The sequence below is a fragment of the Somniosus microcephalus genome, chromosome 9, assembly GCF_052327205.1.
Source record: "Somniosus microcephalus isolate GS21.2 chromosome 9, FLI_Smic_1.0, whole genome shotgun sequence".
NCBI lineage: Eukaryota > Metazoa > Chordata > Chondrichthyes > Squaliformes > Somniosidae > Somniosus > Somniosus microcephalus.
The window spans coordinates 195,438,507-195,510,595 of record NC_140995.1 but is presented as its reverse complement, the minus strand read 5'-3'; positions in this window follow the sequence as shown (position 1 = coordinate 195,510,595).

The following is a 72,089-nucleotide window of genomic DNA, read 5'->3' as shown; positions in this document are numbered from 1 at the left end:
GAATAGTAAAGACCTGTTAAAGTTATTCTTGTTGTCTGTGTCCAGTGATTTATAATAAGCATAACTGGGACACACAGACTCAACAGTGGCGACGAGTCCGATCTTACCCTGCGGCAGTTTTACATCCAAGGCAGCTTCGTCCTCAGAACGGGCGTCAAGAAGAGGCATCCGCCCTCATCATCCTGCTGAGCACCACATCGCACGGGAGGCATCGAGAACCAGGGAAAAAAAAAAAAAAAAAAAATTCTGACCACGAAGCCCTCCATCAGCGACAGGCAGTGATCATCCCTTCTACCACGGTGGTGGGTAAGCCGATCAGCGACACGAGCAGAAAGTCGGCCGCGTTGGCTGTGGAGTAGGGGAGGGAAAACGGAGAAAAAAGGGCGGAGAACTCGACCGCGGCCGGTGAAAAGGGCCGGGCTGCAATCGGGGCCCAGAGGCGCAGCGACTGGGGCAGCGTTAAGGCCACGAGAACCGCGGAGAACTCAACCGCAGCTGGTGTAAAGGACCGGCCTGCAAGCGGGGCTGAGTGGCGCAACAGCAGGGGAAGCGTGAATGCCCACGGGAACCGCGGGGGAGCAAAAAAAATGCAGCGTCGGGGAATTGAGAACCGCTGGGGAGGCGAGAACGGCAGCAGCACGGCAATCGCCATTGCAGCCAGTGGGGGAAGAAGGCAAACGCGGGAAGCCGCCATTGTAGTTGGCGGGGGAAGAAGACGAGCGCGGGAAAAACCGCCAAGTGCGGGAAGCCGCCATTTTAGTAGGCGGGGGAAGAAGACAAGCGTGGGAAGCCGCCATTTTGGGAAAAAGAAAATTTAAAGAAACTTGCAAGGATGCCTAAACATGGTAACATCAATGCTTTTGATAGCGATGTCGAAGATTGGGCCACGTATGCAGAACGCATGGAAGTTTATTGTAAAGCAAATGAGGTACCAGATGATAAGAAAGCACTAACCTTATTAAACTCAATGGGTGCGAAGACGTACGGGCTATTGAAGCACCTTGTATCACCAGATAAACCGGCGGATCAGACTTTCGCGAATATTGTTACTGTCCTGAAAAATCATTTAAACCCCACGCTGCTGCTGATAGCAGAATGATTTAAATTTTACAGAAGAACGCAGCTGAAAGAAGAAAGCAACGCTGAATTCTTAATTGAACTGCATAAGCTATCAAAGTACTGTTAGTTTGGAACAGGACTAGCAGATGCGCTGAGAGATAAATTTGTGTGTGGATTGTTAAAAGAAGGAACACAAAAGCGACTGCTAGAGGAGAATGATCTTACGCTTAATAAAGCTGTCACTATTGCAGCATCACACGAAGCCGCAGCGAGAGGCACTGCGGAAATGCAGCTAAGGTCATCGGAACTGAGCACCAATCAAATGGCCTTGGGTGCAGTAAAGTGTTATCGTTGTGGAAAGACAACGCACGATCAGAACCAGTGCTGGTTCAAAAATCAGGAATGCAGAAAATGTGGCAGGCTTGGTCACATAGCTAAAGTATGCCGGTCAGGAAAGAAGACCAGCAACAAAAAGTCACCGCAGGAAAAGTGCAGAAAGGTACACAAGGTGACAGAGAACAGTTGGGATGAACAGAAGTCAGATTCAGACTCCAGCAGTAAGGAACTGGGTTGTCTAAGAGTACACAATGTGGGTAATCACAGAAATCACAGAAACCCCACAGTGCAGATAGAGGCCATTTCGGCCCATCGAGCCTGCACCGACACATATCCCACCCGATCCCCGTAACCCCTACACCAACACATATCCCACCCTATCCCCTGTAACCCCACATATTTAATCCCCCTAACACTAAGGGTCAATTTATCATAGCCAATCACCCTAACTCGCAGACCTCCAAATTATCTGGGTCACACTTCAGATAGCAGGAGTCCAAGTGAAGATGGAATTGGACACTGGATCGGCATTGACGGTCATGAATAAGCAAGACTACAAAAGGTTATTCCCACATATTCCCCTACGGGATACGGAGCTTGTATTGAAAACATACACGGGGCAAAGAGTATACCCCATCGGAAAGATAAAGGTAAAGGCGGTCCACAAGGGCAAAGAAAGCCGAGGAATGGACTTATATATGCTACCTGAGGGAGGTCCACCACTACTGGGAAAACTGAGAGGAATTACGGCAAACATCAAGGTTGAAGAACATGCAAACCCGAAATTTTTCAAAGCCAGACCGGTACCTTATGCGATATGACCTGCTGTGGAAGCTGAGCTGGAAGGGCTAGAACGTTCAGGAGTACTGTCTAAGGTGGACTGGAATGAGTGGGCCACGCCCATTGTTCCCATCATGAAGCGTTCATCGAGCAACAAGCCGGGGGAACCGGGGAAGGTTCGCATCTGTGGAGATTTCAAGATCACCGTTAATCCGATGCTTCACACGGTGCAATATCCGCGGATTGAGGATATCTTCGCTTCGTTGTCTGGCGGGAAACACTTCACCAAGATAGACCTGGCGCAGGCGTACTTACAGATGGAAGTTGAGGAAGAGTCACGCCAGTATCTCACGATCAACACGCATAGAGGCTTGTATCGGTATAATAGACTGGTTTTTGGAGTGGCATCGGCTCCAGCAATTTGGCAGAGGGCCATGGAGCAGGTATTACAGGGAATTCCAGGCACACAATGTTACCTGGATGATATTCTGATTACAGGAGATGGTGATGAGGAACACCTTGCAAATTTGGAACTGGTGCTCACCAGATTGAAAGAATATGGACTTCGAGTTAATCGCCAGAAATGTGAGTTCTTTCAGAAGCGGATCTCGTACTGTGGTCATGTCATTGACCAGGAGGGGCTTCATAAGTCTCCTGACAAGATCGAAGCTGTTGTGAAGGCTCCCGCTCCGGATAATGTATCCCAGTTGAGGTCGTTCCTAGGGTTGATTAACTATTACCATAAGTTTCTGCCAAAATTATCCACGGTGCTGCACCCGCTGAATGCTCTTTTGCAGAAGGGAGTACCATGGAAGTGGAGCGAGGACTGTAAGAGGGCCTTTCGCAAAAGCAAGGCATTGATCACCTCAGAGGAAGTGTTGGCTCACTTCAACCCAACGCTGCCTATTCGTTTGGCTTGTGATGCTTCTCCATATGGTATTGGGGCAGTACTCTCACACAAGTTGCCAAATGGCTTGGAGAGGCCAGTCGCGTTCGCATCCAGATCATTGACCTCCGCTGAGCGCAATTATGCTCAGATAGATAGGGAGGCTCTCAGCCTTGTGTGGGGAGTAAAGAAGTTTAATCATTACCTGCAGGGCCAAAAGTTTACGCTACTGACAGACCACCAGCCGTTGGTATCCATTTTTAACCCTAAGAAGGGTGTTTCGGTGATGACAGAACAGAGGCTCCAGAGATGGTCCCTTTTCCTAGGGGCACATCAATATCAGATTGAATTCAAAGGTACAAAGCAGCATGGTAATGCTGATGGGCTGTCGCGCCTGCCACTACCTACAGCGGAGGAGGCACTGACGGTTGACCCTGTTGAGTTATTTCACTTGACCATCATCGAATGTTTACCAGTCACCAATGCAAGTATTGAAAGAGAAACCAGGAACGACCCGACACTGTCCCGGGTCTACGAATTGACAGTGAAGGGATGGCCAGCACATGGTGATCCACTGTTACCGGCATTCTCAGCAAGACGAGAACAGCTGTTCATCTGTCAAGGAACATTGATGTATGGAACAAGGGTGATTATTCCTCCTAAGTTAAGAGAGAGAGTTCTAAAGGAACTGCATGAAGGTCATCTGGGGGGAGTCAAGATGAAAAGCCTTGCTAGGGCTTATGTGTGGTGGCCGGGTATCGACCAACAGATAGAGGATCTGACGAAAAGCTGCTCAGGGTGCCAAAAAGTTCAAAATGCACCTCCGATTGCACTGCTGCATCCATGGGAATGGCCTTCAACCCCATGGCAACGTGTACATATTGACTTTGCTGGTCCATTCATGGACTCCATGTTTTTAATTGCGGTGGACGCACATTCTAAATGGCCAGAAGTGATTAAGATGACTACCACTACCTCAGAAAAGACGATCGCGGTGCTAAGAACGATATTTGCAAGAAATGGATTGCCAGAACAAATATGTTCAGACAACGGACCGCAGTTCGTGTCAGAAGAATTCCAGAAATTCATGAAGAAGAATGGGGTGAAACATTATACCTCTGCCCCATATCATCCGGCTACAAACGGGTTGGCCGAGAGATTTGTACAAACGTTCAAAAAAAGCAATAAAGGCCATGAGCGAAGATCAGGTTCCACTACAACACAAGGTGGACAATTTCCTACTGGCATATCGAAACACCACTCATGCAGTGACAAACCAAAGTCCTGCCATGATGTTCTATAACAGGAGGTTGCGGTCCAGGTTGGACTTGTTAAAACCAAATGTGCGGAGGGAAGTCGAAAACAAACAGTTCCAGCATATAAATAACTAGACCACTCGGAGTTTCGAAATAGGACAACCAGTGTTAGCCCGGGACTATAAAAATGAGAAATGGCAATCTGGAACAATTCGGGCCAGACAAGGACCCCTGATGTACACGGTAGATATTGGTGAAAATGTAATACGACGTCATGCTGACCAACTGGTAGAATCGAGAACAAGGGTCGAACCCATGGTTACGGCAGAGACAACCGTGGAAGAAGTTAGTGAACCTGAAGCATCTACCTCAGAAGTGAATGTACCTGATGATGATGTCCAATCCATAAGAGATCAACTAGATGAGTCACCCCAGCAACGAGAATCAGAGGCCCCTGAAAGGCGTTATCCAACTCGGATCAGGAGGCCTCCTCAGAGACTGAGGCCTAGAAATTCAGTGCCCTTAGCACTGATTTTGCGGCGCTAGAGGGCCTAGCGCTGCAATTGGCGCCGGTTCCTAAATTGCCTGGGGCCCTTCCGCGGCGGTAGACCGGTAGCGCTGCGCCGGCACCGATGACGTCATCGGTGTGCGCAGCGTCCCGGTTGCCGTGGTAACCCGGCCCCAAGCCGAAATTCAGTTGCGCCCGCCTCGCCCGTGGCAGGCGCAACTAAGACTCTGGCAACAGAGTCTTCCCCCAGTGTGCGCCGGCGCATAAAGGTGGAGCGGCGGCCGGCCGCGTTCCCGGCGGCCGCCTGCCCGCACCTCCCTTCCCGGACTCCTGCATTCCCCCCCCGCGGCCCTGATCAGTGTCTCATGCGAGCCCGGCACTTCCCCGAGGTGCCGGGCTCAGATGTCGGGTCAATCCGCCGGACAGTTGTCGGCTGCAGGCAGCTCCTCCTTAACAGGAGGAGGAGGCCTGCAGTTCCCCCGCCTGCCGCACCGCATCGGGTGCCGCAGCGGGGGATTAGCGCCGGGAAACCCAAGTTCACGCCCGTTTTGAGGCGCTAAAGGAGGGTTTTAGCGCCCGCCGCCGTCTGGGCCCGGCGCACCCGAATTTTCGGCGGGCGCTGCCGCATTACCGCTGGCGCAAACTTTCTGGCGCTACAGCCCTGGCAAGACCAGAACCCAATTTCTAGGCCTGAATCTTTGAACTGTTTTGCATGAAGTTGTATATATATATATATGTTATTATGTTATGTTAAATGGGGATATACACTGTTAAGCTAAAAAGGGAGGATTGTGGTGTATGTAACCTGTTCCACCTTAAGAGAACTACCTTAAGAGATGTACTACTTTCTCTTGGCTGCTGTATACTGTAATACCGGTGGTGACCACACCGGTATATAAATGTTGTGTAGTGATTTGCTGGGCAGTTCAGCCCTGACCTCCGAATAGTAAAGACCTGTTAAAGTTATTCTTGTTGTCTGTGTCCAGTGGTTTATAATAAGCATAACTGGGACACACAGACTCAACAACTGGGAAATCTGCTTCCCTTTACATAAACAACAAGGGGGGAAAATTTAGTTGTTTGTGCCACCCGTAAGCGCCTTAAGAGGGCACTAATGGGGCACAAAGCAACTAGCGCCCGGGCGCGGCAATGTTTGTGCCACTCGCGAAATTAACTAGACATTTTGTGGCAGCGCTAAACACTACTGCCACGATCTCCTGCGCCGGCAGAGCGTGACGCCAGTCGAGTGCGCAACACCCCGGACCAGATATTGAGTGGTGCATCCTGCCTTACTGCCTGCCGCTAGCAACGACAGGTTGAGGGGAGCGTTTTACAGTCAGAAAGGGACTGGGGAAGCGCTATTTAAACGTGACTGCTTCCTGCCTTTTTTTGTTGGTGACATTTTTGTACCATGCATTCTGAGAGAGAGAGAGAGAGACTTCTGGAGAGATTCAATGCTGTGTGAAGGAGTTTTGGGTACTGAGTCGCACTTTGCAGGTTCATTTTGATTTGCCCTTCCTTGTATTGATTTAGAAGAGATTGTGGGGGCTGCACTCTGAGCTCTTTCTCTGGGTCTCTCCATTGTTCTTTCCAGCAGATTTGATGTACAGGTCTCTCCAGGCCAAGATTCAAGGCTGCAATGAGCAAAATCAACCCTCCCCTTTAAGATAAAAACAGAAAATGCTGGAGAAACTCAGCAGGTCAAGCAGCATCTGTGAAGAGAGAAACAGAGTTAACGTTTCAGGTCGATGACCTTTCGTCAGAACTCCCCTTTAAGAACTGGCTGGCGCCAGTGTGTCTGTGTTCCATTGCTGACTGACATCACATGAGCTTTGCCAGCGCTCTGAGGTAGCGCCTTGCTCCTCGGCGTTAGCGCCTTAAGACAGGTGTGAAGCGCCTGATTTAGCGCTCCAATCACCTCCAGGGGCGATAAAAGCCAAGTTTGCTGGTGGAGGCGATAATTAGCGCCAGGCGCTAAACTTTGCGCACGGCTGATAATGGCGCCCCAAAGGGGCAATTCTTAATTTTTCCCCCGAAGACTTTTCCATTTGCTCCTCCTCTAGACCCATCTTTTGTTTCTTTTCATTGTCCCGTTACCATCTCCTTTTGCCTTGCATCATCATCCCTTTTGTCATTTAATCTCTCCTGCCTTCCACCCTATCACGGACCTTCACGTTTGCTCTTTCCTCCCCTCCCCCCTTTCCCTGCCCCTGCACTTGCTTAAAACCTGTTACATCTGTAATATTTTCCAGTTCTGACGAAAGGTCACCGAGCTGAAACGTTGGGCTCAATTTTAACAGCCCTGAGGAGGCGAGTTTGGAGGCGGTTCAGCTGCTAAAATTGGAAAAATTGGCTTCAGACACCTAACCCGCCTCCATCCCGCCCCCACTCGATTTTCGTCAGTGTCTGTTAAGCTGCTCCCAAACTGACCCAACCAGTGGGTCAGGTAGTTAAGGCAGTTAAGAGTCTGTTAGCTGCCTTGATAATCCTATTTTGACAGAGGTTTCCCATTTTCATGCCTCTGGCTCCTGTTTTCCATCGTGTCAGAAACAGTCCAGCTGCAAGGAGACGAGTTGGTGGCGGACATGATCTGTAGTTATTATTGTTGCAGAACTTTAAAAGTGCTCCTGTAACATGACTGGCATTCAAATGCAACAACTTTGTTGTTGGAGGTTTGGGATAAGATTTTGCAAATCTACTGACCTTGTGACTGGTCAATCTGACACACATCTGCTGTGTGAACTGATTGGGAATAATTTCAGGCCACTTTGAGTGTGCGCTTGCAAGTTTCTTGCCTCAACTGAAATCTATAACAATGGGATGTGAACCATTTACATCCTCTCATCCTGGTTGTCAGATTCGGAGGAAGAGCAGCGCGGCTTAGTGCTGCCGGATGAACAAGTGGCTCAGCACACAGCCTCCTTGGAGGAAGATGAAGAGGACGAGGAAGAGGATGAGGAGGAGGACGGGGAGTGACGTCTTGCAGGGCAGGATGTGGCCAATCCAGCAGCAGGCAACCACATTTCTGGCCGTCAGGCAAGGGATGCACTCAGCCATGCCAGATTCACGTAATCTTACGCTTCAACCACAGGTGGCTGGCACATGGAGATGAATATAAGTCCGACATTCTCAAAGCCCCAGGCATCATCTTTCCAATAAATGGTGGTTTGCGCTCAGTGTCACCATCATCATTCTACATGGAAATCGCCCTGAGCCCTCACTCTTGAACTTCTATTTCCCAGAACACAGAGGCCACACTTTAGGTGATCTCAGCAGATCATTAAACCTTTTTCCACACTGAACCCATGTGCGTCTGCACACAGACCTCGAGCTCACCTCCTCAGCAATTTGCAGCCAAGTTGCCTTGGTTTGTTGAGGAGGCCTCCTCCTTCTGTTTCCAGGGAAGAGGAGCTCCTGACGTCCTCTAACTCCATCAACAAGAGAATGGAGAGAGCCCTCATTGAACCTGGGTGCAATATCATCTATAACTGATGCTGCAGACTTTTACAAAGGAAACACCTATTGGGGCTGTCGTTCCTGCAGCAGCCAGCACCTTTAAGAGAAAAAAGCATTAATATTACCAAGCCAATGATTGGAACACATCTGGCATCTTTTTCATTTCATAGTCAGATAATAAATTGATATATAAAAAAATCATAAATATCTTTCTGGAATAATATGACCAGCAATTTCATTCCTTAAATTTTGTTCAGAACAGATGCTGTCAACTCCCCTTTCTATATAATACAGCACCAATCCATCCCATTGACATTTTTACTAAAGGGAAAATGCCCCTTTTAAATTTTCTTTCAAACAACGCGTCATCAGAGGCGAGAAACTGACAGCCTCCAAGCAATTGCCTGGAGGGACCCGCACATCGGCCATAACGAGGCCAATCAACCGAAAATAGTAAGTTCTGGGAGGCAGCTGCCGGGAGCGGGTCGGAAAGCCTCCGAGCAGTGGACCCGCCCTCAACCCACCTCCATTAGCAAAATCAGGGCCATTAACTCTGTTTCTCTCTCCACAGTTGCTGCCTGACCTGCTGGAGTACTTCGAGCATTTTCTGCTTTTCATTCAGATTTCCAGCATCCGCAGTATTTTGCTTTTGTAGGACATGAAGAAAGATCCTTTCTGTTAAAAAAATACATCACAGCTCAGATGTTTTGACACCTGTGATCATTCTACAACTGATGCTCCAGACTTTTACACAGGAAACACCTTTCGATCACACCTAATAGCTTGTTATTTTGACAGAGAACAATAAATACAGTGAAACAAAATTGGTAATTTAGAATATAATCAACATGCACCCTGCAAAACTGTGAGGCTAATTAGATTGTTCAAGTGCTTTCCTGTGGGCTTTAAGTAACATTTATCTCTTAAAATAATTTATTCATCCACTTGTTTTTTGTTGTCTGAAAAATATCTGAGTTAAAACATACATTGACCTTCACTGTCACAGGGGTAAATGAAAGAACTAACACTTAATTAGCAGTTCGATCCGGAGTACGACAGTATCATTAACCTCTGGGTGCAGCTAAAAGGATCCGACTTGGGCAAAACGGATAGGTCTACCCGAAGAATGCATGGTGGATTTATACTTGTATAAAATAAAACTAATTTAATAATGCACTCGATAAATTAGGAGCAAGGAGAGAGACTTATTACTAACATGTGTTAGAGTTTTCAAATTGTTGTTGAATGCTTTACAAAGTTCAGCATATATTTTTGAAAGAAAGAAAAAACCTGCAGAGGACTCAAAGAATCTGCAAAGGGTCATAAATCTGTGGAATTCTCTGCCTCAGAGAGCCCTGGCGGCTGGGCCATTAACTACATTTAAGGTGGAGATAGACAGATTTTTGCAAGATAAGGGAATAAAGGGTTATGGGGAGCGGGCAGGGAAGTGGCTTTGAGCCCAAGGTCAGCCATGATCTTATTGAATGGCGGAGCAGGCTCGAGGGGCCAAGTGGCCTATTCCTGCTCCTATTTCTTACGTTCTTATGTTCTTATATTGTGCTTTTCTCGACCGCAGGACACCTCAAAGCGCTTTACAGATAATGAAGTACTTTTGAAGTGTAGGTACTGTTGTAATGTAGGAAATGCAACTATCTAGAAATGTTTTCCATGGTGGAGAAATATGAGCGTTCCTCATTCCCAGTTAATGAGGCTAGACAGCTCCGAGGGTTTCTTAAAAAAATCTTTTCCCAGTTTGCTCCCATTTTGCTGCCTCTTGCTGAGGTTTGATTCCATATGGGTGTTGGATGTCTTCCGATGCACTTGGCCAAGTGGCATTCTTCATTTGTGAGCCACTACAGGTAAGTGCCAGCTGACCACGCAACCACAGAGGACATGAAGCCCATGCCTAATGCCATGCCAATGTTACCAACACTTTCAGTCTCGTTACCAATTTATTGTTTCTTCTGCTGTGGTTTTTATTGTGAAGGTATGGGCAGAAAAAGAGAAAAGTTATGTCTCTCTCTCACCCTTCTATACTAGTGAATTGTGCGAGTGAAGACAATAGTCTATTGAAGACAATAGCAAGATCAATAAAGCATTAACAAATTCATGCCTTCTGGTTATGCTGCTATCCTCACATAAATGTAAATTTTCCAAGTTTGTGCCAGTGGCAAGGTACCTCCTCCATAGCCAGCATGCATCGGAAAATGATGGGCAGTGCATTTAAATTTTATAATATGCATTGGTAACAGGTAAGGTAGTTCACTCCTGGTGTGTGCTCAGGAAACGTAACTCTCTAACTTCCACTTTCCAGTAGGGGTAGCAAAGGCATTGAAACTTCTTCAAGTTCCCACTCCTTTCTGAAGAGCTACTCTCTGTGTCTGTGGGCACAGCATTCTCATCCCTTTCTTGGCAGCCGTTGAAGATTCAATAGGTAGAAGGATTGAATAGAATTGAGGACTGGAGGAAGAAAGGCCATCTCGGACTGTGGCTATAGATTTTTGATGGCGCGCAGACTGCTTTTCTCATTATGGCCGTGGTAATTGAAAATGTGTGAGGTTATCAATTGACAACGTGTGAATACCTGAAAACGTAACTAATTATGGGTTGATTTTCATCTTTAGGGCCTGAGTGGTAATGTGACGAGGCGGATTGCATGCTCTTTATCGAACACTCCGGAAAATCGAGCCCCATAGCTTTCTGTCAGTGTAAGCAGACATTTGAATAGAAGCTTTCATGTTTGACGGTAATGTGTAGGAGTCCACTTTCATAATTAACCCAATTTCCATGTATGAATTAGGGCTAATTAGCATTATGTTATTCCTAATGGCTTAACGATTATACCATTTAAGTTTCATAATCCAACATTTGTTACTGTAAACAGTTCCAGGAATTCATACTGGGTTAACAGATATACTCTGCAGAACCAGCCTCAAGTCAAAGGAGCCGGAGGTTCCAAGATAAAAACAACTGCAAATCCCGGAATTCTGAAACACAACCATAAAATACTGGAAATAAACAAACAGATACTTCAGATTCTCAAAAGAGCAAAGGTAAGTTGACAGTTTCCTTTTCAGTTGCTAATAGGCATACTGGGTTTGTCCATCAGTTTCTGCTATGATTTTAAGGAAATTGAGAATTAAGGACAGCCTATTTATTATCTATTTGGTATGTGGGGCCTGCTTTTATTGAAAACTCATTGTAAATACCTGCAGTACCTGTTATCCCTGTAGGTGGTTCTGCAATAAGTATTTTCAATGTTACAGGTGTCACAATGCGTGACACACAATAGCTGGTATTTCATAGTTAGAGTGTATCCCCCTGATTGTGAAATCTGGCCACCAAGTTCCCACAAATTGCTTAAAATGCTTTCTGATGTTTTTTCTTCATTATCCTCTCCCTATATGCCACACTACTCACCATGCTCCCCTCCCCTCCCCCCACTTCCCTTTACACTCCTATAGTCACTGCATCTCCTTCTCCTCCTACTCACACACTCTGCACATCCGACTCTCAATACTGCAGCAACCTTCACTTCCCCACAGCTCACATCTTCCACACAATGCACACACTATTCGGCCACGACAAGCACATTCTCAAAACACCTCAGAAGGCTGTAACTGGCACTCCATATGTTCGTGCAGGCAGCAGGAAGCCGTGACCGGAGGGGGCGGAGCCCGCCTGTACACCCTGTCCCCTCTGGAAGAAAACATGCTACCCACCACGGGCAGGGGGAAAGTCACAGCAGTGACAATGCTGGTGGAGACATTGTGAAAGGTTTCTTCACATCTTTTTCCTTTCTTACCTCACTCTCACCCTACACACTCTGCATGACAAACTGTGGCTGCTCTCACCAGCCACTCGTCTTTCTCCTCTCCTTTCACACTAACAGCTAACCCTTGACCCTCTCATTTCAGGTTCTGACAATGTCGAGGCTCCTGTGCCAGTTCAGGAGGAGCTTTTCTCAATCTGAGCTGAGCAAACCCCAGTTGATTGAATTTTTTGAGTAGGTAACATGGAGGGTCGATGAGGGTAGTGCGTTTGATGTAGTCTATATGGATTTTAGCAAGGCTATTGATAAGATCCCGCATGGCAGACTGGTCATGAAAGTAAAAGCCCATGGCAAAGTGACAAGCTGGATCCAAAATTGGCTCAGTGGCAGGAAACAAAGGGTAATGGTCGAAGGGTGTTTTTGTGACTGTAAGGCTGTTTCTAGTTGAGTTCTGCAGGGCTCAGTACTGGGTCCTTTGCTTTTTGTGGTATATCTCAATGATTTGGACTTGAATGTAGGATGTATGATTAAGAAGTTTGCAGATGACACAAACATTGGCGTGTTGTTGATAATGAAGAAGAAAGCTGTAGACTGCAGGAAGATGCAGGTGGGCAGAACAGTGGCAACTGTAATTCAATCCGGAGAAGTCTGAGGCAATGCATTTGGGGAGGGCTAACAAGGCAAGGGAATACACAATAAATGGTCGGACACTGAGAAATGCAGAGGATTAGAGGGACCTTGGAGTGCATGTCCACAGATCCCTGATGGTGGCAGGACAGGTAGATAAGGTGGTTAAGAAGGCATATGGGATACTTGCCTTTATTAGCCAAGGCATAGAATATAAGAGCAGGAGGTTATGCTTGAAATGTATAAAACATGAGTTAGGCCGCAGCTAGAATACTGCGTGCAGTTCTGGTCACCACATTGCAGGAAGGATGTGATTGCACTAGAGGGGGTGCAGAGGAGATTTACAAGGATGTTGCCTGGGCAGGGAAATTTTAACTATGAGGAAAGATTGGATAGGCTGGGGTTGTTTTCTTTGGAACAGAGGAGGCTGAGGGAAGACCTAATTGAGGTGTATAAAATTATGAGGGACCTAGATAGAGTGGATAGGGAGGACCTATTACCCTTAGCAGAGGGGTCGATAACCAGGGGGCATAGATTTAATGTATTTGGTAGGAGGTTTAGAGGGGACTTGAGGAGAACTTTTTTCACCCAGAGGGTGGTGGGGGTTTGGAACTCAATGCCTGAAAGGGTGGTAGAGGCAAAAACCCTAACCACATTGAAAATGTTCTTGGATATGCACTTGAAGTGCCGCAACCAACAAGGCTACGGACCAAGTGCTGGAAAGTAGGATTAGGGTGGACAGCTCTTTGTCGGCAGGCACTGACAAGATGGGCTGAATGGCCTCCTTCTGTGCTGTAAATTTCTATGGTGCTATGATTCTATGATTCAGAAGCTGGCACCACACAGACTTTAGAGAGTAGGCTAGATGAGGGGTCTTCACATGCTGAATCACCGGCCACAAGTGTGCATAAGCTAGGGCAGGGGGGATAGGACGCCACAGGCGTCAGCTTGCCGGAGGGTGAGATTACATACTAGCTCTGCTGCAGAGGACTCAGATGCAGACTTCAAGGGCTGGATTTTCATTGAGGAGGCGGGTAGGAGGCGGGACTACAACTTTCGGGGTTGTAGTCCCGCCTCCATCGAGTTCTAGCCAACCCACGCGATTTTGACTTGATTGACTTTGTTGAGCCCACCCAGCGGGCTCGGCAGGCCAATTAAGGACCACCTGGCAACAGGTGACATCACAGATTGATATTTCATCTGTCAGGACCTTTTGACAGATGAAATATCAGTGTTCGACAGCTGTTTGAAGCTGTCAAACACTGACAATCTGTACTCCAAGTTAATTCCTTCCTGTCAGGATGATTTAGAGATCTCCCCGGAACAGAACGCAGAATGCTGCAACTTTTGACAGATCGTGGCCATTCTGCTTTCTGTGCCGGTGAGATGAGGGACTCCCGAGACCTGAAGGAAGGAAGGCTGTAAAGGTAAGTACATGTAAGTACAACTTCTGTAAACACTTTAAACACACCAAACACACTTACCTCTGCACTCATGCACCCATCACTCACCTGAACACCGAACATCTCAACCCCTCCAAGCCCTTCAGCCCGACAGCCCACCTCGCTAACTTGGCGTGGTTTGGAACCGTCGGGAATCCCACACTTCAGGGATTAGGCTAGAAACTGTAATGATCAATAACCTGTCATTCTATAGTGGACACTAGGTGGAGCCGTAGATCTGTGTAGGGCTGTATATAGCTGTATGTATAAGACTACACTACCCAGCTGTATGTATAGTAAGACTACATTACCCATGAGGCACTAGGCTACCCACAAGGCAGCAGTCAAGATGGAAGCCTCTACAGATACTGTACCTAGACCACATGTGCTCAATAAAGTAACTAGCAAAAGCTAGCTGTGTTCATAATAAGAATGTTTATTTATTAATGAACATAAGATGGTACCAGGATGGTGAAGATCTGCTGAAAATTGTGAAAAGCAACATGGAGAATTTGAAGCCACCAGAGCATTTGAAACTCACAGGAAACATCGACTACAATTGGCAGACTCTTAAACAACAATTCAAACTCTACATTGCAGCCATCGGATTCGGTACGAAGCCAGACGCAAGGAAGATAGCATTGCTGCTTACGGTTGCAGGCCCACAGGCGATAGAGGTATTTAATACATTTGAATTTAATCCAGAGGAGAACAGAGAAAAATTAGAAGATGTGCTAAAAAATTTGATGCACATTGCTCTCCCAAAAAGAATGAGACCTATGAAAGATACATCTTCCGTTCTCAGACACAGCAGCAAAATGAGACTTTTGATAGCTTTATAACTGATCTGAAACTGAAAGCACAGACATGTAATTTCTCTGAGCTCAAAGCATCCATGATTCGTGACCAGATTGTGTTTGGTATTCATGATAAGAAAGTCAGGGAACGTCTGTTGAGAGAAACCGAACTAAATTTGGAAAATGCGGTGAAAATATCCCAAGCCAGCGAGCTAGCTCGAAAGCACGCGAAGACTTTCAGTGAAATCAATAATGATGCGATTGTAATGAGTGATAATGCTGCTGTCGGTGCTGTGTCCTATAAGGGGAAGAAACATGGGCAGAACAGAAATGAAAAGCAATCGGAGGATGACATTTTTAATTGTAAACGCTGTGGTTACAAACACCAGTTAAGAAAATGCCCAGCGTTTGGAAAAATGTGCACAAAGTGTAATGGAAAGAATCACTTTGCCAAACAATGCTTTTCAAAAGTAAAAACTAAGAAAGGGCAACGAGTTAATGTAATTGAGGACACTGATTTAAGTGAGACATTTTTTGTAGGAATGGTGTCATGTGACGATATCAAAAAAGATACAGAAAATGTGCAGCCCTCAGAAATGGACAATGCTGAACATAATGTCAATGCAATAAAAGTGGACAAATGGATGATCCCACTGCAGATAAATGGAGCATTAGTTACATTGAAACTGGACACTGGGGCAAAAGCAAACTTAATCAGTATGAATGACATAAAAAATATGAAAGAAAAGCCCAAAAGACAGAAAAAGTCAGTACTACTGAAGAACTATAATGGACAGAAAATAGATAGCTTAGGTGTATGCAGACTTAAAGTGACAGTCAAAGACAAAGTGCATCATCTCATGTTTTCTGTTGTGGCTGAAAGACTTGATTCGATACTAGGTGACAAAGCTTGTGAAGACTTAGAACTGGTCAAGAGAGTCTACCGTATAAACTGTGCCATAAGCAGACCAGATGACTCAGGTGATGAAGCAGAGAGCCCATCAAGGATGAAAAGGCCAAAGGGTATCCATGTCTTCAAAAAGCCTAGTTTCTCCAAGAAGAAAGAAAAAGACTTTAAGGTCAAAGAGAAGCCAAAGGAAGAAAAGCACAAAGAGAAAAAAACACAAGGAGAAAAAGTCCAAAGATATAACCGCAGCAAATGTTGTTAAGCAGTGGAAAGAGAAAAAGAAAAAGAAGAAGCCTGCACCAGAGCAGGAAGCAGTTCCGCTGGATACTCCTTCTTCCCTCTGGCCAATCTTTGGTGTTCCATTAGCCGAGGTTGCTGAGAGGACTATGCTGTATGATGGGATCCAGCTGCCAGCAGTTTTTCGAGAGTGCATTGAGAGTTATGGCATGAAGAGTGAAGGAAACACTGAAACCCTCTCCAAGCAAAGATCGCAAGGAGACCTCGATCTATACAAGAGCAGATTGATGACAATGCCGCAACTGCATCTTGTCATTCACCGCCAGAACAATCTCATGAAGACACATCAGACTTACCCGTGTTGAGAAGATCCACACGTGATGTAAAGGAGCCTGATAGACTTAATCTTTGAGTACAATGTAAAGCTTTGAAAATGTGTTGACTGTTTTGAAAATGTTTATGTTTATAGAGCACTAACAAAAGTGTTACTGATATTATCTTTATTGTTTTCTTGAAAGTTGATTGATATTGATTTTGTTAAACCTCAAAGAAAGGGGGATGTAATGATCAATAACATGTCATTCTATAGTGGACACTAGGTGGAGCTGTAGAGCTGCGTAGAGCTGTATATAGCTGTATGTATAAGACTACACTACCCAGCTGTATGTATATTAAGACTACATTACCCATAAGGCACTAGGCTACCCACAAGGCAGCAGTCAAGATGGAAGCCTCTACAGATACTGTACCTAGTCCACATGTGCTCAATAAAGTAACTAGCAAAAGCTAGCTGTGTTCATAATAAGAATGTCTATTTATTAATGAACATAAGAGGCACTAATCCCCTTCCTGCCTCGGGGAGGTGGATCCCAGTGCGGGTCGGGTACCCGCCTCCTTTGAAACTGGCATGGAGGCGGGTTGGGGGCGGGATGGGTTTGTGCCCCCCCTGATTTCGGGATTTTAACCCCCCACATGCCTCCAATCCCGCCTCCACGGCCCAATGAAAATCCTGCCCCAAGGGTCCAGGCTGCCAAAGAAGGCTGATGGGCAAACACCAGGCTATGTTAGGTGCACTGAGCAGCCTGCCAGTGAGCTTGTGCACCATGACTGAGAGCTTGGAGGAGTCCAGCTCCAACCTGTGCTGGTGCTTCACAAAGAGCATGGAGATCACTCTGTCCAGTGTGCAGAGAGTGGTCAATCCATGAACTCGACTGTTGGATGATGGAACCATGATGGAGCCTCTGCTAACAGCTTCCATGGCAGCTCACGCTGGTGCCATTGGAGCTCAGATGGCTGCCATGTGGCTCAGGGATCTAGAATTGACAGGAGCTTCCAGAGCATCACCTCACTCCTGCACTCTGTTCTTGGCACAGTCCCAAAAGACTGACATTGGCACCACGGGGGAAGTACCTGCTGTCCTTCCTGCTCACAGCAGGCGCAAAGGAGCCGGATTTCTAGCCCTAAGTGTTTAACCGTTAATACCACTAACAGTCATTGCTCACCTCATATTTCTTCTGATCCTTGGGGATAAATTTTGATCTTTTCCTATCCATTGAAATGAATGGACAGAAAACTGTGAGGGCGAGGGGCATCCAAAATCCCAAAATGTGCCCCTGATACATGAAGATCAGCACCAGGAGCAGTAAAGGTATGCTGATAGTGTTTAGAAGGAGATGCTGATAAGGTTAAATGAAGTCGGGTGGGAGGATAAATAACTGCACAGTCCAGTTGGGCCCGAATGGCCTGTTTCTGTGCAGTAAGTTCTATGTCATTCTATGTAAGGTGAAAATTTACCCCTTGGCTTTGTGAGGATGGTGTCCATTCTCTCAGTCTGCCCTTCTGGTATCAAAATTAAAAGCTGTGCGTCACCGTATTAGACAAAGTGCAAACTGCAGTGAGACGTAAATTCAGGTTTAAAAACAAAATATAAAAGATGTCTCTTTCTATCATTCCGTCTTTTAAGCGGCTGAATGGATAAACACGAATAATAAAATATTTAATATAAAACAGAAAGCCTCTCTCATCTCTGCTGGCGTGGACAGAATAAAAATTGTTGTCGTAATGTTTTGAAGGCTAAAGGAATCAGCCTTGTGTCTCACTTTGCGGAAAATAATTCAACCCCAAAGCACAATAGAGATAAACAAATACAAAGAAAATGATGTGCAATGCTTAGTACTTATAATTAACAATGTATATTAAACCGGGTTTGGAAATATTTCAATTACATTTTCTAATTGATAAAAACTTACTGCTGTAAGAATTAAAATATATTATTGTAAAATTTGATAATCCACAAAAGGAGTACTTACTTGTGTAAGCAAAAAATCCGCCAAGCATATGGGTTTACATTTACTTAAGTGTTCCTTCACACCTACCTAATGCCCATATTAGCACCTTCACACATACTTGACATTTTCAGTATAAATTCACATATTTACATATTGTTAAATTCTAAATATTAATGCATTTTCGGTTGGGAGAAACATAGGGTGGATTCCATATCATTAAGCTTTTATTGTGCAGCAGTAAATCCTTTTTTTCTCTTCAATTATGTGCTGTACCCGTGAATAACCATGTTTAAAATGATGCGCAGTCTCCAACAGCCGTCCATAATATAACAAAGAGGAGCTTTTTGCTATCTTGCTGATTGAACTTTTGCTATCAGCAGCTTTTGATGCCAGTCTGATTAGTGATCTGTGTGGTTGATTACTGCAGTATTTTCTTTTCTCCAGGGCACTAATTGGGCCTCAGAAAATTAGAAAACAATACGAGAAGACTACTTTCTTTTAACGTTTCACAAAGTCACAGCAAAAGCAATTTTCCCCAGAAAAAAAAAGTCCTGTCATCAATTCAATTACCTCCAGCGAAGTGTTAGCTGGCTTATGTTTTCCTTGGCTGTTAAGAGGAATAAACCTTTCAGGAATTTATTTCAATGTTTTCCAGTGTTGAATACCATTCTTGGAAGTATGATAAATGTCAGTTCTGAAAATAATGAATGATATTTAACTAATGAAAGAGCTGTTGTGGACGGTTATCTACCTGGTGGTTGGTCTTGGTAGTTACTCCAGATCGATGCTGTCAAGGTCAAGGGTCAAACTTCAGAGGGCATCTTGATCTGCCTGACTAAGTGCCTCCAAAGATCAGTTATTTATAAGAGGAGCACTGGATTTCTCTGGAGGCTCCAGCATAAAACAAGAGATGATGATGTGAATAACTGCAGGCTGCATAATTCCACTCATTAATCACTGTCGTGGATTGCAACCTTACTTTTGCAATCGATAATACTTCTGGCGAGTTGCGGCATGCGTGTCATTGCATAGAAAGGTATAGACCAGAAGGAAGCCATTCGGCCTGTCGTGCTTGTGCCAACATCTGAGCAAACCCCATCCTCCCGGTGATTCCCTCGTGTCAATTTTTATCCCAGTATCACTAAGTCCCTGGGATTGCTTCTACTCTCCTGCATATCCAATGTTGCCCATTTCTAATAGAATTAGTTACAATCCCAGAGGCTTCCAATACCTTCTCATGCCATTACAGCTTCCATTCGCCCCTTTACGCAGACATGATTAAATCATGCAATAATCAATAACCACTCTGGTGAGCCTAGTTAAAATGCTAAGTATGTACTAAAGTATTAATATAGACATTAAGAAGAAAAAGAATGACTTGCATTTAGTATTTCAAACACATCTCTCAGGAATGTCTCAAAGCATACAGTGAATTATTTGTAGTGCAGTGATTGTTGTTAGCAAATGTGGCAGATATTTTGTGCACAGCAACACCGCACAAACAATAATACGATAAATTTGTAGTTAGTCTGTTTTTGATGGTGTTGGTTAGGGGGGAATGTTGATCAGGATACTAGAAGAACTTAGACAAATTTCTACAGATAATGGAAATCTGAAATAAAAATAGAAAATGATGGAAACATTCAGCAGATCAGGCAGCAACTAAGGGTCTTCGACCTGAACCGTTAACTCTGTTTCTCTCTCCAAGGATGCTGCCTGACCTGCTGTTTGTTTCCAGATTTTTTTGTTTTTATACTAGAAGAGCTTCCTGTTTTGCTTTGAATAATGCCAGGAGAATTGTACCATCCATCTGAGCCATCAGAACAGGCAGACAGCGATTCTGTTATAATATCACCCAAAGAACTGTCAGCTGAGATGATTTACTCCAGTCTTGGAGTGGAGCTTAAACCCACAACAGTCAGAATGCTGTCACTTGAGTCAAACCGACTAAGCAATTAAAAACAGCCCAGCTTCAAATACCTGTATGTCCAATGCTTCTGAAGAAAATAAGATTGTGTGCCTAAAGAGCCGCACAGAAAATTCACACCCCATCTAAACTTTAAACCCCGTGTCAGCCATGGCTCAGTGGGAGCACTCTCATTGCTGAGTCAGAAGGTTGTGGGTTCAAGTCCCATTCCAGGGACAAAATCTAGGCTGACACTTCAGTGCCATTCTAAGGAATTGCTGCACTATCGGAGGTGCTCTGGATGTGATGCTAAACCGAGACCCCTGTCTGTTCTGTTAGATGGACATAAAAGATCCCGTGGCACTATTTTGAAAAAGAGCTAGGGAGTTCTCCCCGGTGTCCTGGACAATATGGGGCTCAATTTTGCCAGGCCCGAGAAGGCGGGATTGGAGGCATGTGAGGTGGTAAAATCGCAAAAAATGGCGGGTGGGCGCAATCCCGCCTCCATCCCGCCTCCGATCAATTTTCCCAAATGCGTGTTTTCTGATCCCGTTTCCATCCCACCTCCAAGAGTTGGGATAGGCCCTTAAGGCCCTTAACAACCACTTAATTGCCTCTATAATCCCATTTTGAGAGGCCTTTCTGATTTTCCCACTTTTCCCACCTGCTGCACGTCTCCTCTGGAACACGCCAGTGAATCCTGGCGGCCTCACAAGTGGACTGCTTACTAACAGCTGCAGCTCTACCATTAAAAAGGAGTTTTCACCAATCATCATTTGCAGGTGGCAGAACTTTGTTGTCTCAGGTCTGGGGGAGCTTTTAGCAGGCATACCCATTGTTGTGGAAGTTTGGATCCTGACATCCATCTCCAGTGTGACCTCCTGGGAAACCCCTCTCGCCACCTTGACTGAGCGCTTCCTCAACTGAGGCATATACCAGAAGCATGGGAACCATTTATTTCCTTTCCTTCTGGACATCAGATTCGGACGAAGACCAGCTGTGCCAGCAGCAGAACCATGAACAACAGCAGCAGCAACAACAGGAGCGCCAAGCTGCTGCTCACCCACCTGAAGCTGCACAGGCCAGAAGGTGCCAGCGCACAACCACATTGCTGCCCGGGATGCAAGGGACACACTCATCTTGGCCAGATTTGCTTAGCCTGCACAATCAAACACTTTTGCCTCGCACCTTCTTATCAGACCATCGACAATGGCCAAGAACCTACGGATTCCTATCACTCTGACCACCATACTGACAATTGCAAGTCGCCCTAAGCCCTCAATGTGGAAGTCCCATTAGCGAAATGACACACGCCACAACTGCAACAGTTTCCATCAGAATTTTTTATGACAATAAGCAACTGATGGCTTTTCAAAATTAAACACATTACACCCAAGTGACTAATATTGTGACTACTTGTGCATTATCTTGCTCTTACGCGTGCTCCTACGTGGTGCTTCCCCTGTGGCTTCAGCAGATGTGGAGGCCCCTTGCTCATTTTCTTGCTGCTCCTGTCCCGACACCTTTGGCAGGCATCCTTTGGGGTTGCGAACCTGTGAGGGCTCGGCAACAGTCTGCTGCTCCTGCAGCTGTGCAGGGGGTGAGACGCCGATCTCAGTTGGGTGGGGACTCTGGTGGGGCTCTGACCGAGGGTTCTGCAGTGGCATGGTTGTGTGAGCGCTTGGAGAGGAGCCCCCACTTCCTTGTTATATGCCACCAACATCCCTCTCATGGGTCAGCCCCACTTCAGAGCTAGCAAGTGGCTGGACAGCACCTTGCTGCACTGCAGGGTGGCCATGAGGACCCGTTTCTGCACTGGAAGTCCTACTCCAGAGGACTTGCATGAAGGTCTGGTTTGTTTGCTCAATAGCTGACCATCGCTCCTCAAGAGATGTCAGTCTATTCTGAACAATTACCATGTTTTCCATACCCTGGTGACTAAGCTCCTCCATGGATGTAGCCATCCTCTCCTCTACGGTAGCCAGTCTTACCATGGAGGTAGCCATCCTTTCCAAGGAGGTTGCCATCCTTTCCATGGTAATGCGTTCATGTGCCAACGCCTCCACAAAGGCTCTGCTCATGTTAGCGATGAACTCCTCCATTCGCTCCACACTTGCAGCGACCCTGGAGACAAAACCTGCCAGAGACTCCTGCATCTGTGCATGGAGTTCCAGCACCGCTCTCCTTCTGGATGGACCTGGAGGCACAGGGTCGACATGCAGCTGAGCTGAGCTGGGAGCATCCTCTCCACTGCGAAGAGAACTCTCCATTGCTGTCCCTGTCTCCACCATCTGCTGATGCTCACTTGTGAGCTGTGGTACACCAGGTGACAACTCTATTCTATGTTCCGAAGGTCCCACCGAGGTGTGAGTGTCTGCACTGGTGCAGGGTGTGCTTAATTCTGGATGGAGCGCCCTCAGAGGTTGCAGCTTCCTCTGATGAGTCTGGAAGCTCAGGCTCTTCCTCCTGGACAGTGGGGATGGGGGCTGTCGATAGTCCTGTGGGGGAGTAAAGGAAAGAGTTAGAGATGTGAGGTAAAGATTGCATGCACATTGATTTGTGCAGATGATCATAAGTCAATCTGTTAGAGCATCAGATTCATTATCAGTCACTTATGGAATGTCAATGAGAGAGATGCCAAACTATTCTGTCACCAGCTTGCTGTGATGTGCCCACCTGTCTGTCTCCCACTTGGGAATCCTCCTCGATCCCGGCAATTTCCAGGGCTGCCTCCTCCCAGGCGGTGAGCTGGGCTACTGAGGGTGGCCCTCCTCCTGTCCTCGCTCTTTCCCTCTTATTGTGGGCTCTCATTTCCTGCAATGAGGGACACAAGTGGAGTTTAATGAGAATGAAGGAGTGAGTGTAGAGAATCCATAGCATAGATGCTTAGAAGGAGACAAAGGGCCCTCCCTGTGTGTTGTAAGTTGTTGTCATTGCATCACAGTGGTAGGGAGTGTGAGGGCTGCATGGTCGAATAGTTAAGTGAATGTGACCATAGAGAGAGAGGGAATGGGTAAGGGTGCAGGGATGTCAGTGTCAAGTGGGTATGGAGGAAGAGGTTGCCAAAGCAGAGTGCTGGTGAGGAGAGGCGATGGGGATGAGATTGAGGGTGATGAGAAAGTCATACTCACTTTTCCTGTGCGGAGTAGGTCATGAAACCTCTTCCTGCACTGCAGCTAGGTTCTGCGGCACATAGAGATGGCATTGACCTCCTGGGCCACTTGCAGCCACACAGCTTTAGCCTGTTGTGGTGGCTTTTTTCTCCCTGAGGAAGGGAAGAGCACCTCCTTATTAGATCTTGCTCCCTGCACCAGAGCTTGGAGGGAGGGCTCATCAAAGCGAGGTGCACACTTTTGCTTGCTGGTGGACATGGTCGGTAAATGAAGTCCTTCATACAATGTCCAAAGCATTTCCAGTCTCCAGAAGAAGCAAGGCTGCTTGCAGGCCTTAAATCCAGCAGCACTGATGACGTCATCAGAGGCGACTTTCAGGATGGAAAGACTAATTGGGCCAGGGGTTCCCACAAGCTGGAAATCAAGTGCCCAATTAGGGGAAAATTGCATCAGAGTCAGGGTCCAGACAGGAAAACCACCTGACACACCCCAGCCCGACCCCAATGGCAAAATCAGGCCCTATTTATCCCTCAACCAATATCAATAAACAGATTACAGGAAACTCTTTGGTATCCGTAACCGACGTACCAGGATGGTGCCGGTCGATTAAAAATTCCGGATGACAGAGAGGGTTATCTACCGAGGCTATTTTTAACAAACAAAAATAAAAAATCAAGAAATGTGCAGTATACAGTAATTGGGTACTCACCTACAGAATGTTGTGTTAAATGGATGGTGAAAGATGCTTGATTAAGTACAGTATTGCCAGTTGAGGGTAATCCATAGCTCTTTAATTACTTAATAGTAAAACAAAACTTATACAGTAAACAGAAAAATGGCAGATTGGAAGAGACTACCGGCAGGGCGGGAGAGTCAGACTCCTGTTATTGAGGTGTTCGGACTTCCGACAGTGCCAAGAAGCTGAGTAGTGGCAGTTTGGAGAACTACCCCCACTGACTAACTTGGCCACCGCGGGAAACTCGGACTCGGACTCGGCAACATTTCCGGTTATTGAGGTGTTGTTTTCAGTGTATGAATTTTGCCGGTTAATAGAGAATTCCGGATATTTAGGTGTCGTTTAAATGAGAGTTTCCTGTATCTGGTTATTATCTTATTGCTGTTTGTGGATCTTTGCTGTGCGCAAGTTGGCTGCCGCGTTTGCTACATTACAACTGTGATGACACTTCAAAAGGTCCTCATTGGTAGTAAAGCACTTTGGGACATCCTGCGGTCATGAAGGGTGCTATATGAATACAATTCTTTCTTTCTTTCTTAATCTTCCTCACTTACCGTTACAATCATGGCACTTTGCTGCATCCCAAAAGATGTCTGTGGGTATCTGTGAATGAGTCGTAAAAGTTCCAATTGAAACAATGCTTGAACAAAAATGACCTTTAATTCATTCTCCATCATGCTGCGATTGAAGAAAGGAAACACTGAAAATACACAGCAGGCCCATGAGTATCTGGCAAGAGAAAATAATGGATTAATATTTCAGATGCAGACCCTTTGTGAGAACTGCTGTGTTAACTGTGTCGCTTCTTGCTGTTTATTGGCAATTATACTTACACATCAATGTATTCAGGCTTGATATACCATTTAAAATCAAATAATAAATATTTCAACCTTCAAATAAAAAAGTAGGCTATCTTTTTCTTTACAACGTACACATTAATCTTTAACCGGCTTAGTCAAAACCCCACAATGCATTTACGGAGTTGCTTACAGGGGGAATAGAAATAAAAAAGAGAAGAACAACTGCAATCACAATCCCTCCTACGTTATACCATCATTAACACCATTGACTTAAACTGCCATTAACACACAGACAAAAGACAAACACTGGGGTTTGAATCAACTTCAATTTAATCTGACTGAACAATATAGCAATGCAGTGCATGTTTTGTTTTGCATGATTACCACGCGACAGTCCATTTAATGTTTTATTTTTTTTAAATGATTTAGTAAATTGATTATGTAAAAGCTGCTACAAACTGCAGTTCAGATAAAATTATGAAGTGATTAATAATGCATTGTGGTATTTTTTTGTCGTGCTGAACAGTTATAACATAATGAGAAACTATAGTGATCATTTGCATATAATAAATATTTTATTTAAAAAACCTAGATTTTTTTTGCAGTTCTTTTCCATTTCATAAAATTTTTCAAACAAAAACAACTGGACATTTTCACTTTCTGCTAACATTTTATTATTGGGAGAGCTCCAGTGTTTCTTGCCACTTCTTTGAACGCAGCAGCACTGACTGACATTCACTGAAGCAGGAGATGCATAAATTTCCCTTTTCAGCACTGTAGGTTCATAAGGAAATAATTTTCAGTGGAGTACGGGAAAATTGATTGTGTTTTGTTCAGAATGACTGGAAGCATTCTAACACAATCTCACGATTCGTAACATGACATAAACTATAACAGTCTTGGCTTAGTGGTCGCACTCTCACCTCTGAGTCAAACAATTGTGGGTTCGAGTGCCACTCCAGAGACTTGAGCACATGATCTAGGCTGACACATCAGTGCTGTACTGAGGGAGTGCTGCACTGTCAGAGGTGCCATCATTTCTTCACTCAAAGGGTAGTGGAAACCTGCAACTCTCTCTCTCTCTCAAAAAGCTGTGCAGGCTAGGTCATAGCCAGAGGTTTTGAGTACAGGAGCAAGGATGTCTTGCTGCAGTTGTACAGGGCCTTGGTGCGACCACACCTTGAGTATTGTGTGCAGTTTTCATCACCTTATCTGAGGAAGGATGTTCTTGCCATGGAGAGAGTGCAGCGAAGATTCACCAGACTAATACCTGGGATGGCAGGAATGACGTATGAAGAGAGATTGGGTCGATTAGGCTTATATTCGCTAGAGTTTAGAAGAATGAGAGGGGATCTCATTGAAACTTATAAAATTCTAACAGGACTAGACAGACTAGATGCAGGAAGGATATTCCCGATGGCGGGGGAGTCCAGAACCAGGGGTCACAGTTTAAGGATAAGGGTTAAGTCATTTAGGACAGAGATGAGGAGGAATTTCTTCATCCAGAGAGTGGTGAACCTGTGGAATTCTTTACCACAGAAGGCAGTTGAGGCCAATTCATTAAATATATTCAAGAAGGAGTTAGATATATTTCTTAAGGCTAAAGGGATCAAGGGATATGGGGAGAAAGCAGGGACAGGGTACTGAATTTGGATGATCAGCCATGATCTAATTAAATGGCGGAACAGGCTCGAGGGGCTGAATGGCCTACTCCTGCTCCTATCTTCTATGTATCTATGTAATTCAAAATTGAGATTGATCGATTTTTATTAGGCAAGGGTATTAAAGGTTATGGAACCAAGGTGGGTAGATGGAATTAAGATATAGATCAGCCATGATCTAATTGGATGGCAGAACAGGCTCGAGGTACTGAATGACCTACCCCTCTTGCCGTGTTCCTAAAACCTGAATGCTTTTGCTTCTTCTATTTTTTTTTTTTTTCTGCCTTTGTCTATTCTCCCGTGAAGGTGCTGACATGTGCTGGGGTACTATTGTACAAGCGCTGGCAGTTGTCTGGCATTTCGGCTAACCGGCCACTCTCTATGTGTGAGCCAGGTGAGTGTCTTCAGTTTATTCAACTGTACTGAGCAGCAAAGCAAATTTTATCCTCACCCTGAGTCCTCACATGTAAACTTCCGAGTAATAGGCCAATTTTACTAAGCTGAGATGTGATTTAGCAAAAGTGGACTGAAAGCAGCTACTTGAAGGTAAATCGGTGTCAGAGCAGTGGGAGGCATTCAAAGAACAAGGGTGGGACTCCCAAATCTAGAATGTCAAGGAGCATACAGGGTAGGATAAGGCAAAAAAAAAGAGAGCTTATGTCAGATACCGAGAGCGAAATATTGCAGAAAGCCGAGAGGAATATAGAAAGTGCAGGGGTGAAATTAAAAAGGAAGTTCAGAAAGCAATGAGAGGGCATGAAAAAATATTGGCAAGGAAAACCCAAAGATGTTTTATAAATACATAAAGAGCAAGAGAATAACTAAAGAAAGAGATGGGCCTATTAGGGACCAAAGAGAAAGTTTGTGTGGCGGTGGAAGACGTGGGTATGGTTCTTAATGAATACTTTGCGTCTGTCTTCTCACAAGAGAGGGACGATGCAGACATTGTAGTTAAGGAGTGTGAAATATTAGATATGATAAACATAGTGAGAGAGGATGTATTAAGGGGTTTACCCTCTTTGAAAGTAGATAAATCGCAAGGCACGGATGAAATGTATCCCAGGCTGTTAAGAGAAGCAAGGTAGGAAATAGCGGAGGCTCTGACCATCATTTTTCAATCCTCTCTGGCTACAGGTGTGGTGCCAGAGGACTGGAGAACTGCTAACATTGTACCTTTGTTTAAAAAGGGAGAAGGGGATAGACCGAGTAATTACAGGCCATCAGTCTAACCTTGGTGGTGGACAAATTGTTGGAAACAATTCTGAGGGACAGGATAAATCATCATTTAGAAAGGCACGGATTAATCAAGGACAGTCAGCATGGATTTGTTAAGGGAAGGTCGTGTCTGACTAAGTTGACTGAATTTTTTGAGGAGGTAACAAGGAGGGTTAATGAGGGTAGTCTACATGGATTCTAGCAAGGCTTTTGACAAGGTCCCACATGGCAGACTGGTCAGAAAAGTAAAAGCCCATGGGATCCAAGAGAAAGTGGCAAGTTGGATCCAAAATTGTCTCAGTGGCAGGAAGCAAAGGGTAATGGTCGAAGAGTGTTTTTGTGACTGGAAAGTTGTTTCCAGTGGGGTTCTGCAGGGCTCAGTATTGGGTTCCTTGCTTTTTGTGGTTTACATCAATGATTTAGCCTTCAATGTAGGGGGCATAATTAAGAAATTTGCAGATGATACAAAAATTGGCTGTGTGGTTGATAGTGAGGAAGAAAACTGTAGACTGCAGGAAGATATCAATGGACTGGTCAGGTGGGCAGAAAAGTGGCAAATGAAATTTAATCCAGAGAAGTGTGAGGTAATGCATTTGGGGAGGGCTAACAAGGCAGGGGAATACATAATGGCCCGTATTTTCCGATTGCAGGCCTCCCACGGGCGGAGGCCTGCGATCTGGAAAAATCTGTGCCCTTACCTGAGGGCTCCCGGGTCGCGCACAATTCCGCTCCTGGGTCTCTCCAAACTTGAAGTGTACAGGGCCCATATATCCAAGAGGCGCATGTAGTTCGCAGCGTCCCTGGGATCACGTGGGCCATGGGGAGCCAATCACAGAAGGGAATCTCCCTTCATACATTTGACAGGAAGACCTGTCAAATATATGAATGGAGATCAATGAAAAAACATAGTAAAACTTTAAATAATTTTTTTTTTAAATCACATTTTTAAAATGACTTGAAACTACAATAAATTAAGTATTTTAAACAAAAATTTAACTTTTTGAAAAAATAATTGAAGTATTTTACGGGGCTAAAAATAAACTGACCTTTTCTTAAAGTATTTTAAAATGATAAATCAGTGAAAAAAAAAATGTTTTCTTTACTTTTTTTCTACTCTTATCCTGGTAAAAGCAGGCCTTATGCCTGCTTTTACAAGGCATAAGAATTGTAAGGGTTTTCTGCAGGCGGAGGATCTCCAAAAAGCAGAACTATCCGCCCACAGAGGCTCTTCTCCAGGGCAGCCGGAGGATCTGTCAAGAGATTTCTTGACAGATCGGAAAAGCCGGTTTTCAGCGTATGCGCTGTGCATGCCTAAAACTGGCATTTCCAATGTCCCTACGGGTGGGTACATAGCACGTACACACCTGTAGGGATCGAAATATCTGGCCCATTGAATGGGAGGATACTGAGAAGTGTAGAGGAACAGAGGGACCTTGGAGTGCATGTCCACAGATCTCTGAAGGTAGCAGGACAGGGGGATAAGGTGGTTAAGAAGGCATACAGAATGTTTTCCTTTATCAGCCGAGCCATAGAATATAAGAGCAGGGAGGTTATGCTTGAACTGTATAAAACACTAGTTAGGCCGTAGCTAGAATACTGTGTACAGTTCTGGTCATCACATTCCAGGAAAGATGTGATTGCACTAGAGAGGGTACAGAGAAGATTTATGAGGATGTTGCCAGGACTGGAGAATTTTAGCTATGAGGATAGATTGGATAGGCTGTCTTGTTTTGCACACTTTGTACAAAACTAATAAATTGTAGGACAACGGAGTATTACAGTTTAAACTATTTTAATGAAGCATCAGGTCTGTGATCGCTCATACAGCACCGTGTGGACCAGATGGAGTCAGGACCACCTGGGTCTTCCAAACAATAGCAGTCCTTACAGATGCCTGCAGGCCAATGATAAATTAATATGCAAATGTTACATCCCCTTTCTTTTAAAAGAAAAATGTAATGCATTACTTTTGAACCTTTCTTCTACATACTGTTCTCAGTAGCATCAACATATAAGTAAACTCAACATTTAACTAGCGCTGAAAACATCTCAACGTTTCAATAACGATGTACATTTTTTTTTAAGGCAGCGATCCGCCTACACCCTTTGACAGTTTACAAGTCAAGGATAACTCTAGGCTTGACCTCTCATCGGAATGATGGTGTTGTTCCTTGGTGTTCAGGAGGTGCCTGCGATTGCGGCGGTACACCTGTCCTTCTGGGGTGCGGACGTGATACGATCGCTCAGTGTCAGCTGGCTGGATGGCGACTGCTGGCTTCCAGTAGTCATGCTCCTGGATTCTGACGGATTCTCCATTGTGCAGCGGCGGCAGTAGTCTAACTGACCTGTCATAGTATCTCTTTTGGTGTCGCTGTCTCTGTACACGTTTTGCATGCACTTGCTTGCAGCTGACGACCTGCCAGGGCCTGTCTGGGATACGGTGAGGTATCATGGGCTCTTTGACATTTGATGGGCAGCGTTCTAGACAAATGGAACATTTTCCAACAATGTCCTCAATGTGTTTGCACATTCCGGGCCAAAACATAATGTCACGTGCTCTTTGTTTGCATTTTTCCATGCCCATATGTCCAGCATGAATTTTTGTCAACATCTCTTCTCTGAGACTGGTAGGAATTATGATTTCCTCCCCTTTGAAGACGATTCTGTTGATTTGTGACAGTTCATCTCTGTGGTTCCAGAATTCAGATATGCTCTGAGGGCATTTCCTCCTTTCCTCAGGCCATCCTTCATGTATGACTTTGCTCAGCAGTGTAAGTTGTGCATCTTTCTCTGTTTCTGCTCGGATCTCCTTCAGTTTTGAGTCACTCACAGGTAAGCTGTTGTACACCATGTGCACCTGCACATCCATGCCTTCACTGAGGCTGCTGTCCTGGTAGCTAAGAGACTTTATGGAGAGCGTGTCTGCAACAGGAATGTCTTTGCCTGGACGGTGAATGATTGTGAAGTCATACTTCTGTAGCTGAAGGATAATTCTCTGTAGCCTTGGTGGGGCTACGGCTAGTGGTTTCCTCATGATTGACTCGAGGGGCTTGTGGTCGGATTTCACAATGATTTGTCAGCCATAGACGCACTGGTGGAAACGCTTACATCCAAACAGAATTGCATATAGCTCTTTCTCGATTTGAACATAGTTGATTTCACTGTCTGAGAGAGATCTGGAAGCGTAGCCGATGGGCTTTCCTTCTTGCAGTAATACTGCGCCTAGTCAGTACTTTGACGCGTCCACTTGTAGTCTGAGCTCTTTGTTGGGGTCGAAGTAGGCAAGAACTGGTCCTGGTTCTCTGGTGATTAGGTCTTTCATTTTCTGAAATGCTGTGTCATGTTGTTTGTCCCACAGGAACTCATTGGATTGTTTGAGCAACTGACGCATGGGTGCGTTGATTTCGGAAAGGCTCAGGGCAAACTTGGCTAAGTAGTTAACCATGCCTAGTACTGTCTCTAGCTCTGCGCAGATCTTCGGTGGCTCCATCTTCTTGATGGCGGAGATTTTCTCTGGATCCAGCTTAATGCCATCAGTTGAGAGGCGATGCCCGAAATACCTGATCTCAGTGGATCCGATTATGCTTTTCTCGGGGTTGAGCCAGATACCTTTCTCCCGTGATCTTTGTAGCATCGCACGGAGGTTCCTGTCATGTTCCTCTCTATTCCTGCCATAGATGAGGATGTCATCTACGATTGTGACTGCTCCATCGAGGCCTTCATAGGTTTCGTCGATCTTCCACTGGAATTCATCCTGAGCTGAGATAAGACCAAATGGTAAACGCAGAAATCGATAGCATCCAAATGGTGTGTTGAACATTGTTAGCTTAGATGACTCTTCTGTGCGCTTGATATTCCAGTATCCTGATCGTTCGTCCATTACACTGAAGTGGCGTGCTCCCACTAGCTTGGGTGTGATGTCATCTAGCATTGGTAGAGGGTAGTGAGGGCATTTGATAGCCTTGTTCAAATCTCTGGGGTCGAGCAGACTCTGAGCTTGCCTGTACGTGGTTTCTCAACCACTACTAACGCGTTGACGCACTCTGTCGGTTCTGTTTCCCAGACGATGATTTCTGTATTCTCCATACTCTGCAGCTCCTCCTTCAGGCGACTACATAGAGCAAGGGGTATCCTTCTCAGTGGGCAAACCACAGGGGTTGCTGCTGGGTCAAGGTGAATAGTGCATTCACCTGGGAATAGTCTGATTCCTTTGAAAACGTCAGCAAACTCTTCCATGACTGTCTGCTTCTCGACTGGTACTGTCAATGATAGCACTAGCTTGACGAGGTCCATGTCTAAACATGCCTTTAGACCTAGCACTGGAGGTGCTTGAGTGTCAATAATGTAAAAGTCCAACATCATGTTGCTTTCTTTGTACTTGCATTTCATCACGCATGTGCCTTTTACAATGAGCTTCTCACCCCCATAGCCGGTCAGTTTGCGTGAGGTGGGCTGTAGCTCACACTCATCCTTCAAGCTGTGATACTCACTCAGAGGAATTACATTAACCTGAGATCCAGTGTCTAGTTTAAACTTAAGCTCTTTGCCCTGTTTTCCTATCTCAATATTGGCAAAAGCTTGCTCAGTCTCTGAAATCTGTTTTTTCTGTGACACAGAATCAATAAACAGTTCCTCTGCATTTGGCTCTCTATCTGGCATTTGGCTGTCACTCACTGTGTGTACTGCTTTTCTGAAAACAGTCTTGCAAACTTTAGCAAAGTGGTTCCATTTACCACATTTAGCACATTGCCTTCCTTTCGCAGGGCAGTGCTCCTTTTCTCCATGCCAGTTGTTTTCACAATAGCCACAGTTTTTGAAGCGTTTTATGTCTGTGTCGCCCATTTTTAGAACTCTCGCTGTTCTTTCTGTTCTGAAACACGCTCTCTGGGCAGTGTTCTTTGCTGTGTATCTATTAACTGCGTGCACTGTCTGCTCACGCGAGCTGTTCATGGCGCCAGTTATGGTTTTCAACTGTGCTTGGGCTATCTCGTGAGGTCTAGCTATGTCTATAGCTTTGTCCAGCGTTAGCCCAGACCCAACATTCAAAAGTTTTTCTCTCACTTTAGCTGAATGTACTCCAAACACGATGCGGTCTCTGACCATCTCACCTTTATCGGCATATTCACAGTCTTTTACCAGCAGTTTTAACTCAGTCATGAACTGTTCAAATGACTCACTAGCTCCTTGTACTTTCTCCTGAAACTTATACCTAGCGAATATCGTATTTGTCTTGGGCATCACATATGCTCCAAAATGGTCAAAATAACTTTTCAGTACCTTTGCTTCATCCGCGGTGAGAGACCATGTGTTAAAAATGTCTCTCCCTTTTTCTTCGATCCACAGGAGTAGGTAGCTGCATTTTTCTTCCTCTCCTTTTCTTTTCAATGGACCCGAGAACATTAATTCCACGTGTTGCTTGAACTTGCACTATTCTCTATGTAAGTTCAAAGATTCCCAATTCATTCGAGGTAAGGGAGCTCCAACGATGTCCATTTCAAATCCCTGTTCTGACACCATGTCTTGTTTTGCACACTTTGTACAAAACTAATAAATTGCAGGACAACGGAGTATTACAGTTTAAACTATTTTAATGAAGCATCAGGTCTGTGATCTCTCATACAGCACCGTGTGGACAAGGTGGAGTCAGGACCCCCTGGGTCTTCCAAACAATAGCAGTCCTTACAGATGCCTGCAGGCCAATGATAAATCAATATGCAAATGTTACATGGGCTCGGGTTGTTTTCTTATGAACAGAGGAAGCTGAGAGGAGACTTGATTGAGGTGCATAAGATTTTGAGAGGCCTAGATAGAGTGGATAGGAAGGACCTATTTCCCTTAGCAATGAGGTCACTAACCAGGGGGCATAGATTTAAAGTAATTGGTAGAAGGATTAGAGGGGAGATGAGGAGAACTTTTTTCATCCAGAGGATGGTGAGGGTCTGGAACTCACTGCTTGAAAGGGTGGTAGATGCAGAAATGCTCATCACATTTAAAAAGTACTTGGATATGCAGTTGAAGTGCCGTAACCTACAAGCTGCGGACCAAGAGCTGGAAAGTGGGATTAGGCTGGATAGCTCTTTTTCGGCCGGCACAGACATGATGGTCAAATGGCCTCCTTCTGTGTTGTAAATTTCTATGATTCTACAGTCACTAGATAGCAATCAAAAACAACAAGCCAACTCTCCGACACCTCCTCCTACCTCCACCTGGACCATGACCCCACTACCGAACATCAAACCACCGTTTCCAAGACTGTCACTGACCTCAACTCCTCTGGAGATCTTCCCCCCACTGCCACCAACCTCATAGTTCCCCAACCCCGCACAGCCTGCTTCTACCTCCTTCCCAAGATCCACAAACAGGACTGCCCTGGTAGACCCATCGTTTCAGCCTGTTCTTGCCCCATGGAACTTATCTCTTCCTATCTTGACTCCATCTTTTCTCCCCTTGTCCAGTCTTTTCCCACCTACATCCGCGACTCTTCGGACGCCCTCCGTCACTTTAACAGTTTCCAGTTTCCTGGCCCCAACCGCTTCCTTTTCACCATGGACGTACAATCCCTCTACACCTCCATCCCCCACCCGGATGGCCTGAGTGCACTCCGCTTCTTCCTTGAACAGAGGCCCGACCAGTCCCCATCCTCCACCACCCTCCTCCGCCTGGCTGACCTTATTCTCACATTGAACAACTTCTCCTTTAACTCCACTCATGTCCTCCAAATCAAAGGTGTTGCCATGGGTACCCGCATGGGTCCTAGCTATGCCTGCCTTTTCATGGGCTATGTGGAACAATCTCTGTTCCAGTCCTACTCGTGTCCCCTCCCTCACCTCTTTTTCCGATACATTGATGACTGTATCGGTGCCGTTTCCTGCTCTCGTCCCGAACTTGACAATTTCATTCACTTTGCCTCCAATTTCCACCCTTCCCTCACCTTCACATGGTCCATCTCTGACTCTTCCCTTCCCTTCCTCAACTTCTCCGTCTCCATCTCTGGAGATAGGAGATCGACCAATATTCACTACAAGCCCACTGACTCCCACAGCTACCTGTACTGCACTTCCTCCCACCCCGCTTCCTGTAAGGACTCTATTCCATTCTCCCAGTTTCTCCATCTCCGCCGTATCTGCTCCGACGATGCCACTTTCCACACCAGTGCTTCAGACATGTCTTCCTTTTTCCGCAACCGAGGATTCCCCTCTACCGTGATTGACACTGCCCTCGACCGTGTCAGTTCTATCTCCTGCACTTCTGCCCTCACCCCTGCCCCTCCCTCCCGGAACCACGATAGGGTTCCCCTTGTCCTCACCTTTCACCCCACCAGCCTCCACATTCAACGGATCATCCTCCGGCATTTCCGCTACCTCCAAAGTGATCCCACCACCAAACGTATCTTCCCCTCCCCTCCCCTTTCAGCATTCCACAGGGACCGCTCCCTCCGAGACACCCTAGCCCACTCCTCTATCACACCAAACAGCCTTTCCCCTTCGCCTGGCACCTTCCCGTGCAAGCAGAGGAGATGTAACACTTGCCCCTATACCTCCCCCCTTCCCACTGTCCAGGGCCCCAAACACCCCTTCCAGGTGAAACAGCGATTTACTTGTACTTCTTGCAATCTAGTATACTGTATTCGCTGCTCACGATGCGGTCTCCTCTACATTGGGGAGACTGTGGTAAACCACTGTTAACCTGTACATGCCTGTGTGGTAAACCACTGTTAACCCTGTACAAGTCCAGGCATGTCTCAGCCCCTGGCTCCACCCCTAAGCCTGGGTATAAAGGTGACTCACCACCCTTCCCCCAGGAGCTCTTAGGATGGATTCACTAGCAGAGGCATGCTCTATTTCTTAGTCAATAAAAGCCTACTTCATTTAAGTCCATCTCGTAGTCTTTGGCATTGTTGATAGCGCATCAATTTTATTGACTAATTTTCAACATGGAGCAAATCTTGAAGCCGGAACGTTTAGACCTGGATCCTCAAGCAGCAGATGCAGCCAATAACTTTGAACACTGGCTGAGCTGTTTCGAAGCCTTCCTGGAGGCCTCCAGCACTACTGTCACTACAGATGACGCGAAACGGCTTGTCTTGAACTCACGGGTGAGCCACCGAGTCTACTCGATCATCCGAGACGCCACTACTTACGCGGCCGCCATCGCGACGCTAAAGGAACAATACGTGAGGCCTGTTAACGAGGTCTATGCCAGACACCTCCTGGCTACCCGAAAACAGCGCCCCGGGGAATCGGGCGCTGAATATTTACTGGCACTGAGAGTCCTCGGCTGGGAATGTAATTGCAAAGCGGTGACGGCCAAGGAATGCACGGAAGACCTGATCCAAGACGCCTACGTAGCCGGCATCAGGTCCAACTATACTCGGCAGAGGCTGCTGGAACAGAGGGGGCTCGACCTGCAGAAGACGGTGGCCCTCGCTAACTCGTTAGACGTGGCCCTCCAGAACATGGACGCCTACCCCCCTGACCAGATGGCCACGTGGATGCCACGGGAGCAGCCATCTTGGGACCCGGTAAGGCCACAAGCCGCCAGCAGCCCAACTACAGCTGCAATGACCAGAGGCCAGAAATGCTACTTCTGCGGCCAGGCCAAGCACCCCAGACAGCAATGCCCAGCAAAGGACGCGACCTGCTCCAAATGCGGCAAGAAAGGCCACTACGCGAGAGTGTGCAAGGCGAAATCGACCCCCAATTCCAGCAGCGCCGCGTGTGAATCGTACAGGCCGCCATTTTGGACCCCACCAACCACGTGTGAGACGTGCGGGCCGCCATTTTGGACACCATCAGCCGAGGGGGAGCCGCCATCTTGGACACCATCTCGGGACCAGGCCCTCGGCGCGGGCGAATACTACAGCGACCCACCGACCTCGACGATGGCCTCCATCACCCTGGACCAATCTAGGCCCCACCAACTAGCCAGGTCCATGATGAACGTAAAGGTAAATGGCCATGCCACAAATTGCCTTTTCGACTGCGGAAGCACGGAGAGCTTCATCCACCCCGACACGGTGCGACGCTACTCCCTATCGGTTATGCGCACACGCCACCAGGTCTTTATGGCCTCAAAGTCCCATACGGCGGACGTCGGCGGCTACTGTGTAGCGACTCTGACAGTGAACGGCGTGGAGTACAGAGAGTTTAAATTCCTCGTCCTGCCACAGCTTTGCGCTCCCGTACTGCTAGGATTAGACTTCCAGTGCCAACTGGAGAGCGTCACGATGGCATATGGCGGGCCCCTGCCCCCACTTACAGTCTGCAGCCAGCAGAATTTAAACACGGCGCCGCGCAAAGTATGCAGCCTGTCCACCCTGAAGGTCAAACCCCCCCCGTTGTTCGCTAACCTCGCCAAAGACTGCAAGCCAATTGCTACTAAAAGCAGGCGGTACAGTGCCGGGGATAGGAGCTTTATTAAATCAGAAGTACAAAGACTCCTGAGGGAAGGGATTATCGAGGGCAGCACCAGCCCATGGTGAGCCCAAGTGATGGTAGTAAAGACCGGCGAAAAACGGCGCCTGGTTATTGATTACAGCCAGACGATCAATCGATACACGCAATTAGATGCATACCCACTTCCCCGCATATCTGACATGGTCAACCAGATAGCACAATACCGGGTATTCTCGACGATTGATCTGAAGTCGGCATACCACCAGCTCCCCATCAGGCCTGAGGACCACCAGTACACGGCCTTCGAGGCTGACGGTCACCTCTACCACTTCCTCCGAGTCCCCTTCGGCGTCACCAACGGGGTCTCGGTCTTCCAAAGAGAGATGGACCGGATGGTTGACCAGAACGCGCTGCAGGCCACCTTCCCCTATCTAGACAACGTCACCATCTGTGGCCATGACCGGCAGGACCACGACGCCAACCTAGAAAAATTCCTCCGTACGGCCCAACGGCTGAATCTGACATAAAAAAGAGAAAAATGTATGTTCCGCACCGCGCGCCTCGCTATTCTTGGCTGCCTGGTGGAAAACGGAGTCATCGGCCCCGACCCCGACCGAATGCGCCCCCTCCTGGAACTACCCCCCCCCCCACTGCCTAAAAGCCCTGAAGAGATGCCTAGGGTTCTTCTTTTACTACGTCCAGTGGGTGCCCAACTATGCGGACAAAGCCCGGCCCCTCATCAAGTCAACCTCCTTCCCCCTGACGGCAGTGGCCCGTGCGGCCTTCACCCTCATAAAAGAGGACATTGCGAAGGCCACAATGCACGCAGTGGATGAGTCCATCCCTTTCCAAGTGGAGAGCGATGCATCCGAATTCGCCCTAGCCGCAACCCTTAACCAGGCGGGGAGACCCATGGCCTTTTTTTCACAGACCCTCCAGGGCCCCGAAATTCGACACTCCTCAGTCGAGAAGGAGGCCCAGGCGATAGTGGAGGCTATACGGCACTGGAGACATTACCTGGCCGGTAAACGTTTCACCCTGCTCACTGACCAACGGTCAGTAGCATTTATGTTTAACAACAGACAAAGGGGGAAAATCAAAAATGATAAGATATTGCGGTGGAGGATCGAGTTATCCACCTACAACTACGATATCTTATACCGGCCCGGGAAACTTAATGAGCCCCCAGACGCCCTATCCCGTGGGACATGTGCCAATGCACAAGTCGATAGGCTACGGACCCTCCACAATGATCTCTGCCACCCGGGGGTCACCAGGTTCTTCCACTTTATTAAAGCTCCCAACCTGCCTTACTCCATCGAGGAGGTCAGGACCATGACCAGGAACTGCCAGGTCTGCGCCGAATGCAAACCGCATTTTTATAGGCCAGACAGGGCACACCTGATTAAAGCCACCCGCCCCTTCGAACGTCTCAGCGTCAATTTCAAGGGGCCCCTTCCCTCCTCTGACCGCAACACGTACTTCCTCAATATTATTGATGAGTACTCCCGTTTCCCCTTCGCCATCCCCTGCCCGGACATGACCAGCGCCACAGTCATCAGGTGCCTCCACGACCTGTTCGCCATATTTGGCTTCCCCAATTACATCCACAGCGACAGGGGCTCGTCGTTCATGAGCGACAAGCTGCGCCAGTACCTGCTCGAGAAGGGCATAGCCACGAGCAGGACTACCAGCTACAACCCCCGGGGTAATGGACAGGTAGAGAGGGAGAATGCAACGGTGTGGAAGACCGCCATGCTCGCCCTAAAATCCAAGGGCCTCCCAATCTCCCACTGGCAAGATGTCCTCCCCGATGCGCTCCACTCCATACGATCACTGCTCTGTACTGCCACAAACGCCACCCCTCACGAGAAGATGTTCGTCTTCCCCAGGAAATTCACCTCGGGGACATCACTACCGCCATGGCTGACGTCTCCGGGACCCGTCCTGCTCAGGAAACGCGTGAGGAGCCATAAGATGGACCCCCTGGTCGAAAAGGTTCACCTCCTCCACGCCAACCCACAGTACGCCTACGTGGCGTATCCTGACAGGCGGAAGGACACAGTCTCAATTCGAGACCTCGCACCCTCAGGTACCACCCGAAACACCATCGATCACCATCCACTACCTCCACCCACCACCACTACCCACGACGCACCACCGGGGTGTCTACCACAAACTGACGACATGCCGGTGCCATCCCTACCCCGAGAGGACGACACGCCAGTGCTCCGTCCCACGCGAGAAGCGGCCGCGGGCAAAGAACTGCCGCAACCGGCACCACGAAGATCATTATGGCAGACAAGACCCCCGGAGAGACTTTCGTATACGAACTTTTGAAACACTTCACCCCGCCGGACACTTTTTTAAACGAGGGGTGAATGTGGTAAACCACTGTTAACCTGTACATGCCTGTGTGGTAAACCACTGTTAACCCTGTACAAGTCCAGGCATGTCTCAGCCCCTGGCTCCACCCCTAAGCCTGGGTATAAAGGTGACTCACCACCCTTCCCCCGGGAGCTCTTAGGATGGATTCACTAGCAGAGGCATGCTCTAGCTCTTAGTCAATAAAAGCCTACTTCATTTAAGTCCATCTCGTAGTCTTTGGTATTGTTGATAGCGCATCAGAGACCAAACGCAGATTGGGTGACCGCTTTGCGGAACACCTCCGTTCAGTCCGCAAGGGTGACCCCGAGCTTCCGGTCGCCTGTCATTTTAATTCAACGCTCCATTCCCACTCGGACCTCAACGTCCTTGGCCTCTTGGATTGTTCCACGGAAGCTCAACGTAAACTCGAGGAACAGCACCTCATCTTCCGATTAGGCACTCTGCAGCCTTCCGGACTCAATATCGAGTTCAACAATTTCAGATCATAACCTCGGCCCCTATTTCATTTTTTCTTGTAATTTTTCCACTCCTTTCCCCCCCTCCTTTCCTTTTGTTTCGCTCTCACACCTGGCAGCTATCCCTTGCCCTGCCAGTACACTTTACACCCAATCTCAGCCTATTACCATCTCGTCTAGCTTCTAACACCTTTTATTGTCTTTTTTACTTCTTTTGTTTCTTTTATTCTTTTGTCTGATCGCAGCTCTGCCTCCGATCTATCTTTTCTTTCCAGTTTTGAAGAAGGGTTCGACCCGAAACGTCAACTCAAATTTCTGTCCACGGATGTTGCCTGACCTGCTGAGTTTTTCCAGCATTTTCTGTTGTTATAACAAATTTCTATAGCTCCGTTAACACAGAAAAATCTCCCAAGATGCTTCACGGAGGCATAATTGGACAAAAATAGATGCTAACACAAAGAAGGAGATACTCGAAGGGCTAACCAATTGTTTGGTCAAAAGGTGGTTTTTAAAGAGGAGTTGGTGAGGTGGAAGGATTTAGGAAGGGAATTCCAAAGCATGGACAATGCAGGAGCAGTTTGAAAGGATGCCATCTATTCCACGGTGCCCAGGATAATCAGGATTCTAATCATAGAACCATAGAAATTAAAGAAGTAGGTTAGTTGACCCATCATGTCGGTGCTAACTCTTTGCTTGAGCAATCCAAAACTAATTCCACGGTTCTCTTACCAAAGTCCTGTAACTTCCACAGCTTCAAATTTTTGTCCAATTTTCCCTTAAAAGATGCCTAGAAATTCGGTGGGCTGTGCCACCAGTTAACGCCCAAAGAGGGCACTTAGTGGCTTTAGCGCCACTGGCCACGCCCCCCGCATAATTTAACGGGGCGCTAATGGCGGCATTAGCCTGTAGCGCTGCGCCGCCACCGATGACGTCATCGGCGTGCACAGCACCCCGCTAATGCCCCAATCGCGATATTGGGTCGCGCCCCCCGCTGTAACGCCGGTCGCAATCTGCGACCGGTTCAGGGGGGCCGACCTGCGGCGGTAGTTGCGCTAATTAAAGGGGAGGTGCGGGGTGGCCATTTTTTTTGCTGGCCGCCTGCCAGCACCTCCTCGCGCTTCCGTCCTCGGCCTCCTGAGCCACATCCCGGGCAGTGCCGGCTGTGTCCCAAGAGCCCGGCACCTCTCCTCGGTGCCAGGCTCTTTTGCCGACACTCGCGATCTCTGATCGAGCTCTTGCAGGCCCCTCTCCTTTAAGAAGGGGAGGAAGGCCTGCAGTACTGCAGTGCGCCGTGCCGCTTCCGTTTGGGGCGCTGAAACTGAATATCGCACTGGCACAATCGGCTCCTTCCGGGGCGGAACTTCCGGCGCCCAGGCGAGCTTGGCGCCCCAAATGGGGCGCCACCGAATTTCTGGGCCGTAATGTTGTTTGCTTCAAGCACTCCCTATGGCAAAGCGTTCCATGCTCTACCAATCTTCTAAGTAAAGACATTTAAGTCTTTAGTAAAGGCCCACAGCCCCGAGACCGGAGGAGCAGCGGACCTGCGCGGAAGCAGCCCGAGGCGGGAGAGCTTAAAGGCTTGAGAGGGAGCAGTCAGAGGCACCGAGGCCCACAGCCCCGAGACCGGAGGAGCAGCGGACCTGCGCGGAAGCAGCCCGAGGCGGGAGAGTTTAAAAGCTCACCTTTCGCGGGCTTTTTCTTTCACAGCTGGTGCAATCAGGAGAGCAGGAGGCCAGTAACTCTTATATAGGTGGAGCTGTTGCTAAACCCGAAACACTACAGTGTAGTGTCTCCCACCCTTCCACCTCCTCTAACCTTTTAGGGGTTAGGGGAAGTTGAAAAGGTAGGTTCAATTTATTTTATTTCAGGAGCCTAACCTAGGTGGAAAAGGTTCCAGGACAGGAGGCGGCAGTGAAAATACAACACCAGAAAACAGGTAGGTGACTGGTTGGTGAGTACTTTCACAAACTTATTCTAAGTAGAATTCAATAATTAAGCTAAATCGTAGTAAATAAAAGGGTATTACAAGGGTTAAGTCATGGAAGGGCAGCTCGGACCCGTGCCATGCTCCTCCTGTGCCATGTGGGAAATCAGGGACACTGTCCCTGACAACTATGTGTGCAGGAAGTGTGTCCAGCTGCAGCTCCTAGCGGACCGCATGGCGGCGCTGGAGCTGCGAATGGACTCACTCTGGAGCATACGCGATGCTGAGGATCTTGTGGATAGCACATTCAGTGAGTTGGTCACACCGCAGGTAAAGGCTAGCTCAGACAGTAAATGGGTGACCAAAAGGCAGGGTAAAGGCAGGAAGGTAGTGCAGGAGTCGCCTGCGGTCATCTCCCTCCAAAACAGGTTTACCGTTTTGGGTACTGTTGGGGGAGATGACTTATCAGGGGAAGGCACCAGCAGCCAGGTTCAGGGCACCATGACTGGCTCTGCTGCACAGAAGGGCGGAAAAAAGAGGGATAGGGCCATAGTGATAGGGGATTCAATTGTAAGGGGGATAGATAGGAGTTTCTGTGGCCGAGACCGAGACTCCAAGATGGTATGTTGCCTCCCTGGTGCAAGGGTCAAGGATGTCTCGGAGCGGGTGCAGAGCATTCTGAAGGGGGAGGGGGATCAGCCAGTTGTCGTGGTACATGTAGGTACCAACGATGTAGGTAAAAAGAGGGAGGAGGTCCTACAAGCTGAATTTAGGGAGTTAGGAGCTAAATTGAAAAGTAGGACCTCAAAGGTAGTAATCTCTGGATTGCTACCAGTGCCACGAGCTAATAAGTTTAGAGAGAGTAAGATAGATAAGCTAAATACGTGGCTTGAGCAGTGGTGCAAGGGAGAGGGATTTAAATTCCTGAGGCATTGGAACCAGTTCTTGGGGAGGAGTGACCTGTACCAAGGGGACGGTCTACACCTGAACTGTGAGGGAGCCGATGTCCTCGGGGTAATATTTTCTAGGGCGGTTCGGGAGGATTTAAACTAATTTGGCAGGGGGATGGGAACCTAGGTAGTGGAAAAGAGGGAAGTCATATGAAGTCAGAAATAGACGGTAGAAAGGTGAGAAGCAATAAGCAAAGGAGAGAAACACAAAGGGCCAAACTAATTCATAATGAGAGTGTGAAAAAAGCAAGCCTGAAGGCTTTGTATCTTAATGCTAGAAGCATTAGGAACAAGGTGGATGAATTAGTTGTGGAAATAGAGGTAAACAAGTATGATTTGATTGGGATTACAGAAACGTGGCTGCAGGGTGGGCAAGGCTGGGAACTTAACATCCAGGGATATACAATATTTAGGAAGGATCGGCAAAAAGGTAGGGGAGGTGGGGTAGCATTGCTGGTAAAGGAGGGGATTAATGCAATGGAAAGGAAGGATATTAACTCGGATGAAACGGAATCTGTATGGGTAGAAATGAGAAATAGCAAGGGGAGGAAAACGTTAGTGGGTGTGATATATAGGCCTCCAAATAGTAATATGGAGGTGAGGGAAGGCATAAAAAGGGAAATTAGAGAAGCGTGCGATAAGAGCACAGCTGTCATCATGGGTGACTTTAATTTACATATTGATTGGACTACCCAAATTAGTAAAAATTCTGAGGAGGAGGAATTCCTGGAATGTTTTCGGGACGGTTATCTGGACCAATATGTCGAGGAGCCGACTCGAGATCAGGCCATTTTAGACTGGGTATTGTGCAATGAGAAGGGACTTATCAGCAATCTTCTTGTACGAGGCCCCTTGGGTCAGAGCGATCATAATATGATCGAGCTCTCAGTCGAGATGGAGAGTGAGGAAATTGAATCAGAGACTAAGGTCCAGAACTTAAATAAAGGGAATTACGAGGGTATGAGACGGGAATTGGGTAAGATTGATTGGGTGGTGTTTCTGGGGGGATTGACAGTGGATAGACAATGGCAAGCATTCAAAGATAGAATGGAAGAATTCCAGAACATGTTTATACCGGTTTGGCATAAAAATAAACCTAAAAAGGTGACTCAACCGTGGATAACGAGGGAAATTAGGGACAGCATAAAATCAAAAAAAAGGGCATATCAACTGGCAAAAAAAAGCACCAGACCGGAAGATTGGGGGCAGTACAGGATACAGCAAAAGAGGACAAAGGGATTAATCAGGAAGGGGAAAATAGAATACGAAAGTAAACTTGCAGCAAACATAAAGACAGACTGCAAAAGCTTTTATCGGTATATCAGGAGGAAAAGACTGGTAAAATCCCAAGTCGGTCCCTTGCAGTCCGATTCGGGAGAATATATAATGGAGAATAAGGAAATGGCAGACCAATTAAACTCATACTTTGGTTCTGTATTCACAAAGGAGGACACAAATAACCTCCCAGGAATATCGGCAAACATAGGGACTAATGAGAGGGAGGAGCTGACAGAAATTAGTATCTCTAGGGATATGGTGTTGGGTAAGTTGAGGGGACTGAAGGCCGACAAATCCCCAGGGCCTGATAAACTACATCCTAGGGTACTTAAGGAGGTGGCCCTGGAGATAGCAGATGCTCTAAGGATCATCTTCCGGAACTCCATTGACTCGGGAACAGTACCCGTGGATTGGAGGCTAGCTAATGTTACCCCAATATTTAAAAAGGGGGGTAGAGAGAAAGCAGGGAATTATAGACCAGTAAGCCTTACATCGGTTGTGGGCAAAATGCTAGAGTCCATTATTAAGGATAAAATAGCGGAGCACTTGACAAATGGGGAAAGGATCGGACAGAGTCAACATGGATTTACAAAGGGTAAATCGTGTTTGACTAATCTGCTGGAATTTTTTGAGGAGGTAACTGGTAGAATAGATGGGGGAGAGCCAGTGGATGTGGTGTACCTTGACTTCCAGAAAGCCTTCGATAAGGTTCCACACAAAAGATTATCATGCAAAATTAAGGCTCATGGGATTGGGGGCAAAGTATTAACGTGGATAGAGAACTGGCTGGCGGATAGAAAACAGAGAGTTGGAATAAACGGCTCGTTTTCGGAGTGGCAGGCAGTGACCAGCGGGGTGCCGCAAGGATCTGTCCTGGGACCCCAGCTGTTCACAATATATATAAATGATCTGGATCAGGGAATTGGATGCAATATTTCCAAATTCGCTGACGACACTAAACTAGGAGGAGGGGTGGGCTCTGATGAGGATGTCAGGAGGCTACAGTGTGATTTGGACAGGTTGGGGGAATGGGCGGATACGTGGCAGATGCACTATAATGTGGATAAATGCGAGGTTATCCACTTTGGGGGTAAAAACAGGAGGGTAGATTATTATCTAAATGGCAATAGATTGGGAGATGGGGAAGTGCAGAGGGACCTGGGTGTTCTTGTGCACCAGTCACTGAAGGAGAGCATGCAGGTGCAACAGGCGATTAAGAAGGCAAATGGTATGTTGGCCTTCATATCAAGGGGGTTCGAGTATAGGAATAGGGATACCTTACTACAGCTGTACAAGGTGCTGGTGAGACCGCATCTGGAGTATTGTGTACAGTTTTGGTCGCCCCATCTGCGGAAGGATGTTCTTGCCATGGAAAGAGTGCAACGGCGATTCACCAGGCTGATACCTGGAATGGCGGGAATGACCTACGAAGAGAGATTAAATAGTTTGGGCTTGTACTCACTGGAGTTTAGAAGATTGAGAGGGGATCTCATCGAAACATATAAAATTATGGCAGGCCTGGACAGGCTGAATTCAGAGAGAATGTTTCCAATGGCCGGGGAGCACAGAACCAGGGGCCACAGTCTAAAAATAGCGGGCAAATCATTTAAAACAGAGATGAGGAAGAATTTCTTCACTCAAAGAGTGGTGAGCCTGTGGAATTCCCTGCCACAGAGGGCTGTGAAGGCTAATTCAATAAATATTTTCAAGAGAGAATTGGATATATTTCTGAAGGCTAAGGGGATTAAGGGTTACGGAGAAAAGGCGGGGACGGGGTACTGAACTGGTAAGATCAGCTATGATCTCAGACGAAGATCAGCCATGATCTCATTGAATGGCGGAGCAGGCTCGAAGGGCCGAATGGCCTACTCCTGTTCCTATCTCTATGTATCTATGTATTTCTTGTGATCTCTCTGCTTACTCTCTTTATGACAATTTTAAATGGATAACTCCTCACTGACTCGCCAACATGTGGAAAGAGTCTTTCTTTATTTACTCTATGAAAACGGTTGGTAAAATATCTATTCAATCTCATTTTAGTCTTCTCTGCCCCAGTGGAAATAGTCCCAGTATGTCAAGTCATTCCTTATCACTACAATGGCCTCTCATATGAAATTCAGGAATTCTCATCCTGTCAAATGAACTTCAGCACTTTTCTACCAATTTCAGCTTGTGAAACTAGAACATTAAGTTCATTGATGTATGATGAGAAATCACTTCAATAAAGTGATGAGGTGAATCATGTGGAGGAATATAATATGAATATATTATGAGCACTTCTTAAAGATTAATATGTTTTCCAATAATGCATTTCTTTTTTTTACCCTAGACACATCAAAATGGCAGCACCAAAAGTCTACAGTCAAAGCTCCCTGTGATATGACAAGATCCTTAAAACGCTTCAAATTGGAGTGTGAAGGTTATAAAGGTAAGGATGAATTGTATGAAACACCAGAGATCTGTTCTGCCAGGACCATTCATTTGTGATCTGTGGAATGTAACTGTCAAGGTTGAATAATGTGGGCTGCCCTGGTCAGATTAATCTCATGAAGTTTCAGCTCCAGTGATGGTGGGGGTTCCTGGAGAAATCGCACAAGTTTACCTTGTTAGAGATTTTACCAGCAGTTAGCTACTTCCCTCAGGGGATTAGATGGGTTGGTTCGTGTCTTTGAATGGGCAGATACAGTAAACTCTTGTTTAAACGGCACTTAATCATCCGGAATTCTTTAATAACTGGCAAAATTGCCTACCTCTCTGTTATCCGGAATTTTCCATCAACCGGCACCATCCCTGTTCCGTAGGTGCCGGATACGAAAGAGTTTACTGTAGCAGGAAAAAGTATTACTGGGCCAAATTGGACATTGGTCACTCCATGTTTGTGCTCTAATTTGTAGACAACACAAAAAATGGGCAGGGCGGTTAACTGTGAAGAGGACTGTAAATTACTTCACGAGGACATAGACAGGTTAATTGATTGGGCACATAGATGTCAGACGACATTTAATGTGGAAAAATGGGAGGTGATTTATTTATGGGAAAGAATATACACTTAATGGTAAAACTTTAAAAGGAGTAAAGGAACAGAAAGATTTAAGGGTTCAGATACACAAGCCCTTAAAAGCATCACGAGAAGTTAATAAAGGTATTTTGATTAAAAAACATGTCTTATTTCCCGACCAGTGATACATACATCTCACTATAACATTCTCTGATATGTCACAACTTTTATTATCAGATTGACAAAGGAGGCCATTGTGTATTCTCAAACTGCCAATGCATTAAGCACAAGTCTGTCGCTGATTTGCTATTCAAGAATTGTTTCTTCAAACCAAAAGACAATTAGCTTATGGTTTGATGTGTAAGGACCCTTCCAATGTATTTCTGTTGACATATGAAAAGTTACTTGAGGGTAAATTTTATGATCAATTGGCATAAAATCATGCAAAGCTATGCACTGAGAGAGCTAAATGTTAAAATTTACCCTTTAAGGTGCAATGGCTCATGCAGCTGTGATTTTCTTCACCTTCTCAACATATTGGCCCAGAAATTCGTGTCGGGGGCTTCCCACGGGTGCAAGCCCCCGACCTACGCTTACCTAGCGCGACGGCAGTTGAAGCCTCGATTCGGTAAGAACTGTCAAACTCATGAAAACTCCGGGCGCTCAAAACAGTACTTAAACTTGAAATCATTTTTTTTTAAATAACACTATTTAAAAAAACTATAAATAACTTTAAATAACTATTTTAAACAATAATTTAAATTTTTGAAAAAAATAATTTTATAAAAAATCAGGGCTAAAAATATACTTACCTTACTGTAAAGTCTTTAAAAATAATAAACTTGTGGAAAAAAAATTCTAATTTTAATTAATAGACCACTTACCTTTTAAAATGAAGTCCTTAAGTCTGCTTTTTTAAAGTGTAAAAAGTGGAGGCCTTCACGCTCGGGCAAACCTGGAAAAAAAAAGGAAGTTCAACGCGCACGTGCAGACTCCTGCGCGCATGCGTTCGACCTCTGAACCCCTTGGTTCAGAGGATCGGAAATGTCGGTTTCCCGCGCATGCGCTGTGCATGCAGAAAACCAGCAATTCCATCGGTCCCACGCGTGAGTACACGGTGCTTACTCACGCGTTGGGACACTAATTTCTGGGCCATTGCCTTTTAGATTCCGTTTAATTTATGTTTCATTCTTTGTGCTGCAGAGCAAAACTTCTCTCAGCCTTCCTTTCAGCACCAATATACATATGGATTCATTTGAATTTTTTAAACATCTACTTGTGATTCTGAGACTGGAGTCTCTGCTCTTGATGATTCTTTTTCATTCTGGCCTCTTTATCTCATAGCTGAAACAGCTCGTTGCCCCATGACACTCAATTGCTATCAGCAGTTAATACGAACATAATAAGCATGCATAATTGGCCATGTGCTTTAACCAATGCATGTGCACTGATCAGTTTACCTTCGAAGAATCCTTTTACACACAGTAATTGAGGAAGAAGAACTTTAAATTCTAAAAAGAACTAATCCAAACAGTGCCAACGCATAATCATTAGACCAGCGACTACACTTTAAAAGTACTTCATTGGCTGTGAAGCGCTTTGGGATGTCCTGAGGTCTTGAAAAACGCTGTAGAAATTCAAGCTCTTTCTTTACTTGCATCACAATATTTACAACAAGACTTCAGTTCTTTTCAAGCAGCTGTTACCCTGTAGGTGTGCCAACAAGTAATTGGTCTACCCAGTGATCAAATAAATGATCCTCCTTTAGAGAAGGTTGACGATAAGGCAAAGGAACCTGTTCAGCAGTGTGGTCAGGTAGGGCATTCCAACACTTGTCACATGCGATTGATCACCTTGTAAAAAGCTGACTGTTAAACAAAAGCTAGTTTCTCCTGTTTTGCCACACCTCCAGCAAGAGCAGCATTTGCAGATACCACATGGGAATCGTGGGCTTGCATCCCACAATTTTCCGTCTGTTAAAATCAATCACTGGAAAAGAGAGGCTGTGCGCCTGGGATTTCCCTCCATGTGCTCCCGGTGACTACCGCTCCCCAGTGGGAGCACAGAAACGGCCCTCTTTGATAGCGAATCCATACTGGGCAAACAAAAATTCCACAGCTTGGATCAGAGGGCTAGCAATTCATTATAGCCCAGGAATGGGCGGTATCATTAGAAAAGTTGGAGAATTAGCGTCAAGCGCTAATGCTTTAGATCGCATGCAAAATTCATGGTTGCTGCTCAAAGAAATGATTGGAGCGCTAATTCAAGTCTTTAAGCCCAAGCTCATTGGCGTTATACTCAAAGGGTGGACCAATCGCAAGTTATAATTGCCACAGGCTTTTTCCAGTTCTTAAAGGGGAGGTTCGTTGATGCTGCAGAACCTCATGGCAGGAATGACGCATGAGGAGAGATTGGGTCGATTCGGCTTATACTCACTGGAGTTTAGAAGAATGAAGGGGATCTCATTGAAACTTATACAATTCTGACAGGACTGGACAGACTAGATGCAGGAAGTGTAAGATTCGAAATTTTCAGGAATTCAATCACGCAACAAAACAGGGTTGATAAGACAGTTTATTGACCAAGAGAAAGCTTGTACAGAAAAACCTTTGATAAAAAGGGGCATACAAAATGGCCGCCGGACCTCGTGATCAGTTTCTGGGACCATTTGATTTCTGTTACTGCAAGCCAGACAGGCTTGTGGATTGAAGACAGTAAGCCCGCGAAAGCCAGTATCGGGAAACCGAAACTCAGGGAACTGAGCATACATATTAATTGGATTCTAAGTACAAGACAGTTTCAGGTAACAGGATGGGGCCCATCAAGAAATGGGCGGACAATTGAATGAACACTTAAACCCATTTACTGTACAAAGGAAAGACCGTTTAACAGCCATCAAGGGCAATCTCCAGACCGATCAATATGCGAACCGAGTTACGGTGACAAAGTAAAAGACATTATCGGCCAGGAAGGCCAGTTAAGCTATCACCAGCTCCCGTTACAAGACAAAGCGCCCCTGCAGAGATTTCTGCCCGCCAAAATTATTACAAAGACTGGACTATGATTTGGCGGGAGATAAGACTGTCCCAAAAAGGTATAACTATGGATTGAAAAGTCCATCAGGATGCTTCGCTTCACGATCCAGGCTTCACGCTTGGGGAACACGATTCAGCAATTGTGATTCAAAAATTCGGGACGGACTCTTCGGTTAAGCACTTCGGCTTCGGAACGTGGTCGGTGTTCGGCCAGACAAGGCTCAGCTACGACAGGAAGACGCAGGAGGGTGGCCCAGGTGCTCTTGTCGGGAGATCATCGACGACCCAGGCCGAAGGAGAAGACACCCTCCAGCGCTGCCTCGAAGGATAATTATGACGGCATAAAGAAAGCAATTCGGTACCAGCGCCCCGTCCCGGGGAAGACCATCAGGAAAACCGACGATCCAGGCCGGAGAAAAAGGACACTCCAGGCCTAGCACTCCCGTGCCTCAACATCCCATTCTCAGCTTCCCAGGAATGGACTTTCCCATGTGCATCCAGTTCTTCAACAACTTTTAACGGATTCAGTCATGACGAGCGCTCATCGAGGCTGTGTCCGCTGCCTCATCGCCTGAGAGAGAGAAAAACAAGCTGCGCCAGAAGTTTCCAAATCCACGCGACGACGGAAAGCTGTGCCAAACGGGCTGCGAACCCCCTCTTTTGCGAATCTGAAAGTGGTGAGCATGATTCCGGGTTCCTCAAGTCGAAACTTAGTCTAGGTCTAGGGGAGGGGGTAAGGGTAATCGTAATGTGTTTCCCCTTTTACGATGTGCCGTGTGTTCCCCATTTCCATAGAGTTAAGTTTATAGATATGTGTATGCTTGTAGTTACATTAATCTGTGCTTATGACATGTATTTCTTAATGCTGCAAACTGTTTAATAATAAAAGCATCCATTTTGTGCTATTCAACCTGGTCTATTGAGTTTTTCTCTGCACTACAGTTTCCTGCACCTAAGTCCAAGGTCTAGAACCGTAGGGGAGAGTGGGTCGAACCACTCAAGGGTAATTATTGCACGAAGCCTGGTAGGAGACCAGAACGAGCAAGAGAAACCCCCTACAGAAGGATGTTCTCGATGGTCAGGGAGGCCAGAACCAGGGGTCACAGTCTAAGGATAAGGGGTAAGCCATTTAGGACAGAAATGAGGAGGAATTTCTTCACCCAGAGAGTGGTGAACCTGTGGAATTCTCTACCACAGAAGGCAGTAGAGGCCAATTCATTAAATATATTCAAGAAGGAGTTGGATATTATTATGTCCGTGTATGATTGAGACACGGACAGCAGGAGTTGAACAAAACAAGTCTTTACTGAAAGGAGTCAATCGGGAAACTGAAACTACAGAGGCTTACTAGCACCTTTTATACAGGGGTGGTGACTGCCGGTACTGCAGACTGAGACCAGTTATTCTCTTAAAGGTACATACACAACAATTCCTCCCCTTTTAGATAAACAGTACATAACATTCATTTAACAACTAAATGATAACTAATTACAATCACAATTACGGTTGCTAGATACATTGGTTAAGTTTAAGCAATTATAAGTTCAGTCTTTGAGGAGGCTTCCTGATTCTGCCTGGATAACGCCTCTTTGGGGTATCAGGTTCCTCTGGCAAGGTTGAGTCGGGATCAATGTCGTTGTTTGGTTCATCTGATTCCAATACCAACGATTCTGCGGTAGCTGCAATTGGTACGTCGATTTCATTACCAGGTGTATCAGATCGTGGTGTGGAGTTGACGTTTTCCAGTGACTCTAGAATCTGGTCAGCATGGCGTCTTACAATGCTCTCTCCAACGTCCACGGTATACATGAGAGGTCCTTGCCGTGTACAAATCGTTCCTGGCTGCCATTTCTCAGTGCGGTAGTCCCGGGCCAAAACTGGTTGACCTATCTTAAAACTCCTGGTCGGCCTTTCATTCATATTCTGAAACTGCCTGTTCTCCACATCTCTTCGGACGTTTGGCTTAACCAAATCCAAGCGGCATCGTAGTCTTCGATAGAAGAACATCATGGCTGGAGTTTGGTTGGTAACCGCATGTGTCGCATTCCGGAGGGCAAACAAGAAGTTGTCCACCTTGTGTTGTAGGGGTATATCTTCATTACACATTGCCTTGATAGCCTTCTTGAATGTTTGAACAAACCTCTCGGCCAATCCATTAGTGGCTGGATGATATGGGGCTGATGTGTAATGCTTAACACCATTGTTCTTTAAGAACCTCCGGAACTCTTCAGACACAAACTGTGGTCCATTGTCAGAGCAAATCTGTTCAGGCAGCCCATTCCTGGCGAATATGGTTCGTAAAACTGTGATACTTTTTTCCGTGGTGGTTGAGGACATTTTTATTACCTCTGGCCACTTTGAATGTGCATCCACCGCAATTAAAAACATCAAGTCCATGAAGCGACCAGCAAAATCAATGTGCACCCTTAGCCATGGAGATGAGGGCCACTCCCATGGATGTAGAGGAGCTTGTGGTGGGGCGTTTTGGACCTTCTGGCATCCTGCACAGCTCTTGGTCACCTCTTCGATTTCTCTATCGATTCCCGACCACCACACAAACGCTCTGGCTAAGTTCTTCATTTTTACCCCACCCAGATGACCCTCATGAAGCTCATTGAGCACTCTATCCATCAACTTAGGTGGAATTACTACTCTGGATCCAGACATCAAGGTTCCTCTGCACACTGACAGCTGTTCTCTTCTCGGCGAGAATGCTGGCAGCAGTGGTTCGCCATGTGCTGGCCATCCCTTCACCGTTAAATCATAGACCCGTGATAGTGTCGGGTCATTCCGTGTTTCCTTTTCTATGTTTGCATTCGTCACAGGGAGGCATTCGACTATGGTCGAGTGGAATAACTCCATTGGATCCACTGCAAGGTCTTCTTCTTCCACTGTCGGCAACGGTACGCGTAACAATCCATCAGCATTCCCATGCTGTTTAGTTCCTTTGTACTCGATGTCATATTGGTGTGCCCCTAGGAAAAGGGACCACGTCTGCAGCCGTTGCACTGTCATTATCGGTACGCCCTTCTGAGGGTTGAAAATGGAGACAAGAGGTTGATGATCGGGTAGTAGAGTAAATTTTTGACCGTGCAGGTAGTGATTGAACTTCTTCACCCCCCACACTAGGCTGAGGGCCTCTCTGTCAATCTGGGCGTAGTTACGCTCGGCAGAAGTTAACGAGCGTGACGCAAAAGCTATCGGCCTCTCTAAACCATCAAGGAATTTATGTGACAGTACCGCCCCAATGCCGTAGGGAGACGCATCACACGCCAGTCTGATCGGCAGTGCTGGGTTGTAGTGAGCCAATACTTCTCTTGAAGTGATTGGAGAATATATACCCGTCTACCTTTAAGAGAACTATTGTATGTAACCGTTCACCTTTAAGAGAACTATTTTAGGTGTGGCACTACTTTGTTTGGCTTCTGTATACTGTAATACCGATGGTGACCACACCAGTATATAAGTGTTGTGCCAGGATTTATTGGGCAGATTCGCCCTGACCTTCGAATAGTAAAGTCCTGTTTTAAGTTACTCTTGGAGTGTGTGTATTAATTAACTAAACAACCCACAGACTTTACAGTGGCGACGAGTCCGATCGTACCCTGCGGCAACAATACTTCCGAAGCAGTTAACGAGCGTCGAGAAGAGGCAACCGCCCTCGTCGTTCTGCTGGGAGAAAACTCGAGGCTGCAGAACTAGAAAGGAGGAAGAATTTAGAGACAAAGGCCTAGAAATTGAGTGCCCTTAGCGCCGATTTTGCGGCGCTAGAGGGCCTAGCGCTGCATTTGGCGCCGGCGCCGAAATTGCCTGGGGCCCTTACGCCACGGTAGACCGGTAGCGCTGCGCCGGCACCGATGACGTCATCGGTGTGCGCAGCGTCCCGGTTGCCATGCCGACGGGCCCCAGCGCCGAAATTCAGTTGCGGCCGCCTCGCCCGTGACAGCCGCAACTAAGACTCTGGCAACAGAGTCTTACGAGTCTTTGCGCCGGCGCATTAAAGGCCCCGCGGCGGCCGGCCGCTTTCCCGCCGGCCGCCTGGCCGCAGCTCCCTCCCCGGACTTCCCCCCCCCCCCCCCCCGGAACAGAAGCAAGCCCGGCACTTGTCCGAGGTGCCGGGCTCATTTTTAAAAAGATTTTCGCGGGCCGCGATCGGGTGCAGGCAGCTCCTCTTTAAGGGAAGGAGGAGGCCTGCACTTCCCGAGCCTGCCGCACCGCATCGGGTGCCGCAGCGCCGGAATTGCGGCGCGAAACGGCAGTTAGCGCCGATTTACCGCCGCAAAGACCCTTCAGTAGCGCCGGCAGCCGTTTGGGCGCGGCCCTGCTGAATTTTTGGCGCGCGCAGGGGGACTTAGCGCTGGCACTAACTTCCGGCGCTAAAGCCCTGGCTAAGCCAAAACTCAATTTCTGGGCCATAGACTTCCATCAGCAACAGGCACTGACTGTCCCTTCTGCCACGGTGAGGAGTGAGCCGATCAGCACGAGAAGCAAGGCGGCCACGGTGACTGTGAGTAAGGGAAAGTAAAAAGAATAACCGGAGGATAAGGGCGGTGCACTCGACCACGGTCGAGGGGGAAAGGAGCCGGACAGAAGTCGGGTCCAGAGGCGCTGAGACTGGGGCAGCGTGGAGCAAGGAAGCCGCGGTACAGACAGGCTGGGGGACGCAACGGCGTCGTGAGACAGCTAGACCGCAACCGGCGAAAAAGGCCGGGCAGCGACCGAAGCCACAAAGCGCTGCGACCGGGAACGTAGGCGCGGGAAGAGATAAACTCAGCCGCAGCCGGGGAGGGAAGCACTGGACTGCGAGAGGGCTGGGAGGCGCGATTGGGAGCCGAGCGAGCGGGAGAGGCAGAGCCGACCAAGGGAGACTGAGCGAGAGCCAGTCCAGCGGCTGAAACTGTTCTCCGTCAACGGGGTGTACCCAGCGCCGGTACAGCCGAGCGAGCGGGAGAGAGACAGAGCCCGAGCAAGGGAGACTGAGCGAGAGCCAGTCCAGCAGCTGAAACTGTTCGCCGTCAACGGGGTGTACCCAGCGCCGGTTGCCCTGCCGAGAAGAGGGAAAGCACTGAAGCCGACGCGCAGGCTGTGAACCTGAAAGCCAGCGGCCGTCGCCCGTGGGGAAAGTGTACCCCTCCCGCCAGGGAAGAAACGCGGGAAGCCGCCATTAGGCGGGGAAGAAGACAGAAGCGGGAAACCGCCATTGAAGTGGGCGGGGAGAGAAGATAAGCGCGGGAAACCGCCATTTTCGCGGGAACCGCCATCTTGGAAAAAAAAAATAAAAGAAAATTTAAAGAAATAATTCGTGGTGTTATCGGGAAGAGAGGAAGATGCCTAAGCGTGGTAACATCAACGATTTTAATTCCGAGGTAGAAGACTGGGCCACGTATGTGGAACGCATTGAGATCTATTGTGAGGCCAATAAAATAGAAGAAGATGACAAAGCTATAACCTTGCTAAACTCGATGGGCGCGAAGACATACGGGCTCTTGAAGCATCTACTAGCACCAGCTAAACCGACGGATCAGACTTTCGATGATATTGTGACTGTTCTGAAGGATCACTTGAACCCCACACCATTGATGTTGGCGGAACGATTCAAATTCTATGCGAGAACGCAACGGAAAGACGAAAGCAACGCAGAATACTTGGTCGAACTGCCTAGACTAGCGAAATACTGCCAGTTTGGAGGGAATCTGACAGAGGCATTGCGAGACAAGTTCGTGTGCGGATTGGCAAAGGAAGGAACGCAAAAGCGACTACTCGAAGAGAACGACCTTACACTTGACAGGGCTGTCCTTATTGCAGCATCGCACGAAGCCGCAGCGAAGGGAACTGCGGAAATGCAGCTAAAGACAGCGGCACTCAGTGTGGATCAAATTACCTCGACAACAACAAAATGTTATCGTTGTGGGAAGACAACACACGACCAGAACCAATGCTGGTTTAAGAACCAGGAATGTAGGAAATGTGGCAAACTGGGTCACATAGCTAAGGTATGCCGGTCAGGGAAGAAGACCAACAACCAAAGGACCAACAACCAAAGGAAGCCATCACAGGAAAAGTACAACAAGGTACACAAGGTGTGGTAAACCACTGTTTGTATTCCTGTTTGTCCTGTTTGTATTCCACTGTGTACATGCCTGGACATGCCTCGGCTGACTCCTCCCACAGGTCCTAGTATAAAGGTGACTGCTCCCCAGCCCTTGTATCCTGGACCGGTCGACCACTCGAGGCAGACCTCCATTCTGTTGTTAATAAAAGCCTTTGGTTACTCTTCTAACTCTCAGTCTTTTATGAGTAATTGATAGCGCATCAATTTTATTAACAACATTTTTATAATGGAGAAGATCCTCACACCAGCATGCCTGGACTTAGATCATCGGGAGGCGGACTCATCCACCAAGTTTACTCACTGGCTTAAGTGTTTCGAAAAATTCCTGACCGCCTCCGAAGCAATCAAATCGGACGAGGACAAACTGGATGTCCTGACCTCCAAAGTGAACCACCGAGTGTACTCGGTCATCCAAGACGCGACCTCGTACGTGGACGCTATCAAGCTCCTCAAGGACCAGTACACGCGCCCAGTGAACGAAGTGTACGCCAGGCACCTCCTGGGGAGCCGTAAACAACAACCTGGGGAATCGACCGTGGAATACCTTCAGGCACTGTCTGTGCTTGGCCGGGCCTGTGGTTGTAAGGATGTAAAGGCCGCCGTGTACACAGAGGAACTTATCCGGGACGCTTTTGTAGCGGGCCACAGATCCAATTACACCCGACAGTGACTGTTGGAGCAGAGTAACCTCGACCTCAACAAGGCCTCTGAACTCGCACTATTGTTGGATGCAGCCTACCAGGGCATGGATGCCTACTCCTCTGCACCGTGGACGCCGCGGGGAATGACAGCCTGGGACACGGTAGGACCGCCTCATAGCGCCGTGCCACCCCAGCCACACCCCAACAACGGCCCAACTACCACAGCAGTGTCCCAAGGCCAGACAGCAGTGCCCCAAGGCCAGAAATGCTACTTCTGTGGCCAGGCAAAACACCCCAGAGCGCGCTGCCCGGCGAAAAATACGATCTGCTCGGGCTGCGGGAAGAAGGGACACTACGCTAGCGTCTGCAGGGCCAAAGCCACCCCGAACCCCAGCAGCGCCGCGTGTGGGCCATGCGGGCCGCCATCTTGGACCTCCCCGGCCATGTGCGAATCACCGGTACAGCAGCCATTTTGGACGCCTCCAGCCACATGGGGATCATGGACGCCGCCATCTTGGACGACAGCCGGGACGCAGCAGGCCCCCGACACCGCCTCATCTGATACCCGCAGCGACACACCGACCCCTACGCTGGCATCCGTTACACTGGACCAAGCGAGACCGCACCAACTGGCCAGTTCCACAATGGACATTAAGGTAAATGGTCACGATACAATCTGCCTTTTTGACTCTGGGAGCACGGAGAGCTTCATCCACCCCGACACGGTGCGGCGTTGCTCTCTCCCAGTCCTGCCTGCGCAACAGCGGATTTCTATGGCCTCCGAGTCCCAGTCGGCGGACATCGGCGGCTACTGCGTGGTGACACTCGTAGTAGACGGGACCGTGTACGATCATTTTAAACTTCTGGTCCTGCCTGACCTCTGCGCTGCCGTCCTGCTGGGGTTAGATTTTCAGTGCCACCTTAAAAGTGTTACGATGGCGTACGGTGGACCCCTACCCCCACTCACAGTCCGCAGCCAGCAGCTTCCAAACTGCCCGCCGCGCACCAGGTGCAACCTCTCCACACTCAGAGTCACCCCCCCCCAACTGTTTGCTAACCTCACCCCCGACTGTAAGCCCATCGCCACAAAGAGCAGGCGATACAGTGCCGGGGACAGGGTTTTCATTAAAACCGAAGTGGAGCGGCTCCTGAAAGGAGGGATTATTGAGGGCAGCACCAGCCCCTGGCGAGCCCAGGTTGTGGTCGTTAAGACCGGCGAGAAGCAGCGCCTGGTCATCGACTACAGCCAGACAATAAATCGTTACACCCTGCTGGACGCCTACCCACTCCCCCGTGTAGCTGATATGGTCAACCAGATCGCGCAGTACCGCGTCTTCTCGACCATTGACCTGAAATCAGCATACCACCAGCTCCCCATCCGCCCTGAGGACCGCCAGTGCACTGCCTTTGAGGCAAACGGCCGCCTCTATCACTTCCTTAGGGTTCCCTTTGGCGTCACCAACGGGGTCTCCGTCTTCCAAAGGGAGATGGACCGGATGGTAGATCAAAATGCGTTGCAGGCCACTTTCCCATATCTGGACAATGTGACCATCTGCGGCCGTGACTTGCAGGACCATGACGCAAACCTCGAAAAATTCCTCCGCACCGCCCAACTCCTAAACCTGACATATAACAAGGAGAAGTGCATATTCCGCACAAACCGCCTCGCCATCCTTGGCTGTGTTGTGGAACACGGAGTCATCGGCCCCGACCCCGACCGGATGCGTCCCCTTATGGAACTTCCACTGCCCCACTGCCTCAAGGCCCTGAAGAGGTGCCTAGGGTTTTTCTCCTATTACGCCCAGTGGGTCCCCTACTATGCGGACAAGGCCCGTCCGCTGATCAAGTCCACCTCTTTTCCCTTGACGGCAGAGGCCCGCTTAGCCTTCCACCGTATCAAGGAGGACATTGCCAAATCCACCATGCACGCAGTGGACGAATCCATCCCCTTCCAGGTGGAAAGCGACGCGTCTGACTTTGCCCTGGCCGCTACCCTCAATCAGGCGAGGAGACCCGTGGCCTTCTTTTCACGAACCCTCCAAGGCCCGGAGACCAGACACTCCGCTGTTGAGAAGGAGGCCCAGGCGATTGTGGAGGCTGTGCGTCATTGGAGGCACTACCTGGCCGGAAAACGATTTACCCTGCTCACTGACCAGCGTTCAGTTGCTTTTATGTTTAACAACAAGCAGAGGGGCAAAATCAAAAATGACAAGATCTTGAGGTGGAGAATCGAACTTTCCACCTACAACTACGAGATCTTGTACCGGCCCGGGAAGCTAAATGAACCCCCGGATGCGCTATCGCGTGGCACCTGCGCCAGCGCGCAGATCGATAGACTGCGGGCCCTCCACAATGACCTCTGCCACCCGGGGGTCACCAGGTTCTTCCACTTCATCAAGGCCCGCAACCTGCCTTACTCTATTGAGGAGGTCAGGACCATGACCAGGAACTGCCAAGTCTGCGCTGAGTGCAAACCGCACTTTTATAGACCAGACAGGGCCCACCTGATAAAAGCCACTCGCCCCTTCGAGCGCCTGAGCGTCGATTTTAAAGGGCCTCTCCCCTCCTCCGACCGCAATGTGTACTTCCTCAATATTATTGATGAGTACTCCCGTTTCCCGTTCGCCTTCCCCTGCCCGGACATGACCAGTGCCACGGTCATTAAATGTCTGAACAACCTCTTCACCCTGTTCGGCTTCCCCAGCTATATCCATAGCGACCGGGGCTCATCGTTTATGAGCGACGAACTCCGTCAGTACCTGCTAACTAGGGGTATTGCCACAAGCAGGACCACCAGTTACAACCCCCGGGGGAACGGACAGGTGGAAAGAGAAAATGCGACAGTTTGGAAGGCCGTCCTGCTAGCCTTAAAGTCTAGGGGCCTTCCAACCTCCCGCTGGCAGGATGTGCTCCCCGATGCGCTCCACTCTATTCGGTCACTGCTCTGCACTGCCACTAACGCCACCCCTCATGAGAAAATGTTTGTCTTCCCAAGGAAGTCCACATCGGGGACATCGCTACCGCCATGGCTGACGTCCCCAGGGCCGGTCCTACTGAGAAGACACGTGAGGACCCATAAAACGGACCCCCTGGTCGAGAGGGTCGACCTCCTCCACGCCAACCCCCAGTATGCTTACATCGCATACCCGGACGGGCGGGAGGACACAGTCTCCATAAGAGACCTTGCACCCTCGGGGGCCGCAGTAACCCACTACCCACTACCACCCCCCCCCACGATCCGATATCCAGCCCCAGCAGACGGCAGGCCTGGGCCCCGCGACCCGCTCGACATCTACGAGGACGACACGCCTGTGCCACAGCCTACGCTGGACTCGACGCCGGAAACTTCACTACCCCTGCCGTCGCCACGCAGATCACAGCGGCAGACAAGACCTCCGGAGAGACTCCAATACACTAACTTTTAATACACTTCACCCCGCCGGACTCAATTTTAAACAAGGGGTGAATGTGGTAAACCACTGTTTGTATTCCTGTTTGTCCTGTTTGTATTCCACTGTGTACATGCCTGGACATGCCTCGGCTGACTCCTCCCACAGGTCCTAGTATAAAGGTGACTGCTCCCCAGCCCTTGTATCCTGGACCGGTCGACCACTCGAGGCAGACCTCCATTCTGTTGTTAATAAAAGCCTTTGGTTACTCTTCTAACTCTCAGTCTTTTATGAGTAATTGATAGCGCATCACAAGGTGGCTGAGAAGAGTTCAGACGAACAGAATTTGGACTCAGACCCAAACGGCCAGGAGCTGGGTAGTCTGAGAATTCACAATGTGAGTAAGGAAGCTGACCTACAAACTATCTGGGTCATGCTAAAAATAGCTGGAGTCCAAGTGAAAATGGAGTTGGACACTGGATCAGCTCTATCAGTCATAAATCGAAGGGATTACCACCAGCTATTCTCACATATACCCTTAAGAGATACCAAGTTCGTATTGCAGACATACACGGGGCATAAAGTATACCCCATGGGAAAGATAAGAGTCAAGGTGAGAGATAGGGGTAAAGAACACCCAAGAATGAACTTATACGTACTACCTGAGGGAGGACCACCACTTCTAGGATGGGAGTGGATCAAGAAAATAGACATGGAATGGCCCTATCTAAAAGCCATAACGAGTGAGGACTCGGTGCAGACAATCAGCTCAGATTCTGAATCGGATGACGATAAGACCAACCCAAATGTGAAAGACAAGGCTAAAATGGACTTGCCGACTAAGGTTGGAAAAATGAAGGCATGCAGAAAGGCTTATGCTCCAGAGAAGAACAAAGTTTCAGAACAGATCTCCACCGAACAACGACAACATAGTTTGACAGAGAATTCTGAGTCTGTTCAGTTTAAGGACATATCCATGACGGAAGAACACCGAGCTCGGACTCAACTTTATTTCAAATTACGACAACAATTAGAACAATTGAGTTACCGTCTCGTACAAGAGATGAAAACAATGAAAAAGTTCTATGACACCGAATGGGAGAATCTGGAAAGACAACAGAAGCAGCTAGCTCAAGCAGAGAGCGACCATAGAGCCATCGTGACCAATCACCGATCACATCTCCCTTATGATGTTCAGGAGTTAGAATATTTGCAGAAAGAAGCAAATGAAGAGGAATCTTCAGGAAGCCAGGATTTTATTCCAGTTCTTCTCTACGACTCCTTACAAGCAGAGTTTGAGAAGTTGAAGGAACAGTATGAACAGGCCCAGGCTACAATCCTGGAGGGGGTTAACTCGGCAACCTCCGAAAAGCTAGTTTCAGTGGAAGCTTATGAGCAACTAAAGGTTGAACATGAGCAAGAAGTCCAAAGGCTGCAGGAAATTCTTGATGAGCTCAAGGCCAAGACAGACTCATCGGTAGAAGTTCCATCCATAGATGAGAAATTAGAGGTGAAAGACATGGCAGAACATGAAAGTCAAGATGTCCAAGAACTCATAAAAATATTGAAGGAAACCCAAGACAAATATGAGGCGGCAATGACTGAGGTTCAACAACTTGAAGAACAGATTCAACTGGGAATTCTTTCAGTGAAAGAAAAGGCAACTGTAAGAAACACAGAGACTGTAAGAATGGCCCCTGAACATGAGCTAGAGAGCATCAAGGCGCAACTTCTCCGAGCGCTTAAAGCCAAAGCACAAGAGGAAAAAAAGGTGGAAGCATTGGAGGAAAAGGTGGATGAAATGGAGAAGACTCTGATCCACAGGGTCCCCGTGGAAGAGTTAACGGTCAGCCAACTCCTTCATATGCTGAGAGACAAGACTCTGCAATGGGAACCATTTGAACACGAGCTTCAATCTTCAAAGGGAAGGGGTTCGGAGCTCTCAAAAGTTTGGGGAATAGTTGAGGTTGCAACACAGATTTTACGGGGCTGCCGAAAGTACGCTGAATCACGTCAATGTGAACTACAGAATGTTGAAACAGCTGCTCCAGTAGAAGGATTGAATAGCCCAATCAATCAATCCCCGATGGAAGGGGAAGTATTGGAATCACAAATGAGGTCATTAGTGAAGGATTGGCAGGAAACCCAGGAAGAGCGGGATGAATATGAACGCATGAAGAAGTCTCTTCAGGAAAGATGTCTAGGGAGGGAACAACAGTCGGCTAACGTCCAGTTGGGTAAGGAAGAAGTAGCAGGCCCTCTCGCTAGACTAGCTCAGGATGACACCGAATATTACCATGACCTGTTGAGTGACACGGAATATTACGATGACTTGGTCTGCCCAGCTTGTGATGAAAACTCCCAAAGTGTAGAAATCAGGATGAAGCACTTAAAGTCTAAGGAACATAGGGAGATGGTGGCGCTACAGCTGGCAGTGGATAAGGGAGCCCCGAGAGTCTCCAAGAAGCAGAAAAGAAAAAGACGAAGCAGAAGACGATAACCATCTAAATCATTATCACTTCTATCAGATCATGCACGTGGGCCCTACGAAGGGGACCAAATCAGTTGGAAAGTAGGAAAAATTACCAAGGCAGTCCAGCTGTTTGTAAAAGTCAGCACTGCTGGTTCAGCAGGACGGAAGTTCAAGCTGTTAAGCCAAGGGAAAGACTATTGGATGAGTCACGCTAGAAATGTGAACCGGCTACACCACAGAGATGTTGTTCGGACCGAGTCAAGACCAGAGACTGAATCTGTGAACTGTTCCCGCAGAGACTGAATCTGTGAACTGTTTCCCGCAGAGACTATATCTGTGAATTGTTTTACATGAAGTTGATTATATGTTATGTTTAATGGGGAATAAGTATGTTGTAAGCTAAAAAGGGAGGATTGTAGTGTATGTACCCGTCTACCTTTAAGAGAACTATTGTATGTAACCGTTCACCTTTAAGAGAACTATTTTAGGTGTGGCACTACTTTGTTTGGCTTCTGTATACTGTAATACCGACGGTGACCACACCAGTATATAAGTGTTGTGCCAGGATTTATTGGGCAGATTCGCCCTGACCTTCGAATAGTAAAGTCCTGTTTTAAGTTACTCTTGGAGTCTGTGTATTAATTAACTAAACAACCCACAGACTTTACAGTGATTAAGTCCTTACTCTTCTGAAAGGCCCGCTTACAGTCATTGCTCCATTTCCATGCTACTCCCGTTCGTAACAGGGCGTTCAGTGGGTACAGGATTGTCGACAAGTTCGGCAAAAACTTATGGTAGTGCTTCACCAATCCGAGGCATGACCTCAGTTGCGACACATTTTCAGGCGCTGGATGCCTTAACAAGCGCTTCAATTTTGTCAGGGGACTTATGTAACCCCTCTTCATCAATGACGTGGCCACAATACGATATCTGTTTCTTAAAAAACTCGCACTTGGGGCGGTTGGCTCGTAGCCCATGTTCCCATAGTCTAGTGAGCACCTGTTCTAGGTTGTTAAGGTGTTCACTGTCATCTTCACCTGTCACAAGGATATCGTCCAAGTAACACTGAGTCCCCGGAATCCCTTGCAGGACTTGTTCCATCGCTCTTTGCCATATCGCCGGAGCCGATGCTACTCCGAATACCAATCGATGATACTGGTAAAGACCTTTGTGAGTGTTTATCGTGAGATACTTCCAAGAGGATTCTTCAACCTCCATCTGCAAATATGCTTGTGCTAGGTCAATTTTTGTAAAACGCGTCCCTCCAGACAGTGAGGCGAAGATGTCTTCTATCCTTGGAAGAGGATATTGTACTGTGTGAAGGACTGGGTTCACCGTCGCTTTGAAATCCCCACAGATGCGAACCTTCCTTGGCTCCTCAGACTTATTGCTTAACGTTTTCTTCATGACAGGAACGATGGGTGTCGCCCACTCGCTCCAGTCGACCTTAGACAACATGCCTGCCTTCTCCAGATTCTCCAGCTCTGCCTCGACGGCTGGGCGAATTGCATATGGTACCGGTCCTGCTTTGAAAAACTTGGGAATTGCATTCTCTTCTATTTTTATCGAGGCGGTTACGCCTTTAAGAGTGCCCAGTTCTTGTTGAAATACCTCTTTGGCGTTAGCTAAGATTGTTGACAATCGTCCAGGAGTGACGTCTTCATCTTTTTTACCATCCACCGTCATTGCATGAATGTAGTGCCAATCTAAGCTTATCTTCCTGATCCATTCACGTCCCAATAACGGTGGTCCACCATTTTGCAGTATGTAGAGATACAATTTCCGTATTTTCTTGCCGTTGTATTCGACAGGCACCCTTATTTTTCCTCTGGGGTATACTTTTTGCCCCGTTTACGTCGTCAAGACGATGGATGTCTCTCTCAAGGGTATGTGTGAGAATAGCCGCTCATAGTCTTGTCGATTCATGACGGTTAGTGCTGATCCTGTATCCAATTCCATTTTAACTTGGGACCCTGCTATCGTGAGGGTGACCCAAATGGTTCGGTGATCCTCTTTTGCGATTACATTGTGAAGTTTGAGACAGCTTAGTCTCCTGTTCCCGGATTCACTATCGCTCATCTGGTCTTCGGAACTACTGTCCGTCATCTTTTGTACTTTCTTGTACGGTTCCTTAGTAGCCTTTTTGTTGTCGCTGGTCTTCTTCCCAGACCTGCAAACTCGTGCAATGTGTCCCATCTTTCTGCATTGTCTGCATATTTTGTCCTTGGACCAGCAGTCCTTCTGGTCATGGTTAGTTCTGCTGCAGCGATAACATTTTGCAAATCCTCGTGTCATTTCGTGGGTGCCGTATTCCTGTGGCTTTTGTTGAATTTCCGCAGCTCCCCTGGCTGCTGCTTCATACGATACTGCCATGCTGAAAGCCTTATCTAGCGTCAGCTCTTTCTCTGAGAGTAACTTCTTCTGTGTTCCTTCACTCAGGAGTCCACAGACAAATTTGTCCCGTAGTGTATCTGCCAGTCCTGCTCCGAACTGGCAGTGCTTTGATAGCTTGCGCAGTTCCGTAAGGTACTCAGCATTGCTCTCATCTTTATGCTGAGTTCTCCTGTGGAATTTAAATCTTTCGACTATCAACAGTGGTGCAGGGTTTAGGTGTTCCTGTAGGACAGCAACAATTTCGTTAAAACTCTTCGCCTTCAGTTTGGCTGGAGTAATCAGGTCCCGCAATAGGCCGTACGTTCTAGCGCCCATTAAGTTTAACAATACCGATGCCTTTTTCTCATCGGCTATTTTGTTTGCCTCGCAATATACCTCGACTCTTTCCACATACGTGGTCCAGTCCTCTATTGTATTATCAAAGGCAGTGATACAGCCAGTCTTCGGCATCTTGAAAATCTAAAATGGCGCCTCCCGTGCTTTGCCTTCTTCCCCGATTTAACAAAATGGCGCCTCCCGCGCTTTGCCTTCTTCCCCGCTGATTAAGATGGCGCCTCCCGCGCTTTTGCCTTCTTCCCCGCTGCTGCTAGCGCTGCTTTCCGCAGTTTCCATTGCAACCTGCAGCTCCTCGCGGTTTCCTGCGCATTTAATATTTCTTTTTTTTAAATTATTTTCCCGTCGTGGAACAACCCTGTGGGACTCTTGCCTCCCTCTTCTCGGGTCTATACGCAGCCCGGCTTCGTATAGAGAGTGCTCCACCCTCTCTCTCTCCTCTTCCCGACAACGCTGCTTGGCCCCGTTGCAAGCCACCCGCTCGAGTTCGCGACCGCCGCAGCCCAGGAAGGATCAGTGTACTACCTGCCACCAGCCTGATTAGCTGAAGCACCGTCGACAGGAACCAGGCCCCGCTTTCGACAGCTTCTCCAGCAATCTTCAACTCCGCTAACACAGGGGCGGATGCCCATGGTCGACGCCCATTTCTACTGCTTCTTTCTTCCTTCTGGCCTCGACCTCTGCTCACTTCGCTGCAGGAATGGATCCTAGGAGGTGGTGCAGACTGTAGGTAAGTTCGTATCTGCTCGTCGCCAGTATTATGTCCGTGTATGATTGAGACACGGACAGCAGGAGTTGAACAAAACAAGTCTTTACTGAAAGGAGTCAATCGGGAAACTGAAACTACAGAGGCTTACTAGCGCCTTTTATTCAGGGGTGGTCACTGCCGGTACTGCAGTCTGAGACCAGTTATTCTCTTAAAGGTACATACACAACAGATATATTTCTTGAGGCTAAAGGGATCAAGGGATATGGGGAGAAAGCAGGGACAGGGTACTGAATTTGGATGATCAGCCATGATCACATTGAATGGCGGAGCAGGCTCGAGGGGCCGAATGGCCTACTCCTGCTCCTATCTTCTATGTTTCTATTCTCAACATTGCTGGCTGTGCAGCTGCCTCAGCAAGCAGCAGCAGATCAAGGAGAAGGAGCCGGATGACTCAAGCATCTGTACTCATGGCAGATCTACGCCCCAGGGAGAGAGCCCGCAGATTCAACGATCAAGCACTGGAGGTGTTGGTGTTCACTGTGGAGAAATGGAGGGCGGTGCTGTACCTGACAAGCGGCAGGAGGCCCTTGCCGGAAATCTTCAGCACCATGTGGAGGGAGGTAGCACAGCATGTCTCAGGCAGCACTGTTGTCCACAGGACCCAGACACAATGCAGGAAGAAATTTAACGACCTCACTGGGGTGGTCAAGGTAAGTGAATGCTTCAACAAATGCTAAATACCACCATCTGAACCTCAGTCTTCACACACTGCCCAAAGCACCACACCCCCAGCACCCACCCACTCAACCATCTTGACCTAAGAACACTCACTCCCACATCTCACAGCTTACACACAATGAAAGCTATTCAACTATGGCAGGCACATCACCCAAACACATTGCTCCACACTCACTCACCCATTTTCCTTTCTCTAGCAGGCCAAGGTGGCTCACAACAGGAGGGAGCAGGAGTGCACAGGTGGGGGACAAGTTGATACCCAACCACTGCCTGAGCTGGAGAATCGAGTGCTGCAGATTATTGGGGCCAGGTGGTGGGCGCCATGGCCACCAGTGATGTTGACCCCCTTGGTGACAACAATGGTATGTTCATCCCTACTCCTTCTTCTCACAGCCCATTTCCCCCTTACCCAACAAGTGTTTTGCACTTTCCAGCTAATCATGCTGTCTGCATGCATTTCTCCCTTCCTGCCCCCCTCCCCTCACCTTAACCCGACTCTTGTGTCTTTATGCCTTCCGATAATGAGCAAGCACCTGAGCAGCCTGTCCCTGAGGGCACCGTAGAGAGCGAGGCGGGAGAAGAGGAGGAGGAAGAACACACCGAGTCACTGCATGTCTCACCCACAGACACCAGCTCAGATACTGGCACTACGCATTCTTAGAGGCTAGTATAGTAGCAGGATCTGCACAGGGTGAGACACCTGGGGCGAGTGAACTGCAGCAAGGTCAGGGGGAAAGGGTAGCTTGGGGGCCAGCTCCCTGGAGGGCGAATTCGCACGTGAGTTCTGCTGCACAGGACTCAGATGAGGACCTCGATGGGGAGGTGTTTAGGAGAAGGATGATGAGCATGCACACAGAGATGATAGGTGCAATGCCAAGGGTGCCCGAGAGCCTCATGGAAATGATAAGGAGCATGGAGGAGTCCGCCTCTAACATTGCACAAGGCTCTGTGCACACCTGATGCCATGTGGGATGGGCGATCTGGCAGCTTCCATTGCAGCACAGGCAGAAGTGACGTAACGTCTTTGTGCTGTAATGCAGTCTCAGCTAGGTGGCATCCAAGCTCTGAATGCTGCCCTCAATAGCTGGGTCTACTACCGTCGACCGGGTCATTCACTGTGTTGCAGCAGGCCAGCAGCCTGTGCTCCAACAGATTGCTACAATGCTGAGGTGTTGCCCTTGGGCAGTGGGTCAGTGGAGCAGGAAACTGCTGTCCTCTCTCAGGATGACAGCATTCCTGCTTTCACCACTCCACCATCGCCCTTGTCATCCAGCCAGTCCAGTCTGCTGCCACCCATGCTGAGGTGGTGCAGTCTACAGCTGGTCGAGGATGTCCTCCTACAAGGCCATCTGAAGTCTCCAGCAGCCTTCCACCAGCCCTGCTGCAGCCACTGGGCCAACACGTCGCAGGAGCACTAGAGCAGGCAAAGACATAGTAATGACCGGCACGAAGGGATTGCACAATGGTGAATAGTTAATATTCTTGTTGTAAATACGTGTTCACTGATTTTTGATCAATTTATTAATTCAGTCTCTGACCAGCCAGCCATGAGCTTGATGTGCTAGCTGGAAGAGTGCTGGCACACCAGTCTGGCTCAAGATGAAGGCATCATGGCTGCAGCCAGGCTAGCAGGCAATGACTGAAGATTTGCTGTCTGTGGTCGCATAACAACTGCACATTTTTAAAATGAATGTAGCTACTTTTTAGTTGCCACAACAATCCTGATGTGAAATAACATTGAAATTACAGAATGAGACTGTTGCACTATGTGAAACTGACAAGAAAGCACTGAAACTGCACTAACCTACAGCTGCGACTCATTACTGATGATCCCTTTAAATAACTTCCCTGGAGACGGCTTCCTGTTGCTTCAGTCCTGCTCATGCACATCGACCTCTGAACCCCTGCTTTCAGGGGAACAGAAGTGTCGGTTTCCCGCGCATGCGCAGTGCATGCAGGAAACTGGCACTTCCATTGGGCTTACGAGTGAGTACCCCGTGCGTACTCACCCGTGGAGACACGAATTTCTGGGCCAATATATATTTATACAGGATAATTTATTTGGTCCTTTCGATTTCGGCCCCATTTCGATTCTCGTTTTGGTTCATTTGCAAGTATCACTGTTTGCAAGAAATGCATTGTTCTTACAGCCTGTCTCAATATTAATGTGTCTCATTTGTCAATAGATTCCTATATTTTGAAACTGCATTTGTGCGTATTTTACAAAGCTTTAAATAAAAAGTTGAAAGAGAAAAAAAAAAGTTTGATAATGGGATCTTTATTGCATTTCAAATATTTCCTGTATGTGGGAATGAGTGGAAGATGGGAACCATGTACTCTGAGTTACAGTATTTAGAGCCACCACAGAGAACCAATCATTTCTCAGCAGTTTGGCCTAAGTTTTCCTCCTGTTGGAACTGATTTCACCCACCCTCCTGAATACCACCTGAAAACAAACAGTAAAGGAGAAGAAAATTCAGCTGCTTTTCTTTCAAGTATTACATTGAGAGCAGAGAGGAATATTCATGCTACACTTGTTTACACAACAAATACTTGCATCATATAGTACTTTTAACATAATAAAATGTCCCAAGGTGCTTCGCAGGAGAGTTATCAAACAAAATTTGACACCGAGCCACATAAAGAAATATTAGGACAGGTGACTGAAAGCTTGGTCAAAGAGGTTGGTTTTAAGGAGTTTTTCAAAGGAAGAGAATGAGGTAGAGAGGCAGAGAGTTTTAGGGAGGGAATTCTAACGCTTAGTGCCTCGGCAGCTGAAAACACATCTGCCAATAGTGGAGCAATAGAAATCGGGAATGCACAGGAGGCCAGAATTGGAGGAATGCAGAGATCTCACAGGCTTGAGGGCTAGAGGAGGTTACAGAGATAGGGAGCGGTGAGGGATTTGAAAACAAGGAAGAGAATTTTAAAATTGACGAACCGGGAGACAATGTAGGTCCGTGAGCACAGGGGTGATGGATGAACAGGACTTGGTGCGATATATAAATAGTTCTTAAGTTATAATTCCATATAACGAAAGACCCAACAAAACCTGCTAAAATATTTTGAGACTGTCCACTGAAGTGAAGAAATCATTGGCCCAGATTTTGTGGCCAGCGAAGAAGGAATTCACGTGCCATTCATTACACTTATAGCTGCCCACAGACTTTTTGTGGGCTTTTGCTGGCCAACTTGTGGTAATTAGAGACCCATTTCAGCACGGCGCCCTCTACAGGGGATCTGTGGTGTGTGTGAGCAGGCAAAGCCACAGCGTATCTCTTCAACCAATCAGACTGAGGAATCCTTACTGAGACACGCGGGGCTCAATTTTAATAACGAAGGCGGGTTGAGGGCGGGCCCGCTGCTCAGCAGCTTTCGGACCCACATCCGGCTGCCGCCTCCCAACACTTCCGATTTTGGCTTCATTGGCCTCGTTACGGCCGACGTGCGGGTCCCTCCAGGCAATTGCTTGATGACGCGTTGTTTGTTTGAAAATATAAAGAGGCCATGTCCCCATTGCATACAAATGTCATTGGGATTTCTTGGTGCTGCATTATCTAGAAAGGGGAGTTGACAGCGTCTGTTCTGAGCAAAATTTAATGAATGATATTGCTGGTCATATTATCCCAGAAAGAGATTCATGATTTTTTGATATATTACTTTATTATCTGACTATGAAATGAAAAAGATGTCAGATGTGTTCCAATCATTTGCTTAGTAATATTAATGCTTTTTTCTCTGAAAGGTGCTGGGAGCTGCAGGAATGGCAGCCCCAAAACCTAAGGCTGCACCCAGGTTCAACGTTCTTGTTGAGGGAGTTAGAGGACGTCAGGAGCTTCTCTTCCCTGGAAATAGAAGGAGGAGGCTTCTATGAAAATAGGATTATCAAGGCAGTTAACAGGCTCTTAACTGCCTTAACTACCTGTCCCACCAGTTGGAGTTGGGTCAGTTTGGGAGCGGCTGAACAGACACTCACGAAAATCGCATGGGGGGCGGGATAGAGGCGGGTTGGGTGTCTGAAGCCATTTTTTCCGATTTTCGTTGCCGACCCACCTCCAAACCCGTCTCCTCAGGGCTATTAACATCGAGCCCCAGGAGTCCAAACCAGGAAGTGTAATTTAGAATATTTTCAATGTAAAATGATGTACAGAAAGCAAAATAAAGAGGGAAAGAAGGATGAGATTAAGAAAGAGAGATAAAAGAGACAGAAAGTAAGAAAATAATTTTAATTTTATTCAAATCCCCAACAATAATTAAAATCTGAAGGAATGAGACTCCACACTTGCAAAAGTTAATTTTCAGTGTCAGAGAGGTTGTTTGGCAGTAATTAAGGCGTATCACGGCGTTAAAAATTCACCTACACTTGAGTGGACAACTGTAGTGTCCGAGTATAAATAATACACGGACTGCAGGAGAACAATAATAACAACAGGTATTTACTGAACAGAGGGTACTCTTTTATTTGGACCCAAAAAAAAACAATTCGACTGTAAATAAACAAAAGTTCAACTAAAGCTTAACAAATCAAATTAAAATTTGGTTTTCCATGTTGATGATGCACTCCAGTCCCCGCGGCGCCCACCGGTCGCGGAAATACTCAAGCGCACCGGCGGACACCGCGTGCTCCATCTCCAGGGCCACCCGGGCGCGAACATGGCCGCGGAAGAGAGGCAGGCAATCCGGCTGGACGACCCCCTCGACCGCCCGCTGCCTGGACCAATTGATGGCCCTTTTAGCCAGGCCCAGGAGCAGGCCCACAAGGAGGTCCTCCAACCTGTCCGCTCCCCTCCGCACCGGGTGACCGTAGATCAAGAGCGTGGGACTGAAGTGCAACCAAAAATCGAGGAGCAGCCCCTTCAAGTAATGAAAGAGGGGCTGCAACCTCTCACACTCCATATAAATGTGAAACACGGACTCCTCCAGGCCGCAAAAAATGCAGGCGGCCTGGGAGTCCGTGAACCTACTTAAATCCTTATTGCACGGGACCGCTCCGTGCAACACCCTCCAGGCCAAGTCCCTGATGGAACAAGGGAGGACTCCCGCGTAGAGAGCCCTCCATTGGGGACCTCCGCCACCACCAGTCGAAAAGACGCCA